General features: G+C 34.9%; 1 pseudogene; it reads right to left on the bottom strand.

Annotated features, from left to right (window-relative positions):
- Nucleotides 1–2,714: 2,714 nt before the first annotated feature.
- On the bottom strand, nt 2,715–31,018 carry LOC113739195 (ribose-phosphate pyrophosphokinase 4-like; annotated as a pseudogene).
- Nucleotides 31,019–60,911: the final 29,893 nt, after the last annotated feature.

Here is a 60,911-nt window from a genome sequence, read left to right as displayed (position 1 = left end):
ACACCATAGGAGTAGGCAAACTTGATCTCAGGTCACCTTGTGATTTTTGACAAATAAATCAACTATTTGGTTGACTGTGAATCAAATACATGCAAATGAGCATCCCTCATCAAATTGTTGAAACATTCAACCATATTTGTAAATGTGTGGCACCAATGATATCAAACCAATCTTGTGGCTATTCCAGTCTAAATCCATAATATTGTATACTTTGTCTACCAATTCATCATAACATATTTTTTCTGTAATGAACATAACTTTTTTCGGTATAGGTGGGTCATATAAATTGACCCTCCAGATTATATAATTTTCCCTCCCCAATAGTTGAATCACCTCGACATGTTACACCTAATATAGGTGGGCATTGATGATATTTTAAAACTATGTTAATATGATTATTGAGTAATTAAGTTAATCAAATATATTTAATTTATAAGATGTGACAAGTATACATAATTAAATAACCACCAATTGGGTTAGTTAATTACACATGTTTTTATTATTTAGTACATTGCATACATGCATAAGTTAAATGTTGACCACATTAAGTACGTTAATTACATTATTCATATATTTGAAATATTAACCAATTAACGCCTACTTAATCGTTTAGCAACACTAATTACACTTATTATACATATTTGAATTATTAACTATATTAATTAATTCACTCATTTAAATTACCCCGCCTAGTTGCCTTTCTTAATGACTACATTAATTACACCTAAATTAATTTAACCATAAACCGTAAATTTAATCCATTAAATTAGTGAGTAACCAATCTAACTTATGTAATCTAATTGATCACGTAGCAAATAACAGAAATCATTATTATATAAATTACACCTTTTTAATTTATTATATTATTAAATATTTTAATAAATTACACTTTTTAATATCAAATTGCTACATGCATAAGTTAAGCCTAATAAACTATGCCAATTATAGGTTAAATTTACATTTATTTTTTCTTATACTAACTCTTTTTTCAACCTACATTTTACATTCTATCAATGAAACAACTACTCTAATACCATATCTTTCAAATATTAACTACCATTAATGACACCTATTTCAATGTTTAGCTACACTAATTACACAAATTATATTTATTGGATTTATTAATTGCACTAATTAATTCATTTATTTAAATTACCCCGGCTAATTAGCTATCTTAATCACAAGTCAAGACTACATTAATTACACCTAAATCCATTTAATCAATATCCTAAAATTAATCCATTAACTTAGTGACTAACTAAACACTAAAATAATCTAACTAATCATATAACAAATGACATAAATCAATATTAAATCAATTACATAATAATATAAATTAAATTATTTAATCTACAACTACTTTTACAATAAATATATTAGACAATAATCTAATACTATAATGTAACAATATAAAAAAATTTATCACTAAGTAACATAATATAACAAATGTTATTAATTATATAACAAATAACATAAATCACTAACCTCTTTAGAGCTGTCCACACTAGAAAAATTGATGGCCCACCTAGAGTGATCAACATAGCAGGGTTATGAAAAGTCGCAATGCCGTGGGGCCGTTCGTCAATGTCTGACTTGGAGCTTTGTTTGAGGTTTTCGTTTGAGTGAAAGAGTAAGATGTGGAGAGAGTGAGAGAGTGACAAGAGAGAGAAGCAAGAGAATGAAATAAGGAGAGTGACAGAAGAAACTTTGTGTTTAGCCTTATATAAGCAAGAATCGACCGTTGGCAAAGATCTAGCTATTGATCTCAATAGCTAGATTCCAACACCACTTTTTTAAGAAAATAAGCACTCCCATCGGGCTAACTTAGCTCGGCAGTAAACAAGTATTTGGAATACAAAAAATGTTGTAGGCGTACAGTTTTCAAAAAAAGAATTACCTGACTTCTTGAAAAAAATATATGTTTTAGGTACTTTTTTTAAAACATCATCCTTATCGAGCTAACTCAGCACGGCAGGCATAGTTCAAGAAAACTATGCTATCATATCAATATTTATGCGATTTTTTTATCAATAATCTAAGGAATTAACCCAACTATTGTCACATGATACGCTATAGTACAAGATTTGTGCCCACCCATCTATGTAAAAATTCTATGCCATTTTGCTATAGTTGATACATCGATGTTAATAATATAATTTTATAAATAGAAAGGACGAGAAAAAATATTAGTAGTAATTAATCTTGTTAGATAGATGGTATTTTCACATATCAAAAGTTAATGTGTAAAATTTGTTTAATAGTGCCGCTAGTTAACATGTTATTTATGCAGTATGTTGTAAATATGCATAAGCATATATGATAAAGACAAAGGTTCATTAGTATATATTAGTAAAACGTAAAATTCAAAATTTAGATACTGATGAGGGTGCAATCTATAATAAAATAAAACTACAATTTATAATCTATAGTGAAATAAAGGTACATAATTAATGATTGCAATGGTAAGGTAGTACGTAGTCCATTACAGTTTTTAGATATTATGAAAATGGAAATTTTCTTGAGTCTTGAAAATAAACTTATCCAATAGGGTATTGAGATGAAATGGGATTTAAGAACACATGATATGAATTCAGACTTTGCGTTTTATGCAATACCACTCTTAAAGTCCTTAAATTTCTATCCATTGGATTTTTAACCTCTATAAATATTCACATTAGTCTTGTACTACCATGCTTGAACCTCTTATCCAATGTTCAAATTTTGAGAGCATCAGCAATGGATCCTACTAGACTAAAAATTTTGAATAGAGTTTTGTCAGCAATAGCTTTCATGGTGAGGGGACATGAATCTGTGATCCAAAAGTAGGCAAATGCAGTCTCCAAAAATACAAAATAGAGGGTTAGAATGAAATCATTGAAAAAAAAATGTGTATGCGATTAATTACCTTTACTCTTGTGAACAAACTGCTCCCATGAACGGTTTGGGAAAACACCATGCATGACATAGATACTTAATTTTGTTGCACCATTAGTGGTCAAAACTTGCTGTAGAACCAAAAAGGGCTAGAGGAAAACAAACATGGAAGCACCAAGTTAGATGGATGTACTTGTTAGAGGTATAACATAGCATATATCCAATTATATTCTCTTAAAGCATCCTAGTGAAATAGACCAAAGATATACCATTGCACATCAATAAAATTTGTTATAATCAAGTATCAAGATTAGTGGATGTTATGTCTCTACTAAGGATGACATCTCTAATTCATTTCAAGCACTTCAAGCCACTAAAAGTTTACTCCAGCTATATCTGTATACTACTGACTTGAATATCAATCATTATAGTCCATGAGACCTTTTCCATCAAATAAAAAAGTATTACAATATTTAGAGAGGATGATATAATGTATCACATCCAATGACCACCCTACTCTCCCTCTCCTCTAGAAAGGGGGAAGTATAAGAAAAAGAAAAGAAGAGACAGAGGAAAGTAAAAGAATTATTAATTGGCACTCAATTAGAGTACCTCCAAATTGAACCAAATCATCAACAATCACAATATAACAACATTCTGAATTACCTTTTTTCAGCCTCACAATTCTTTTATCACCTTCATATATCTTATTACAAACAACTTTCCATTTGATAATCACAAGCATCCAATATGTGATTAGGTAGTGAAATAGAATGATAATTAGAATACAGGTAAATATGTCAACCATTGGGAAGTGGTCCAATTGCTTGTAGAATCTTTTTCATGCTCTTTCATTTAGAAAACCAATTACAATCTCCAAAATAAATATATTGCATTAGAGATGAATTAATTAGACATTTACTGATTAGAGAGGAAAAGAATACCAAATCCATAAAAATAAGAATTGATAACTCTAAGATATAATAACAGAACCAACACCAACCCCAACCCCCTAAAAACCTTCTTAGACTACGGAAGTTGGTGAAACCATTGTTTCAACAAAAGGAATCTCTATTTCAAATAAAGGGAAAATTTGATCAGTGGCGAAAAATCTTTCCTACAAAAGAAATAGTCAAAGTATTGATGTAGAAGATGAAAAGATAAAATGGTTTTTTGTTCTACATCTATTGGCTAAGTTTTCATTCAAAAGGTTATGGTGCAATACAATTTTTGTTTGTTTTATGTTTCTTGACATAATAGCCTCACATTCATTTTAAAGTTATCTCTTACAAACCATTAAAGTTGGTCTAATGTAGCAAACAAGTTTTAATTGTATTATTATTTGGGTTAACTATAATTGCTCCCCTCGTAATTTAACTAAACTACCATTACACTGCCAAACTTCAAAAGACTGTTTGGACGCCCTGTCAAAAACGATTGTTTGATAAAACTAATGTTGGCAAGCATAAGACCAAATAATAAATTTGAAAAATACCAATTGATATTAGTGCCTTTTAGTTTTAGGAGTTTGATACCTCTTTTTGGCACCACTTGATCCTCATTTGCATACGATTCTACTCTTATCTCTATTTTCAATTTTCTTGAAATATCAACCAAATCTTACAACATGATGGGAGTTTTCTCTCAATTTTTTTCCTCAATAGAATTTCAAGAGAAAAAGCAATAGAGGTTAAGCTTGTTAAAAACCCAATACTCATTGGATGCTTTTGGAGGTCTAGAGGATCCTTTCTCGAAAGTGAGCATGCGCATGATCTCTATATGTTTTTGAATTTTCTATTTTCAAACACTGAATTTATTTATTTTTATTGTGATCCTATTTTTCTGGTTATCAATTAGAATCTAAGTATTGTTACAATATTGTCCAACTTAAGTTAGGCTTTTTGTCTATGCTATCTATTCTTTTTGATCTGATCATGTGGGTAGTATTGTTTCTAGAAATTAGTATATTATAGGGGTTTAAAATAATTTCTTACACACTATGTTTGTGTAAATTTTGTTTTTAATATGCAAATACATAAGTTAAGCATAATTCGATTCTTTTGCTTACTAAAATTGAGTTAGTATTGATTTTTTAATTAATAATTAGTTATATTCTCCTAATGGTTGTTGTAATTTTGGCATTTGTCTTAAATGGCTATCTGCAATATTTATGACATATGATACAATCCAAGGTTGAAGTCCAAGGTCAAAGGTTATTTCTCTTGTTCGCGTCAAGCTCAAGTTCGATTGCTCATGTGACAGCACTTTCATACTCAAACTATTCAAATGGAAGGAAGTAAAGGAAAAACCATCGGATGAAGTTTGGAGACAAAGTTGGTCATTGGAGTCATTTATTTCTTTTTTATTGGTCAGCATTATTAAAGTGTTTAAATAATTATTTTCATTGTTTCTTAGTAGCTAAAATTAACGGCCAACTTTGTTGCTCAATAAGGCTGATTGGTTTCCTAGTCAACGTAGGATTGTTTTTACTTAAGTCATTCTATGTTAATTTAGGATTTAGGGTTTTAAGGTTATAAATAGCCTTATCTTGTAAACATTTAGGAGGAGTTGATTTTCTTTTTGATAAAAAATTGAGAATTTTTCTCTTAAGGCTTGTTGCAAGCTTCTTTTGAATACTTAGAATTAGGCTCTAGTGTTCGTTGGCTTTATCAATCAAGAAACGCACTTGATTGTGGTGCTTTCTACCAAAACCGAGTTCGCTAATTTGTTAGTTGTAAAATCACAACTCTGGGATCAGTGGGGTCTAAGGGTTCTCTCCGCTACTCAAGCTTTGGGAAATCATCTAAGTTTAGGGTTTGTGAAATACGGGTTTCATTTTTGACAGGGTTCGTATCATCTAGTATCAGAGTTGGTTGACGTACCAGGTTATTTATGTTTTTTTTTTCTGTTTTTGGTTGTTTGTGTCAACTTCTTGTTGTTTTCTTCAAGTTTTGTTTGTCATTTGAATTAATTGTCTTTCTGTTTGTCGGCCTCCCTTATAATTCGCTTGTCATTTGATAATTCTTGTTGTCCAGCCATGTTTCTTTTTGTCTTGTGTCTTGTATCATTGTTTGTTGGTTGTCTCCTTGTCGTCTTGTCTTGTTAGAATTTGCTTCATCATTTATAACAAAAAAAAATCCAGTCGTGTGTTACTTTTCTGCCCTAGCTATCTATTTCGTTTCTTGGTTGTTTGAAATTGCCTTTTTTGTTTGCGGACTAATCTTGGGTAATTCTTGAAGTTTCTTGAAACTGTTGATCAAATCTTAAAGATATTGGAAGTTCTTAAAAATCCTTATTCGTTTCTTGAAGTTCTTGAAAATCTGAAAAAACAAAAAAATCCTTTGTTTCTACATATTGCAGGGCTGTTTACACGAAATCACTGAACAAAAATTGTGAAACCAGCACAATTTGATCTTCAAAACCTTCAAACCAAGTTGTTTGTTGAGTTTTGGAAACAAAGAGTAAGAAAAATATTGCTGGAAAATAACCAAAATAGCCGTTGCATACCATTTCCAGATTAGAATTGGATTCCTTGGAAACAGCCTCCTACTTTGCATTTTTGTTCAAATATACATTGAATTGGGGCAAAGTGGTCTCATAATCATTGTTTCTTGTGAGAAAAAGAGTTGGTGACATATTTTACTTCACAAATTGGTACAGACCAGTCTTGGAATTTAAAACAGTCTCAATTTTCAATTACCTTTCCTAGTCAGATTACGAATTGCTCTTTCTCAAACCTAACTATCTTCTGCCCTTAATTTCTTTATTTTTTGTGGGTTTCTAGTAAGTTTTGGGTTTTAAGTGAGTCAAATTGAGTGCTTAAATCAGTCCTTGAGTTGTGAATCTTTCCCTCAAATCAAATCTGTCCAGGTTTGTGGTTTTCCATTCTTCAATTCTTGTGAAGTGAATGTTTTAGCATTGTGACGCCCTCACCTCTCCTTAGGGCGAACCCAGGGTATTAGCTGGACGCCTGCTCAACTCTCGTCAGGACTCACGCACTGGTTCAAACTTAATAAAGGATCATAATTAACCATCGACTTAATCAAGAAGTGCTTCAAATATACAAGATCAAAACTCCCAAGAAAATCATTTATAATTACAAACCACAAATTCCAAGTATAACAAAATTTACACTTTAATGGTCTCCAATAACATACAAAAGTATACTAGTTTCCACCAAAAGTCTCTAGTCTAGAACTTCCAACTTCCACCTCCAAAGCCTGTTAATGAAAACAAACTTAAAGGGATGAGCTAACGCTCAGTGAGGCCAAAAAAACTTAAGCAAGCAAGCAAGTAGCATCAATCAATCAAATAACATGCTTGAAAGCAACTTTAAACATGAACTTTCATTTAAGTGCACAAATGGGAAATAACACACATAGAAGGATACGAGAGCTCTCAGGAGTTATTTCTACATTTCGACCGATTTAAATCATTTGAGGTTGACTCTCCGTCAAATCAAGTCGTAACATGACTGTAGCGCTCCACTTACTACCTCCATCCAACATAACACCCACTCAGATCCGAAACCAAACATTCATGTAGTGGTGATGCTATTCGAGTATGTCAAGCGAGATCTCAAAAAATCAAACTATATCATTTCCTAAGATTCACCAAGCTTCTCGACCAAATCCTTACTGGTTTGAGTTACAAGGTTAGCCAATGGGTTGGGACGTCCCCACAAGTATAATTGGTCGATGAGACAACGCTCCAATCGAGTTAGACTTATTCATGGCTCTGAGTCAGTATGAGAGGCACTTCCCACCCGAATAAGGTATGGTATAATACTGCCGCTCAAAGAATCGATCATAGCACTGAGTCGGTATGAGAGGTGTGACGGCCCCACCTCCCCCTTAAGCAAACCAGAGGGTTCGGCGGGTCGTCTGCCCAACTCTCGCCGGGACTCACTCACTACAAACCTCAAACAAATTATAATATAAATCTCAAATTTTGCATCAAATTCTCCAAGAATTACATGTTATAAGCGAAGCGTCCACGCTTCCGCTGCGCCACTCTAATCCTTGATACCAGTTATTATACCGAAGGAATTCCAAATCTAAACTGTACAAAATATAGGCCATCCAGTCACGTGAATAAGTACTACAAGTCCTTCCTTCGCCTTGAGCCCTGTGGAGGGGAATAAAATAGTTTTGGGGTGAGCTAAAAGCTCAGCGAGTAACCAGTAAAATCAGTAATCAAATCGGTTTCACAATAGTTCATTTCAATGATGTCATAAATCAAACGATAAGTCAAGAAACAATTACAACATTTACAAGAAATCATACATGAAAAGGATACGTTCGTTCGTTCATTCGTTCGTTCTCCTGTCATTCCCCTTTCCTTCATTCATTTGAAAATGCATTTTTCATTTGTCAATAAAACCCTCGTTCGTTCGTTCGTTCATTCAACCTTTCCTGGACATTGACCAGGCTCCACCAACCTCCACCAACCTACAAGGAAATACTCGAGTATACCAAACGGTCACCCAAGTCACCATATCACCCGACCGAGTCTGCTTCTGGCTCGAGTCGATCGGTAACAAGGGGCAGTGGCCAGTTCAGCTAAAAGGCTTACATTCATGCACAAGTAACATTTCAATCGTTCCATCTTTGAAAATTTCACATTTATCGAGGTCGAGTGCGATAAAGTACATACTCGCCTAGAAAACTCGTTTTGGAAATCATTGAAAGCACTTAACACATTATCAAACGATAATACAAGTCATGAAGTCAAGAAAATATAGCAAACAAGAAACACTCACATGCAAGCACGCATGATATGCAATCGAGTAAATAATGCAAGAAAACAGTTCAAAAGTAACTTTGGAAATAGTTTGAGGTCACTCACCTCCACGGCTCAGGAACCAACCATCATATATCATTGCCTTGCTCAAATCCAAGTCTTAGATCACAAACTCAATGCAATCAAGTCCTTTCAAAGTTCGGACATCACTTCCACTAAATTTGCTTACTTTTCGAGCCGTCAAGGCTTCATTATTTCCTCAACCAGTCCCAAAGTCACACAAATAAATTCATTCAATAGCCGTTCAATAAGCTCCAAGTAGTACAAGTACAATTCAAGCTAGGGAAGAGTCCGAAAATGAAAGTTAAGTTCTAAACCATAAAAACAGTTTTGACATCAGTTTGCGGTTTCGACACCACTGGCACTACGATTATCGGATGGAGATGTAAGATACACCGTTTCGAAGCTAAGAGATAGGACTACAATGTTGAAGAAGGCTACTCAGTCCAGTTTCGAGTGTAACTAGGTCAAGAATGCAAGATACTACACCAAAACCGCAAAAAAACAGGTTCACAAACCGCATTCTGGTTCAAACATCATAAGTCAGGCTCCCTAAGTCCAAATCAAGTGATTCCAAAGCCATCCGAAAGCTAAGATACACGGCTACAATTCATCAGAAGACCTCAACAACCAATTCCGAAGTATTCCCAACCAAAATAACCAATTATAGACGCAATTATCAAATTCGGGTAGAAACAGGGCAACATGGGTAATTCAGTCTTTTCACAAGGTACGTTGCTTCGATTGACCTGAAATATTGCAGGCATCTCTAAAATATCATTATCTACAACTTTCATATTTTAACCCAAGGCTAAATCATGCATTTGCATGGTCAAAAATGGAAAACTACACGAAAACAGAAATCTGGGCGCGAAACAGGTTTCATGGACAGTCAATGGTATTTCGGTAATTTCACATGCTACAGTGGTCGGATCAACCTGAAATTTTGTAGGAAACTAGTTTATGCCCTTGGCTAAAACTTTCAAGTTTTGGCTAAAATCTAATTCTGTAAGGATCATGGTGAAAAGTCACGATCCGATTGGGTGAAAAGACAACCCTGTTCACTAAACTCCTACCTAGACCAGTCTGGGTATTTCCATCTTATCTCAGGCTACCCAGCTTGGATTGGGCTGAAAATTTACAGGCAACTAGAAAACATCATTCTATACAACTTTCCTGTTTTGTGCTAAGGCCAATTCGGCCTCTAACTAGGTGCTACAGTGCCGAGCAGAATTGGGGAAATGAAACCCTAACTGGAAATTTTTGCATTCAAGCCAGAAATTTTCCACTAAAACATCTCTTTAGCTATCACAAGTCATTAATTTAACATAATCAAGAACAAAGGAATGATGGCTAGACATGATACCTTCAAATATCAAGAAAGGTGATGACTTAGGGATTTTTCTTCCAAAACAACTCCACCAAGAGCTTCAATCTTCCTTAGTTAGCAAGTTTTATGGAGTGATTTGCAATTTAATCGGTTGGAACTCAAGATTTGGACAAGAAATTGAAGTGCAAGATGATGGATTTTCTCTCTCTTTTTCTCTCAAAATTTCATCCAAGACAAGCTAAAATGGAGAGAAATTGGGTCCAAGTTGGTTTTAGTAAAGTTAGAAAAGTCTTGGTCAAAAGTCAAGGTCCAATGGTTTTGTGACAAATGGTCCTTTAGGGTTTTAATCTTATCTTTTTGTCTCTCCAATAATAATCCATCTAAGTAACATCTAATTATCTTTTAGCACCTTGTAAAATAATCACAGTATCCCAAACTTAACCTAATTGGTCGAATTTTTCCGAACTTTCCGCACTAGCGGGTCCCACGTCCGGTATATGCTCTTAATTTCTCAAAAACTAACCGATACTAGAAAAATCATCTAAAAACTATATTTACTCAATAAAATATCTGAAAAAATTTTCTAATAAAGAAATTGTCAAAAAGGCGGGCGATCAATAAAATAAACCCTAGAAACTTAGAAAATTTTCGGGTTCTCGCACTCATTCTTTCGGGGCGTCACAAGAGGCACCTCCCACCCGAATAGAGTGTGGTACATGCTGCCGCTCAGTGCTCACGAGTAAAAACATGTTCGAGTACAAGTGTAAGTCATATACATTCATTTAACAAGTATCATTCAATCAAGAGAGAGAGGACAAGAGCGGTAAAGTACACTCTCGCCTCAACAAATTCACGTATCATATAGCACTTGTACAAATATTATTTCAATCATAGGAACATTGAACATGCACTTGACACTCACTAAGAGCCAAGAGCAAAACAAGATCAAAGTGAGAGATCAGATAAGCTCCTCGGCGTCCTCGTAACAACCTGAAACATGCACAATCACAATTATCTAGGTACTCGACCAAGGCTAATAAGAAAAATATTTTCTTGCTACCCACTTTCAAGGTCACAAGTCCGAGTCAAGTTAAAAGAGCTTTTCTCGCTAAATCATTGAAATAATACTCAAAGGAAACTCAAAAGTCATTTTCGAGTCAAGTCTTGCAAAGAACTCTTAGTTCCAAAAGAAAGTACCATATTTACTTTGGGCACGAAAATCGAGAAAAGGGTTGATAGTTGTCATCTCTCAAAACTTCTAGTCTTACGCTCAAGCTTTAGAATATAAGAAGGGTTCACATTTTCTAAACTAATGGAGTTAAAATGCATCAAAACTCCACTCATTTCTATAGTATATGTCAAAGCTAAAGGTTCCAAGTTTTGAGTTTAAAACTAGTGAAATTCTCCAAGAATTACTTTAGTTAAAATGCTCCATTTTTAGAGTTCAATCTCATGAAAATCAAGGGCATAAGACTAAGGGTTGAAATCCATTTCTCAAGTATGAAATGAGATGCAATTAACAAGGAAAGTTAGACAACCAAGAAACGCATCAAGAGAGCTTTAATCCTTTGGAAACCAAGATTCAAATGAAGGTCTAATGTTCAAAGAGACCTTGTATCCAACCATGAAATAAAACTTAAAATGAACTAACAATCTCAAAGGAAAGTTAAAAGTTCTTAAATGAGCATTTTGTTTGAAAATTCCAGTTTTGTGCGACACCACTTGGAAAAATCATAACTCGACTTTTTTAAGTCTAAAAATTGGAAACTAGATTCAATAAAAAAAATTTTCTAGAAGACACTTTTCTTAGATTCAAATTCGAAATCATTCAAATTTTAGTTCCAACTCACTATTCCAGCAAGAACAGAGCAAAACAGTCTTGCATTTTCAGTAAATTTTGAAAATTTGACAAAATTCATAGAAATAGAATCAGCCCTTGAAATTTATATCATTGAAAGAACTCCTAGTATAGTTTCAAACCAACAAATGGAACTCAATTTGGACCTTCCTACTCCAAGATATAATAGATTTAGGAAAGCTGATTTTTAGAACCTGTTTCACGGAAATTCTAGTTTTGGAGCACTTGCCAAAGTGTATAAATCAGGTCATAACTAAAGCTTCACAAATCAAAATTTAACATGGTCTATGGCATTGGAAAATAGATTCAAAATGCTAAAATTCACTAGAAGGAACCATCTTAAAATTCATTTTGCAAGATAAGTGAAAACGAGATTCAAACTGCAGCTACACTTGTTTCTCGGATGAACACAGTGTGAAAAATCAGTCAACTTTGCCGGTTCACTACGGCTCATAGAAAATGAACTAGAAAGTGCATTTATACCGTTGGAAAACTCTCGGAGTCTAGTTTCATATGTCACAAACGGCACTTGATTTTGGCTCCTGAACGACAAGTTATGGGCTGAAACGTAAACACTAGTTTGGTAACCTGGTTAGCAATTTTCCAGATTTCTTCCTTACTTTAACCCAACTTTCACTCAACTAAATGAAATGCTTTTAAAGAGTTAATTTACATACATAAACACCAATATATAACAAGTATTTTGGCATCAAATAACCACAAAATTCGAAGTTAACATGAGGGAAATAACCAGTAGAAATTTCGGACAAAACGCTCCTTTCTCTCTTCAACTTTTCTTTTCAACTCTCACTACAAAAACCAAGATTTCATTCACAAAAACAGCAACCAAACAAGCAATTCCTCAAGACCACTACCTAAGAAGCTACCTCAAGACATCTACCTAGTGTCAAGGTTCAATGAACCCATCAATAACCCAATGTTTAACTAGTTAGAACTAACTAAACTAACCATAAGTTGGAGGAAAGAAATGAGAGCTTTGGAGTGTTACCTTACTTCCAAGAGATGAAGACCAAGCCACTAGAGTTTAAGTTCTAAACACCCAAGGTTCTTTCCTCCTTCAAATCTCCCTTCAAACTTGAGTGATGAACCAAGAAAAGGTGCAAGATTGGAGTGTGTTTTTAGGAGCAAAATGGAAGAAAAGGAAGCTGAAAATTTTGGTAAGAAATAGGTGAAGGGTGGCCGGCCAAGAGGGAAGGGGAAGAAAGGGTTTGTGTGGGTTGTTGGTGAAATGATGGAATGACAAGAAAGAAATGACATAAAGTTGATTTGATGCAAAAAGTCAACTAATGAAAAGTGGGCTATTAGTGCTCCTAATTGAGTTTAATTCAACCCACTCACCTCTAATCCCTCAATTAACTTTTCTTAGTCTACTATTGATCATCCTTAATTTTCCAAGACCACTGCACTCTCGGACCGAATTTTGCCTCGAAAAACATGTATTCACTAATTCTCACTAGTTGAGCCGCAGAAAATTTAACTTTTAAAACAAATGTGCTAAAATATAATTCAGAATAATGTACAATGTAATTGTAATTAAAATGGATAAAATAACTTAATTTGAGCAAACGAATAAATAATAAATTAAATAAGCCAGAAAGATAAATAAAAGAAAGTAAAATAAAAAATTCGGATGCTCACAAGCATTCTGTCCAATCTGGTTTTACTTATTTTTTTGCTTTATTTAAGTGTCAAGTTGAGCCCATTTGAATCAATTTTGTGCCCATTCAACCACCTAATCATTTACCACACTTGTGTGACTTCTTTTTGGTAAGGGGAAAATCCACTTTTCGTCCCAAAACTTTGAGTTAGGGACACATTTTGCCCCTAAACTTTTAGACGCTTCATATTTAGTACATGAATTAATTAATTTTTGCCACATTTAGTTCAAAAACAGTAAATTGATTAATTTGAAGGGAGAAAGTCACGTGTTTGGCACGTGGCCATTAAGTAAAAATAATTTCTCAATCAAAATCAACAGTCATGTCAGCCTTTCCTATCCAAATTGAATATTTTACCATTTTTGGACTAAATGTGGCCCAAAATAATTAATTTTTGTACTAAATGTGGTGCGTCTAAAAGTTTGAAAACAAAATGTGTCCCTATCTCAAAATTTAAGGACGAAAAGTGGATTTTTCCCTTTTTGGTAAGTTGATTGCAACACTTGGATTAAACTCTTCCTCTTCAAGGGGAGTGATCACTAATGTTTTTAAACTCGGACCAGCCAGCAAACCGGAGAAGAGGCCGGTTCGTGGTCTGACCAATCGATTTACCGGTTCATTGATTTTTTTTTTTTTTTACACCCATGGTGCAACTTCAATACTGAGCACTCACAGGTCATCACTTGACACTTGAACTTGACGACTGATGCACAATCCAACATAGTTATTGATAACTTAAGTCCCTAAAATGCATTCACCAATAAAATTTGAAACTAAATTTAAGTTGAGATAATAATAAAATTCTTAAAATTTATACATGAAATGGAATAATAAACGTAACCAAAATATCATAATTCACCGCAAGTTTTCATAAATTCATTACAAACATGAATAGATATAGTCCTAATGTTCACCAATTATCACAAACAAAAATACAAAAATAAATAAAAACAAATGTTAACATTCATTCACAATCCTAAAAAAAGTCCATAAAAGCGTCCAACTCATATTCAAGGCAAACAATTTGAATAACAAACTTCCATCATCGGTGTCACAAGGTAATAGTACCACCTTCACAACTTCATCAATTCATCATGAAAAAATTAAAAGTTTGTTACAAAAATATAAACCTAAATGCTCAAACTCAAAAAAGAAAGGTAAGAATATTTAAAAAACAAAGATACAACCAAATACAAAAAGAATTAATTGCTACTAAACATCACTAATTAACATGTTATATTACCAATTATTATCTTCATCACCATCCAAAAGGTGCCTACGCTAAAATACTTCCAAGTCAATATCATTATCTTCCCCAACTTCACTTTCATCATCTAAATAAATAAATAAAACAACAATTAAGGATTTATCCATATTTATAAGAAAATTCAAACTAAAAAGTGCACTTTTAGCATCTCGTATTACAAGTTAATTTAAAAACCAACCTTCAACTAGTTGAGAATCATCCTTAAGAAGTTCTTCAAGTTCTTCCTCCAATTCATTATAATTAATATCACCATCTTGTTCTTCTTCTATGACCCGAAATTCTATTTTATCAATAGATTCATAATCAATGAGATCATAAGATCTCTTTCGGCGATGAAACTTACAATAAAATACATTAGTTATAAATCTAATATTACCTTGAAAAATAAAGTAAAAAAATCAATTATACCTATGTTGCAAACGCAAATTGTAGTGCACATAAACAAGATCATTAAGTTTTTGGTGCTCCAACCTATTTCTTTTTTTAGTGTGAATGCGTTCAAAAATGATTCAATTACGTTCACACCCAGAAGAAGAAGCCGTTTGATTTAAAATTCTAATTGCAAGATTTTGCAAATTCGGAGCATCACAACCATATAACTTCCACCAATTTTTTGTCATAATCATATTAAAATATTAGACCAAAATAAAGAATAAATCCACAATTTTTAGATATCAAAAAAATATAAATAACCTGGCCAATTAGATTTGATAGTAAGAATAGCAAGTGTGCGCTCAAAACTCCCTTGCCTTTCTCGATACATTCCAACCTCTTGTGATAATTTTTTAGGGTTACACTAATCCATTTTTGTTTCAATGTAATCAAGTAAATCATTTATAATCTCTGGATGTGTACAAAATGTGGCACTCTCATATTGAAAAGTAGAATTCAAATAATAAGCAGTAGCATGTAGACTTTTTCTCAACATTCTATCCCACCTATCATTGATGATGTCAATTTAAGGCTTATACAATCTCTCTTTATTTCTAAACAATTTTTTGATGCCATTTATTGCTCTAAACATGCCTTCATAAACATAACCCAATGAAGGCGTTTCATTAGTGTCACAAATACGCAATAAACAAATGATAGGGCCCATTATTCTTACCATAATCAAATAGTTATTCTAAAATCTTTCACCCAAAAAAATTTGCTTCACCTCTTTTCCTTTCTCTATTCTTAGAAATTTTTTGTAATCCCCACTAGTAATCAAAGATTGCAAACTATCCTTATGATCATGCAAACTTTTTATACAATAAAGGTAGTTGTAAATCAAGTTTCACCTGGATAAATAATTTCTTTCCACCCTACAGTCTTTCTTAACCAATTCAAAGTGAACTTATGATTGTAGATAAAAATGATCATTGTTGAAGTAACAGACACTAGCTTTTACATCATTCATTTCATCAATGTCTTTCAAAATCAAATTGATGCAGTGTTCAACACATGATGACCAACAAATGTTAAGATATCTTTCACTTAACAAAGACAGTAACTAAATGCACCACATTGTTTAAACCAACCATCTTAACAATTTCAGCAAATAAATTGCATAAATTTTCTGCACTTGTTACAATATCAAATGCATCCATAGATTTAATGAAAGAAATACCTTTAGGACAACAAACCAAAAAATTAATCAATGGTCTTTGCCTAGTGTCTTTTCATCCATCACCCATTATAGTGCAACCAGTTTCCGCCCAAGTACTTCTAAAAGAATCAACAACTAATTTTACATCTCTCTTGACATTTCGCAACAAGTTAACTCTCAAAGAATGATAGGATGGACATTTGTAACCATGACTCATTGATGTTATTTGATCAATAGCTTTTTGAAAAAATGGAGAGTTAATAGCATTTATAGGAATGCAAGCATCACAAAACCAAAGAGCAATAGTCATGCCCATATTTTCTCATTTTTCCTCACTTTGCAAACAAACTTGGATGGTTGGTTTAGAAGTATCACGCCCACCTTTTAAAACAGCACGTATACCTGTTGAAGCACTGACCTTTCTCTTTTCTTTACTAGACGCACCTATCTCATTTGCTGAAGGAGAAGGAATTTCCTGAACTTTATCGCCATGCTGAATGGATTTTCCACCCCAAAATCACCCTTCTTTTCTTTAGATTATTGCTCTTTCTTCTTCATAGATGCTAAAATAGCATGTCTAATTGCCGGGTCAATCCTTAAACATGGAACAATGCTGCCCTGTTCTCCTGCCAAATGCTGTTTCATTCGATGAATGCCACCGCCAGCAATTACTTTAAAACAATACTCACATGTCAAAGTTCTTCTTTCTTACTTATTGACACCTTCCGAACAATAATTTGTTGCTATATCGGACTTTTGTCTATGATTTTGACTTGCTGATTCTCCACTATTAACAGCTCCAGCGGTTGAAGATTGTGAATTACTACCAGTAGCGGTATCCATTATCCTTCACATAGTTAATTTAGACATAATTAGTTCATTTGTAAAATATAGTGTCCCAATAAGAAAATAAAATTAACAAATTTTCAGTAATATAAGAAGATCAATTAGTCACATCAATAGCTCAACTGTTAGCATTTGCTTTTTTCATTTGTAAAAAAATTAAGATATCTAATTCAACTAAGTATCTATCAAACTCATGCATCCTTTGGTAAGGTCAATTAAGCAATTAACAAAATAAAGTGACAGCCATGTATTATAGGCAACACAAGATAAGAAAGTAAAATAGAATATATTTTATTATGGCAATCTCTACCTAAAGAAGGAATTGCATGAATTGTCAAGGCTATTTCGAAAATAAACATAGTCAAGATAGTCCTCAAAATTTTCCTTGTTTTCTTTCTACTTTTCCTATAAATAATGTACTAAAGAAACTCAATGAAAATTGGACATGAAATAGAGCACAATCGGTCTATGAAATATTTGCTCCTTTATTTTTTTCCCTAAAAGAATGAAATTTGCTCCTACAAACTAGTACTCTGACGTGCTAGTACATTTACTTACATTTAATTCATGATGTCTACCATTAGTCATTAGATAGTCTGCCTCTGCCAGCTATCCATCTGTACAATATATAATAAACTCCTCCTATGTCCAATACCATATTCAATTTATATTTTTTCTATTTTTATTTTGTCTTTCTTTCTATTTGCGACAACATTTCTGGGAGCATTTCTTACTATTTCTCTGTATCTTATTCATTTATTTATTTAAATTTCTCTTGAACATCAGCAAAAAAAAAATAAGTTGGATTGTTTGCATTAGTTAAAAAAAATCCCACCTACCTTTTACTTGTATTCCCCCAACAAAGCAAAAAGGATACAAACTAAAATTTTTTTTTTAAAAAAACTAATGGAAGAAAACAATAACAGTTATAAAATGAAACTGCCCATAATAGATGTGTCTTTATTACATTTTATTTTGCTAAATTCAAATCAAGTTGCTAAATTCAAAATGAAACTGCCCTGTTAAGTATTTTAGTCTTTCACCTAACCAATAAACCTCCCAAAGCTATCTGTCCTAGACTAGAAACTCATACCTTGAAGACGTTCACTGGATTGGTCAATGGCAAAGGCAACAAAAAAACCTCAGTCAATGATGATTGTCTGGCTTTCTGTTATCTTTATCTATAAACAAAAATAGACAAAAAAAAGGACGAACCATGTTAAAAAATAAAATTTTAAAAAAGAGAAACTAGATTACTAGATTAGTGCTTCTTTAGATTTCCTTCAAATTTTACCTGCGCATTACACGAACTGCAACTCTGCAACTGAGCCGAAGAAATCATGCAAAAATAGTTCAAACTAGATCAATTTATAGCTGAAATGCTAAAAGAATAAGAGGGAAAAGAAAATAGAACAGAGGAGGATGAGTCGATGACGAAGTGAAGCAAAACAAAGAAATAAGAGTCTGATGTGTCTTAGTGTTAGGGTTTCTTTTTTTGAATCTGATTTTTAGTTTTTCACTTAATAAGTTAAGTAGATTTCTACACAAAACAAGCTTGTTCTCTGGCTCTAGTTTAATGGTAAGAAATCCTTGTTGTAGTCCTAAGGATTGGGGTTCGAATCTTTGCAGCTACATTCTTGAAATTATTTTTGACAATATTTGAAAATTTTCAAAACAGCCAGTTTATGGTCCGAACGATTTTTCATGGTTTGTCTGGTTCATCTAGTTTCTAATGGTTTTTCATTAATCTCCGATTTTAGCACTAGACTGAACCGATGACATGTCCGGTTCGCGGTCCGATTGGTTGAACTGATCGGTCCGATCCGATTCTGAAAACATTGGCGATCACAGGCCTTGAGAGCGACTTGGTGAGTTTATTAGAGAGTTCAACTTGAGTGAAACACAAGAGTTGAGAGTATATACGTAAGGGAGTGAGTGAGGAACTTTTTCTTCAATTATTACTAACCATTTTGCATGTCTAGTAACAATGACTAATGGAGGTGGAAGGAAATCCAATAGTAGTGTTGAAGGGGCTTCCAATTCTTTTGACATCAAACTTCTCACCGAGATGTTGGAGGACAAGTTTAGCAAGATGTTGAGTCAAGCATTGGAACCAATTCATGAAGAGCTCTACAAATCATGATCCACTCCGAAATAGCCCAAATCTAGCTAGAGGAAGATACTTGTGGAGGAATCCGCGGGTTAGAATGATGAGAAGTACGTGAGGCATCCACGGACGGAGCGGCACAATAAGTGGCAAGGCGATGATCTTATCAAGGGAATTAAATTCAAAATTCCACCTTTTTAAGGAAAAACTGATCCTGAAACTTATTATAGTGGGAAGTCAAGATTGAGATGATCTTTGATTGTCACAAATACACCGAGGACCAAAAGTAAAGTTTGCCACTATGAAATTTATGGATTATGCTATGACATGGTGGGACCAATTGCGTGCCAGTCAGAGAAGGAATCGTGAGCATCCCATTGAAACTTGGAATGAATTAAGAAGTTTAATGAAAAAGAAGTTTGTATCCAATTACTATCATTGGGATCTATATCAAAGGTTGCAAGCTCTCACTCAAGGGAATAAGAGTGTCAAAGACTACAATAGGGAGATGGAGATGCTTATGATAAGGGCTGATATACATGAAGATGTTGAAACTATTATGACTTGTTTTCTCAATGGCTTGAAGCCAGAAATCTCGAAGATTGTTGAGTTACAACATTACCTCGAGATGAGTGAAATAGTGGATAAATCAATCAAGGTAGAGCAGAGGCTCAAGAGGAGAGGTAATACACGTTTTTCTTCTACTACACCCTTCTCAAATTGAAGGACAAAACCACTCTTTGAAGAGGGAGAGAAATCTTTGAATTCCACTCCTCAAGCAAAGTCATGGATTGATCAACCTAAAGCTAGTTCGAAAATTGAAGCAAATAAGGGAGGATGTACACCATCAATTGAAGTCTCTAAAACGCAGAATCGGAACACTAAATGTTTCAAATGCCAAGGGTATGGTCACATCCAATCCTAATGCCCTAACCAATGAGCTATGTTGATCCTAGGCAATGGTGAGGTGGTAACTGATGATGAAGATGAATACAAAAACATGCCACCTTTGATGGAAGAGGAAGAAGAGGTTGAAGAGATGCCTACTAATACGCCTTTAGGATTAGGGTTGGTGGTGAGACGTGCCTTAACTGTCCAAATTCACAAGGATGATGCACAACCTGAAAACATCTTTTACCCACCTTGTCAAGTGAAGAACAGAGTGTATAGTTTGGTGATTGATCCAGAAAGTTATGCAAACATAGCTAGTGCACCCATGGTGGAGAAGATAGAATTTCCTATTACTAACCATCCACATCCTTACAAGTTTCAATGACTCAATAATTATGGTGAATTGCAGATCTCTATACAGGTTCCATTTAAAATTGAAAAATATGAAGATGAAATTCTCTGTAACATTGTTCCACTGCACGTGAGTCACATCATTCTTGAAACACCATGGCAATATGATAGGCGTATCACCTTTGAGAAAGCTACCAACAAATACTCTTTTGTACACAATAATAGGAAATTTACACTTGCACCACTATCACCGAAACAAGTTCATGAGGATCAAAAAAGTTTATAACATGAATTTCGGTTAGATAGAAAGAAAAAGCAAGTGAGTAAGGTCGGTAAAAATGAGAGGAAACAGGCATTATTGTGCACGACCTTAGAGGTAAAAGTCGAGGAAAATAAGAGTGTATTACAAAAGCCAAAAGTGAAAGGAGAGACTTGTTTTCTACTAACATTCTTAACTTTTTGTCGCCTAGTATGTGTGCTGGATTTTTACAAGGTCAAAGGGCCACTAAAGCGCGAGAACTTGGGGCTGAATATGCAGCATTTGGAATTGATTTTTACATAACTAGGTTAGCACCTGGAATTATTAAAGCTGACCGAGGTGCAATTGATTCTAATTGTGGAATAAAAGGAACGGATCGCACATTACTTTGCTCACCTACATGTCTAGTCTACCCTAACATTTTTGTCTTGTGCTTAAATTGTGTAGATTTGAGAACAAATCTTCATCAAGAGGAGAGGAATAATGCAATCCAAGGTTCAAGTCCAAATTCAAAGGTTATTTCTCTTGTTCGCGTCAAGTTCAAGTTGGATTGTGTGACGGCCCCACCTTCCCTAAGGTGAACCAAAGGGTTCGGCGGACCGCCTGCCTATCTCTCGCCAGAACTCACTCACTCATAGTTCAAGAAAAATAACGTACGTCCATAGAAAAATGCATAACATATCCACTTCAACTTCATATATATATTGTTGCTCAAATCCAGATACAAAGCTTCTACACACCAAAATACTTCAAGGTGTTGACAAATCGAGTACAATCAATCCTAGTCTTAAAATTGAGTACAATCGAGTACAATCAACCTTAGTCGGGTACTAGCGTGAGTACAAATTCAAAATTCAAAACAACTAGACTGCGCTAGTCTGTACACGTCTCACGCCTCGGTCGTACCCCCTGTAAGGAAAACAAATGGCGTGGAATGAGGTAAAAGCCCAATGAGGTTCCAAATAACAAATTGACCATTTTTAAAACTACGAATATCACCGTAGCAAATTAATGAGTATCAAAAATTCATAAAAGTGAACCAAATACTTCAAGTAGCAAATCCCAAAGTGAGCGAGTGTAAAAGTTTTTCAGAAGAAACAATAATTATTCTAAAGTATAAGGATACGGAGGGCTCTCAGGAGCCAAATTCCCATTGCATCACCAGAGCTTGATCAAGTAATAGTTGACACTCCGTCAACCTTCAAGTAAGTAACCAATCCAGTAAAGCACCACTTACACTACTCTCCGTCCACCATTCACACCCCCTACTGGGCCCAAAATCCTCAATAAATATTGATGGTAATACTCGAGTATACCGACTAGTTGAGGAGATAACACTCCACTCGACATCACTAACTACCCATGATTCGTTATCTAATCGACCAAGCACTTGCCGGCTCTACTCGATTAACTAGCTAGTGGGGCTTGGGTTCCCAAGATTGTCGATGAGATAACATCTCCAATCGGCTGAATCAAAATAAAAGTACGGAGACGGGAATGAGAGGCACCTCCCACTCGAATTGAGTGTGGTACATACTGCCGCTCTGCACTTATAACTCAAGTACAAGTATATCACGTCAATTGCAACAATAAACAAGTATATATCATATTAGGGTAAGTGCGATAAAGTACACTCTTGCCCGATCAAACAAATTACATATCATTAAATCACATTGGTCAAGTATGGAAAACAAGTATCCAGTTCAATCAGATATTTGGAAGCACTCACCAAAGGTCTAGTGCCTCTCAAAAGTCACGTTCAGGTCCAGCTCCTTGGTTGGAGTCCAAATCTGCGATAAAATATCATTTCTGAGTGTAAAATTCTCTAGAGTTCGAGACATAGGATTTTCGCTTCAAGAAAATCAAATAAATGCAACTCGTTTAAGTAGTATTCAAGATACTTATCAAATCCCGAAAAATTTAAGCTCGCTCGTTTAGTTTCGGTAAGGAAACGATGAAAACTTTAGAACTCTCACTGGAGTTGAAAGAACGAGAAAATGATACAAGTTCGGCCAAATTCTAACTTATATACCTCGATAAATGAAGACGTAAATATCCTAGATGGTTCAAGTGGTTTTCACTCTCAAGCCTTACTCGAGTCGCAAGTATATCTATCTAATTTTCGAGCATAAATTTGGGCAGCACGCCCTTTGTATTTACCTATTTTTCAGCCCTTTATGGTTTCATTCTTTTCCTCAATCAGTTCCAAAGTCACACACAAAATACTCTCATTTCAATAGCCATTCAATAGGTTCAAAGTCATACAAGTACAAAATCAAACTAGAAAAATGTCCGGAAATGAAGTTTCAGTGATAAATCAAAAGACAGATTTGATGTCGCTTAGCGGAACAGACACAACTGGAGATACACTTATCGGATTGGGGTGTAAGTTATACCGTTTCGAAGCTAAGATAAATACCTACAACTTTGATGAAGACCACTCAATCCAATTCGTAGTGTATCTAGGTCAAAATTTCAAATTATAGAACCAGAATCTCACATTCGGGCTAGTTAACCGCACTATGCATAAACGATAATAACTCAGGCTATCAAAGTTCGATTGAGGCGTTTTTAGGGGCATTGGAAAGCTAAGATATATCACTACAACTTCTGTGTTCTGGCCAAATGCTAGTTCAGTATGGATCAGGGTGAAAAGACACAATCAGATTGGTGAAACGTCAAAATTGTCCATAACGTTCTACCAATGGCCGTCAGGGGTATTTTTGTCTTTTCATATGATACAGTACTCTGATTGAGCTGAAATTTTGCAGAAAACTATAACACATCATTCTATACAACTTTCATGTTTTGTACTAAGCCTAATTCGGCCTCTAACCTAGTCAAACAAAACCAGTCAGAACAGGGGAGGTGAAAAACTGAAATCTGGAATTTGGGGTTTCAAAGGGAAATCTCTTCATTTCTTGCTTCAATCACTACCACAACCTCTTATACAACTTACATATACCATATACCATCCAAACAATAGAAATTTCAAGTGAACCATTCAAACCCTAACTTAAAATTCATCACTACAATCATCCAAAATCACATGAATTAAGCATCACAAGCAAGATTACAAGTTACTACTCAACTTAGACAAGACTAAGGAAAATAAATGTGATGATCAGCCCATATGCCTCTCAAAGATGCTTATAAGAGTTATCCACCACCTCTTCTTGTAATCCTTTTGTACACCAAGCTTTCCAAGTGCTTAAAGAAGGATTTAAGCGGTTTAGAATGTTGCTTTCTCACTCAAATGGATCAAACTCAAGATGACATGGAGTTCTTTCTCTTGCTCTCTCTCTCCCTCAAGCTCACGGTTTTCAGCTGGAAAAATAGAGAAGATTGGAGGCTAAGAAAGGTTATAAGACCTGGTCTTGGTTTGGGTCAAAGGTGCTTGGATAGCCTCCACTTGTCACCACCAAAATCCATCTCAATTTTTTTTTCTTTTCTCTTGTTTTCTTGGTCAAATATTGTGGCTGATGTATGAGATATTTTGAGGGTTAATTAGCTGAAATAAAATGAGAAGATTAAGGTAATAAAGTATGGGTTAAGTGGTGTGTTTACCCGATAACAAACGGTACCCGTCGGTTCGAGCCGATTTTCCTTCAATCGCGTATACTAGTGTTTTAACTTATAATTCACTAACTTATTATTATCACTTCTAATCACACACTTAATATTATCTAAAACTCACTCTTAATCACCAAATTTAGTGCACACATCTCACCGAGTGAGCACACGGTCAAAATACGCAAAAAGCCCTAATTTACCCGAATGAAGAATCTAAAGGGAAAACCCTTGATTCTATGGTGGATTGTAATTACTGAGAGTGTGAATGAGTAGTAAAGCTATTAGAAAGGAATAAATGCTAAATAAAAGGAATTTTAAGAAAAATATGAGGGATTTTACAATTCCATTGATTACAATTATGGTTTCGATTAAAATATAAGGGATTTAGGAAAACCGGGTAGTCACAAGTAAACTAGGGTTTTTTTTCCTTTTGATTAGAATTTAGGGTTTCTGATCTTTAAAACAAAACAATGTTTTAAAATAAAAAATAAAATATAGAAACCGTAATATCCTAAAAGTCGGGGTATCACAGATTGCTCATGCGACAACATCATCATACTCAAACTATTGAAATGGAAGGAAGTAAAGGAAAAATCGCCGGATAAAATTTGAAGACAAAGTTGGTCATTGGAGTCATTTATTTCCTTGTTATTGATCAGTGCTATTAAAGAATTTAAATATTTATTTTCATTTGTTTCTTAGTAGTTAAAATTAACGGTCAGCTTTGTTGCTCAATAAGATCGATTGGTTTTCTAGTCAAGTTAGGATTGTTTTTACTTAAATCATTCTATGTTAGTTTAGAATTTAGAGTTTTAATCTATAAATAGCCTTGTCTTGTAAACGTTTAGGAGGAGTTGATTTTCTTTTTGATAAAAAAATTGAGAGTTTTTCTCTTAAAACTTGTTACAAGTTTCTTTTGAATATGTAGAGTTAGGCTGTAGTGTTCATTGGCTTTACCAATCAAGAAACGTACATGATGGTGGTGCATTCTATCAAAATCAAATTCGCTAATTCATTGATTGTGAGATCATAACTCGGAAATTAAAGGGGTCCAGGGTTCTCTCCGCTACTCAAATTTTGAAAAATCATCTAGGTCCAGAACTTGTGAAATATGGGTTTCATCTTTGACGGGGTTCGTATCAACATACAAGTGCACCATTTGGAAAAAATAAATAAGATTCTCAACATTGACTGAAATAGGTATTGTTATTTCGATTTGTCATCTAATACTGGTGAAGTGGCATTAAACTCTATGTCTGAAAATTTTAATATCATTATAACACTCAATTATGAGGTTTTAGGTATAAATGTTAGAATGGAAGTTGTTGATGATATGCAAGTGTTGGAAATGTTTAAGTATCATAATACAATTGGAATAATTAATTGCATGTTGATGTCATGAATAGTGATGGTAATATAAATGCTGATCTTCATAATCTGAATGTGAATGGTGATGGAAACATAAATGTTGGTCATGATCTGAATGAAAATAGAAATGGATTAAATGATAATAGTATTACGAATAGAAAACAAAATGAGTGAAATAAGGTTGCAACTTCTTACTTGATTATGAATGAAGTTTTTAATGAATATCTGAATAAAAGTGCTAACTTAAAGCACAATATTGGTGTTAATAGTACATGGATGAAGTTTAATGGACCTGATGATGTCGAAACAAATGATGAGGTGTATTTTTTACTGATAATGATGAATTCTTTTATTGGATGATTGTAATTGGATAAAGTAGTTACAAATGAGGAAAACAGTGATAGTTTTGACTATGGGTATCAATCGAATAATGATTCCTACATTTTAGATTCATCTGATTCAAATTTTAAGATTGATCCCTTATCTAAATGCTTAAATGGTGATGAGTTTAAGCCTACTGATGATGAAAATTTTAACTTGATGAAAGGTATGTTATTTACGAATGTGGATGACTTTAGCAAAGTATCATATGACTATGTAATCTAAGAGGGATTCAAACTAGCAAGAAAAAAAATGAGAGAACTAGAGTGGCTGTTCACTGTGAAGTTGAGGGATGTCCTTGGAGAGTTCATATTTTCCCTTTACCTGATGGTGTAACATTTTAAATTAAGACTTGTACTCCAGATCATACATGTGTCATGAATGACAAAATCAAAGTTTCAGATCAATGGATGGCTAAAAAACTCATTCTCATCCTAAGAGTTAATCGAGAGATGAAATCTGCTCACTTTAAAGATGTGCTATTAAAAGTTGGAATAATCCTATTGATATGAAACTCTTTAGGGCAAAACAAAACGCTCGTCAGATGATTGACGGGGACAATGGTGACTCATATAAGAAACTCCCTACTTATGCACATAATTTTATGAAGACAAATCTAGAAAACTTTGTTAAGATCCATTATATGAAACTATCTTTTTGTGTTACTTCTTCAATAAAGAGAATATCTGTTGGTGCAATGCATTAAAAAATGGTTTTCTAAACGATTGTGCCCCCTTCATCAGGTTTGATAGTTGTCATCTTAAAGGGCCATATGGAGGAGTTTTGTTATCTGCTATTTCATTGGATGGTAATAGTGGTCTTTTCCAATTGTGTACACTATAGTTAAAAGTGAATGTAGAGAGAGTTGAGAATTTTTCTTGTATTTGCTTGATGAATTTTTTTTGAAGAATTTGGTGCCGATAAGCCATGGAATTTCATGATAGACAAACAAAATGTATGAACGATGCCTTATAGATCTGGATATTTGATTGTTATGATTATTATATCTAACAGCAACTATTTGTTATGTACCTAAGGCCTTATTGAAGTTGTCAATAATTTGGTGCCACATGTTGTGTACAAAAAATGTTGTTAGGCATATCTACGATAACTTTAGACTTAAATTTTTGGTCTTCAACTGAGAAACCTTTTTCCACAAGTTGGTAAAAGCTATATCAAGTTAAGTTTTATAGCTGCAATGATTAGGACAAATGAGTTCAATCCAACTACATATTAATGGTTAGACAACATTCCTTAGGCCCATTGGGCCAGACATGTATTTCAAGGTCCAGTAACAAGTGACCACATCATCAATAACATTGCTTAATCCTTTAATCAATAGTTAGAGGGACCTAAGAATGAAGCCTATCTTAACAATTCTAAATGGTCTTAGAGTTAGAGTAAAGAGTAGGTTGCATAAGAGATACGAAAAAGGTTGTCTGATGCCAGGAAATATTGTGCCTACTGTTGTAGCAAAATTGAAAAAGGCTGAAGAAGCATCTAAAAAGTGTACTATGCTATTGGCACATGATTGTGAATTTCAAGTGATAGATAACTCGGTAGACTATATAGTGCATATTCAAGAAAGAACATATGAGTGTAGGATGTGGGATATTACTGGCATTCTATGCAAGCATGCAGCAGTTGTACTTATAAATAAGAGGAAGAAATTAGAATATTACTGTCACCCTACTTACTTAAAGGATGCTTACCTAAAAGCATTAATAAAATTATTCATCATATTCCCGATTCTAACTTATGGCATGAGTTAGAGGTGCAAACTCAAAACATGCTACCACCACCTCTTAGAAGGAAGATTGGTAGGCCAAAAAAGGCTGAAGAAGAGGAAGCAAGATGAAAAACCTCCAAACGCACAATCAAAAAGATCTAACACTATCAAATGTGATAATTGTAAATATTTTGGACACAATAAAAGAACTTTTAGAAAAGGTCTGATACAAGGGGCAAAAGAAAGAGCAGTTCAGCTAACTAGGTAATGTAAGCTTTTGAAAGAGATTCTATAATTATCTTTAAAAAATTACTAATATGTACTCTTTTGCATGTAAGAATAAGTGCATAACAATATTGCTACTAATTGAGGAATGCAATGTGCAAATCTAGCAAATTCTTCAACTTTGGCAAATGTTGCACATCTAGGTGTTAATATCTCTAACAGCAATTCATTGGGGACCAGAGTTAAAAAGGTGTTATTGTGATTGCTTTATAGTTTTTACAAGAATTTAATTCTAATTTGTTGCATATTCTTCTATTTGTTTTAAATAAAGATTTTTTATATTCAGGGGAGAGGAAAGTTATTAATCAAGGTGTATCAACATCGAAAGAGAAAAGTTATTGATCAAGGTGTATTAACATTGAAACAAATGTTTGGCTCTTCAAGAGTTGAAAAGTTGTTAGGTTTAACTATAGCTCATAAAATACTTGCATGTACTCCTTTATGCATTGGTGGCATAGAGATGCATCAACAAGTGGTGCATCTCCAAATGTTATAATTGGCAGCCTGATTACATCTGTAAGAGCTTTAGCCTCAACTAGAGCTATAACAATTTCGCAACTTTCTCAAAATCAGAGTGATTCAAGTGGTAAAGGACAAGAAAACATAGATGGGGTTCCATGTGGCAAACATGGAATCCTTGAAAATTTAGTAAAATTTCTTTATGTATTTTTTTTGGTCAAGTTGTTGCTCTTAAGAGTGATATCGAGCCAAGTTGAACTCGAGTATCCCTATACTCGAGCTTGAGCTCAATGCCTAGATGCACTAGTTGAGTTTGAGTGAGTTAGTTATACTACGCTCGAGCTCGATTCGAAACAATATATTGTGGGCTCGAACTCGACTTGTTGGAGATCAAGTCAATACTCAAGTTCAATATCAAGTTCGAGTACTTGAGCTCGTTAAAGAATTTCCAATTGAAGGAATAATTTAGTTATTTTTAAAATATTAATTAAATATTATAGCGAGTACTCAATAGAGCTCAACGAGCTCTTAAGTACGTAATATCCCTACTCGAGCTTGACTCGCACACTCAATCAAGTAGCTCGAGCTCAAGTCAAGCTTGAGTCGAGCAGCTGACCGAGCTACTCGCGAGGTTGAGTCAAGTTACTCGATTGAGTTGCAGCCCTAGTTGCTCTTGATTTTGAATAATGTGATGAACAATCTTTTTAAGTCTTTCAGTCCGTGAACTTCTAATCTGTCATAATAAGTTCATCTATGTAAGGTGTTTAATTTTGGATTTGATACTTGAAATTTAGTTCCTACATTGATTTACATACGAAGCAGATTTTATCAATGTGGTTGTGGCTTTACTTTTGAATGCTATTGGGTTGTTATTCTGCATCTCAACAAGTTAACATTAGGAATTCTTTTTGCATTCAATAACATGGATAGAACATTACAAAACTCAATTTTTAAATATACTAATAGAACTTGAAAAGTTGGAAATAAATTTATATACTTGGACTCAGGCTCTTTGAGTATATGATTTAGTTTCGTGTGTATGTTGTGAAACTCATATATAATTGGCAGCATGATTCTAGTAGACTTTATGGTGTCCTATATTTATAAGACATCTATTAACATAATGTCTTTTTTTTGAACATTATGTTTCTTAAAGTTGATGACTAAGGATGAGAGTAAGCTGACCAATGACCAAACTAAGTGTACTAGACTTTTGTAATCTTGTGTGCACTTTGGTTTAATGAATGGAAGTATCTATTTGACATCAAAGAAAGAAAAAAGAAGGCTAAATTCATAAACATTCAAAGTTTTATTTTTAATACATATTAAAAGACAAAGTCAAATTCTTGTATTGATAAAATTACATATAAAGCTACTTCAATAATTGACTAGATTTATCTCGTTAATTTATTTTTGAAGTTGCATTTATCGTGGATAATCATTCAGGCTGTTTTATCTTATCTTTTTAATAATTCAAATTTGAATGTTATGTTATTTCCACTAAAGCAAAAGGGTAAATGTGGATGATGAAATACGAGTTGGCACCACATAAGGCAATTTGTATCCTATCAATTGCAAAATGTGCTAACAAACATAATTTTTTTAACATCAAGGTGTTTTTGGTTATTGACTGCTTAGTCAAAGGGTTTCATAAGCAGTTTTTCAAAATTCAAGGGATGTAATGGTAGTATAGCCAAACCACAAGGGGTGCAAATGTAGTTAACCCTTCTTATTTCTAACTAAGAAAGTAGCTTAGATATTATTGAAAATGGTTTCCAGAAAACTGGTAGAACATATTTTTCTCATTATGACATATAGGCGTTTACATGAAAAAAGCATTTTTCAAAACCTCCAACCCAATTCATAAAGTTGAAGTCTATATAGATAGCAAACAAGTGCATAAAAATAAGTACGTGTAATTGCTAAAGGGCCACAAATAGTGGGCACAAAATGTTTTCGGCAAACTTGTTCATATTAGATAAAACAATTGTAGTTGTCATGCTAAAACCCAACCATAAGAACAATTTAAAAAATCAATCATGGAGAATGCATCTAGTGCATCCAATGTAGCAGATAAAATATAACTAAAGTTTACCTGTAGAGTATGTATGCCATAGATGACTAAACTTGTTGGATCACCCCTTGGAATAAGAATGTTGGACACAATTCTTGCCATAGTGAATGTAGTAGCCACATCCCCATCTTCTTCCATTCTTTCAAAGGAACCAGTTGGAAAGAAAGGCAAACCAGCAAAAAAAGGCTTTCAATTTCTAAAGTTATAAGTAAATTATGTCCTGGAAACAAAAATTGCTTAGTCAAGGGGGTAAGGAAGTTTTGATCAAAGCGGTCATCATGGCCATGCCAACATATATTATGTCCTGCTTTAAATTACCCAAGGGTCTGTGTAAGACTGTTAGTGCAAAGATTACGAGGTTCTGGTGGGGTGGTGGGGAATAGGAGAATAAAGTGCACTGGGTTAGATGGAGTAAGCTTTCTGAGGTGAAAGGGAAAGGGGGTATGGGTTTTAGAGACCTGGAAGCCTCCAATTTGGCTATGCTTGCAAAACAAATTTGGAGAATTGTGATCAATCCAAATTTGTTAGTAAGCAAAGTCTTGAAGGCCAGGTATATGAAGGAGGAGGATTGGTTAGGACAGCAAACCCCTAACAATGCTTCATGGTGCTGGAAAAGTATGCACAAGGGGGGGAATTGCTTCAAAAGGGGTTATGGAAAAGGGTGGGGGATGGGAGGTCAGTGAGGATTTGGCATGATAGATGGATACCTGGGTTGGTGGATGGAAGAGTTCACACAGCTAGACCAGTAGAATGTCAACTAGAGTTTGTTAATGAGCTTATAGAGGGAGGGAAGTGGAACATTGGTCTTTTGCAACATTGGTTTCATGTAGATGTAGTGAACCAGATTACTAATATTCCACTTAGTTTGTATGACAGGAAAGATAGATTATTCTGGAACCTCAGCAAGTCTGGAATCTACACTGTGAAGACTGGATATGTGATTGCTAAGGAGGAAAAGGAAAAAACAAATCAAAGGCTAGCACCTGATTCGGAAACCAGTTGGGAGATAAGAAAGCATACAGTTTGGAAAACTTTGCGGAGCCTAAACATTAAGCTGAAATTGAAACATTTCTTATGGAGATGTCTACAAAACGGATTGGCTACTAAGGAAGCTCTCTACAAAAGGTTTGGCATAGGGAACAAGATTTGTCACTGCTGTGGGGAGGACATGGAAACCATTGAACATATCTTTTTCAACTGCCCAACAGCGCAAGTAATATGGAAGATTGCACCTGTTCGGTGGGAAGGGCTAGCTAAACTTCAAGGCAACCTGTGGAGATGGTGGGAAGCGGTGTTGCAGGCAGCAAAAGAGACCCAAGGTGTGGGCAGAATCCAACTTACAGCAAACATCTTATGGCAAATCTGGAAAGCAAGGAACAAGTTTACTTTCCAGCAGGAGATAGCTAATGCAAAGATAATTGTTGACAAGGCACAACAGGAATGGATCGAGTATGAGGCAGCAAAGGAGTCAGACACAGGATCAAACTCTGAACCAGAAAAGGCAACACCAACTCAGCAGCGTTGGGAACCTCCTAAGGAAGGAACAATAAGGATCAATACGGACGCTGCCATCTCGGCTAAAATGGTTAGATCAGGTCTTGGGATTATTGCAAGGAACTGGCGTGGAGAATTAGTGAGAGCGAAAGGAATTACTACGAGGAGGAAAGGAATTGCAGCCACTGAAGAAGCTCTAGCAATCAGAGGGGTGCTCGAAATGGCTCAGTTTGCAGGATGGACAACTATAGAAGTCCAATCTGACTGCAAGCATGTAGTGAGCCTCATCAACACGGACAATGTCCAGGACTGTAGTCTTCAAACAATCCTGGAAGACATTGACGTTCAGAAGAGAAATTTTGAAAGCTGCACTTTCACTTTTGTACTTGGAACGGTGAATCAATGTAGCCATGAATTAGCACAATTTGCAGGAAAGGCAACTAGAAGCTTTGAATGGGAAGGTTCTTTCCCAATTTGGCTTTCAAGTCTAGTTAGAAAAGATATGGGGGTAGTTACCCCTTTTTGTAATTAACTCTTGTATTTTCAAGTGTTGATATATATATATATATATGAGTTTATCGTTTGTCAAAAAAAAAATAAGTAAATAATTTTTTTTAAAAAAGAGAAAATGTAAAAGTTAGTTATTTGAAAGTGAGCCTAATAAACTAAAATTGCAGGAGTTCTAAGAGGATAAAATAAAAAAGGAGGGGAGCAAAAAGTTGAAGAAATCGAAAACCTTACCTCATGGGCAACTTTCAAGGTTTGAAAACCCTCAAGTGCTTGAAAAAACATAGGGGATATTAGGGATAAGACAGGAAATCCTAGAAGACATGAGGAATAAAAAAGCATAATGACAAATTAGACACTAAATTACTAGAAATGATCAACAATAGAAAATCAGAGGAATTTTTTGTGATGAGTGCAAATTATAACTAAAGCATTGAGAAAGTATAGCAAATTAAATCTAAAGTAGGCATACAATACACATGAATTAAGGGGAAAGGAATTTATAAACAAATTAGGGGAATCAAAGCAAAAGTAGTAAAACAAAAGAAGGAACAACAAAAGAAAAATGAAGGACACAAAATAGGCATAACAAGCGTAGCAAGCAAAATTTTGTAGGCTCTATGCTACATATAAAATGTAAAAAAGATAGCACAAACATACTTGATCCAAAATTTGCAGCCCTGCTAGAGAAAGGGCTAAAGGGAAAAAAAAAACATAAATGAGACACCAATAGATTAGAGGATTCGTAACCTCAAAAGTATTATTGCCTAATACCTTATTGTTGAATACAGCTTGGTCAAGCATTGTCTTTAGATAGGAAACTAAAAAAATTACCAATCACAAGTATAATAAAAATTAAAAGACAAAACATAAAAACACTTTGTATATATATAAGAAGATGATGGATAATAGCTACATGTTTGTTAAAGCGAAGACCAGAGAGTATGGACTAACTTGCTAACTAGTGCTTATGAGGGCAAAAATGTAGATGTGCTGAATAACACCTACAAAAAAAATTTGAACATGATAGTGGAAAAATACCAAACAAACGAATGAATGTAAAATGTAAATTAGGACAAAAGAAAATGATCGGATCACGTATACAATAGTAAACAATTAAACAAGAGCAACAAGAAAATAACTAATAAAGGGAAAAACGGAGAAAATTCGAGTAGGCAAAATTACCAGGGGATTTGTAAGACAAGCAATCAAGGGTAATTGCTCCTATATTATAAGCAAAAAGTTTTTTTTTTGAGTGTGAAAACTAATAAAAGGCAAGAATAATGTTGGAAGCAGAGGGGGTTTTCGTTCAAAGAGAAAAAAGGATGGGCAAATGGAAGGGAAAAGGGAAGAATGAAGAGAGAAGTCTCAAAATAGAAATAATTAAAAAAAAAGTAAATAGGAAGAATTACCCTTGCCACATAAACCACTTCTTCAGAAACAATTGCTTTCATCAATCAAATAATACAATATTGCTGCAGAAAGGAGAGGAACTAGTCCTGAAAATCCGATGTCAACTTTAACATCACATCGACACTAAATAACCCTTACAACCTGCACATGAGTAAGTGCAAATGAGGCAAAATAAACAAAGTAAAAAGAATACTTATATCGGGACAATTGGATGAATTCCAATTAACAGATAGCATCCAAGGCTTATGAGTGTCCGAGAGAAGGTATTGACAATGACAATTTGATGGTGAGAAGGTATGGGGAGTGAAGGTGTTATTAGTAACACTTGGATGTTGTGAAAAATGGTTAATAATTAATCGATTGCTAATGAACAGACATTGTTAACCAAGCACATTAAAGAGAGGAGTAATAACCATTAGATTTTTGTCATTGATGGCGAATGTGAAAGTAGAATTTATAGTTGTCCAGAGGATACCTCTATGAACATGAAAGATCAGTTTACAAAGAGCAAACATGCATCTAAGTGGACCACCATAGTAGCACCTTTACGAAAAAAAACATGTCTGAACAGCCATAGCAAAGTAAGAAGCATGTGCAAGGCACCATCCAAGGGATGGCGAAAGTTTTAGAGGTTGAATCCTCTTTTGACTATATGTTAAAAAGCATAACAATTCCCTACTCAATTATTGATAAACATATTTATGAATTTTGAATTTGAAGTGAAACTCAAATATGATGACAAAATTATATCAGCTACTAGGTTCTTAGTTTAAAAATCGATGGAAATGAATTTGTGTGGAAATATTTTGTATATAGGTAGCATGAAAGATGAAATATGGGAGTGTAATTTGGGATACATCAAATCTATAAAAGCAATAGTAGTCAAAACAAGTCTAAAAAAATGAACACTTCCTTTAATTTCCACTTATCCACCAAAGAAAGAAATTAAGAGCCACAACTAATTAACTAGAAATCAAATTGGAAAACCAAATAAGTTATAGAGATAGAGTATTCCAATCAAAGTGCATATTTAAAACTTGTGTAAAACTTTCCCAAATAATAAGATAGTTTCCAAAAAAGGTCGCTTAGAGGTGCAATAGTTCATTTTGTCCTTTTGGGGGAAGTTTTGATGCTAAATCTCTCAAGTAATCATAGTTAAATATGGTCTTTTTGATGGCTCTACTGATTAACACCTCTCTATGAGTGACTTTGACATAGGGTATAATAGATAATGCATGTTACTCATAAATGCACCAGACATCAAGTAAAAGATGAGATAATAAACTCCCCAACATTTCCTACATAGGAGATAATACTATAGAAAATATTAAACATAATATGGAGATCACCAATGACAGCCTCATATATGATTTCTCTCTAGTAAGTAGTTCCCATATCATGATTCCACTACATGAACATAGTTAAAAAAATGTGAATGTACGGATTCAAGTCAAGGAAGGGTTGAAAGTAAATATTTCCATTCCACAATTTACAAATTTGATAAATTCCTTTATCCCAAATACCCACTCACTGAAACACATACACATGCTCAAAGGATGACAAACTCCTTTAGCCTAACTCTTCACTCATTGAAACACACAAACTTACTCACAAGGTGATAAATATCTTTTATCTTAACTTTCAACACACTGAAACATACAAACTTAATCAAATGATGAAAAAGAATATTCTTTCTCTTTTTCTGTTGCAAAGTTGCGGGAATGAATCAATATGGCAATGGAGATTACAAGAATCAAAACCCATTTCAATCATATGGTTAATACTACCATTAAGAAGTTCTACAACCACAAAAGGATGGGTGCCATGCACACCACTTGAGATTAGTGTATGACATTTCAATTTCGGCAAATACCAAATTAGTGAAATTACCAACCCAAACAAAAAGGAAAATGTTTCAATTGCAGCCTACTCACATCCCTATATCGAATAATTTAAAGAGAGTCAATATGTTCGTGTGAGGGAGAAGAGAAGTCAACTATAGTATGAACGGGAGTTCGACAACTAGAAATATTAACACTTTCTAATCAAGGCTAATAACAAATCTAACCAATGAATATACCAATCCATTATTGAATTAGATCATCATATTGGACAAGCTAACCTTCAGTTTCACATAACTAAACAGACACATTGTACATCTATTGTATAAACAATAGCTATTAGAATCAATGACCAGACTATATAATATGAAAAAACACAACAATGCAACGAAATATTTAGCCATCAAAAATGACAAAATCAAGAAACTAAATGACCTTGTACCCTTATTAATAGGAGATTCCCAAAACTTAATATACTTGTGTCTCTTTAACCAAGATTAAGTTAAACATAAGTTCTACGTACTAAGTATCCAAAGATAATAAATGCAACAATCAATTAGTGATTTAGACAACTTATAATAGCTAGTAAATTGCCCAAACTAAAATATCAATTCCAAACACCTATGCAATTGCATGTAGGGTAGAGAACTAAGCTATTAATCACTCAATTAAAAACTCCATAAATAATAAAATGGACAACAGAAAACAAGGAAAATAAGACGAAAAGTAGATTAATTTGGAAAGTGAAAGGCATTGGCTTGAGATAACTTTGATTCCACCTCTATTAAGGGTGCTCAACATAAAACTTAATCTAAAACAATAGTAGAAAATTTATCGAGGGAACCAGAAGAGAAGTCCACAAATCCTATATTTTGCTACTCGTCTAACAATTCCTCCAAGTTGTCTAGCTCGTTTTTCATGGAATTTAAGTTTTTTCTAAGGTGGTGATGAATTGAAACATACCATAGGTGAAATATAACGAAAAGTCTGTCCCATCATTATCATGCTCCTACCTTGATACAAGTATCAAAATATCACAAAATAGGATGATCATATTCTTAAAAATTGAGAAGCGCAAAATGCATAAATATATATTAATTAAATCCTCACCCAAAAAAATTAAATGAATTCTCACACAAATAATTCCAAAATTTGAACTTCATGGCCAATTTGCAATTCAAGCAAAAGGAGGATGGAGCAAAAAATTGCATCCCTGGGTGGTGTTGTATTTAGCAATGATGATAAGGAAGAGAAAGAGGTGTTTGTCATGAGTTTTGGAAAGGAATTTTACCAGCATTTAAAAAAATTGAGCCGTAGTTGTTGTGAATCCCATGGAGAAATAGGACTGTAGACACCAAAATTACACCATTTTTATTTTATTGATTTTATTCATATTTTTATTTAACTTTATTTATTTTGTTTCATTTTTATATTTCTTAAGGAAAATCATTTTAGAAAATCAAAAAAGGAAAGGAAATTAGAAAGAAAGAAAAGAAAAAAAAACAGAAAAGAAAAGAAGTGAAAATAAGTGAAAATAAGCTTTTTATGAAAAAAAAGGGAACTCACGCGCGCATGCACGCGCGCACACTGGATTCCTCCTCTTCTTCGTACGAAGAAAAGGAGCAAAGGTACAGAAATACAACTGCAAATTCGCCCCATTTTTCACTCATTTTCTTCCATTTCTTCTCCTCCATTTGATCACTCCAACACCAAGCCAGTTGGCTTTAATCCAAACACCAAGAAAATCTCAGGACAAGGGCCATCTAATGGCTCAAAAATCATCAAGAAAAATGCAGCTCCAATCTTCTCCCTTAGTGCTAGGTTTTGTGGGGATTTTGTAGCTATAAAAGGCTAAGAAACGCAACCTTAAAGGGGGGGTAGAGTAGAAAGGCGGCGGAGAGATCAAAAAATGCAGAAAACAGAGAGAAAAAAGGAAAGAAAAAGAGAAAGAAAAAGAAAATATTTTTGCATAAAATTTGTGGGAAAAGGCTGATTCTACAGCCATATTTTGGGGCATTTTTCTCTTTTATTATAGCCTATCTTATGGAACTTTGAATTTCTGCACCATCTACGTAGCTAGGGGAAGAACTTTCGTTCAGAACTTTTGTCGTAAAAACGATTGGAAAGCATTCGAATCTGGTCTCAAACTTGCCGTCTCATCATTTATGGTTTTGCCACCCTCTTGCTGGAACTTTTATAATCGGCTTCCATTCGCGTTCTCTCGGTTCTAGTTTGGTTTAAAGTTTCATCAGGTATTCCTCCAACCTTTCTTAGTTTTATTCGACAGTCATGCAAGCTATTTGGGTGAATTTATAGGTTTTCATATTTAAGGAACTTAGATCCCATACATCTTCATGATTATGCATTTTTTGAGTCGCTTTGATGCTTGTTTAAGTTCAATGTGATGTAATATTCATGTTTATGTAAAAATCCGAGGTTAAAAGGTTGAGAAACGCGATTCTGGCCAAACTTTGGCCAAGTTGGCAGGAAATTTTTCAGTTTCCAGCGAGTCTTCATATTCGTCGGAAGTTCTTGATATCTTCTCTTTTATGTTTGCTCCAATTATTTTCGTTTTGTCCTATTATGTTTGATCCATCTGGGCTGGTTAATATTAAAAGAAACTTGTTTTTGGGTTAAATAATGGGTTAATATCAGAAACCTCCCTTGAGGTTTCTTCTAATCACATCTAGCACCCCCCATGTTTTTAAAATCACACTTAGCACCCCTGGAATGACAACTTTGGTATTTTGTCAGCCCCTCTATTTGAAAATGGTAGTAAAAAATGAATTGTAGGAGAGAGACTTTATTTTTGTTCCACTTTTACCCAAAGCCCAAAATGATTAGTGAATTTTAGAAGATAAAAATAGAAATAAATAGGCATATGATATTAATTTAGAAGCTGAGGGTGTAAAAGTGTAATAAAAAGAATGTTATAACTAATTATCAGAGATTTTGGTGATATAGAGATGCATAACTAATTATGGACCTGGGGCCGGAACGGTTGCACTCCGGAAGCTTGTGTGCATTTTGCACACGATGTAACATCATTTGTACACGTTGTAACACTAGAACAACAGCGAATAATTATACTACTTTTAACAGCAGTAACCGTTTCATACGGTGTAACATCATTTATACACGTTGTAACACTAGAACAACAGCGAATAATTATACTACCTTTAACAGCAGTAACCGTCCCACACGGTGTAACATCATTTGTACACGTTGTAACGTTAGAACAACAGCGAGTAATTATGCTACCTTTAACAGCAGTAACCGTCCCTGCCCCTTCTCCACTAATTACATAGTCCATGATACTACATTGGATCAGTCTAGTAACATGATACGTAAGCCTTATATTGCAATCCAATTCTGAACAAAACACACCATGTACAACTAGTTGTTTAGATGGTGAGGATTGCAATGCACAAAACTATACACAAGTAGTTCTAAGATTAGTCAAACAGCACCATAAGTGGCAGGAAATATAAATCAAATGCATATTGCACCACTTATCAAAAAATTGTCCACAAAAGCTAGCATTGCTTCAGTATTGCTGGGGGCTAAGAAGACTAGTACCTAAACTACTTCAGATACCAAAAGCAAGGATTGCGGGGAACCTTTAGCACTCTCAAAACATCATAGAGAAACTGCTGGTAATAGTGTTAGAGGCCACTATTGCAGCAGTATTAATGCTAACAGAAGTTTCGGCTTGAGATCCACCATTTAGAGTAACTTGAGCATTTGGTACAAAGGGAATTATACCTTGTTTGTTTACAGCAGCATTGGTTTTCCAGTATTTCTCCGCTTAAAAATTTGCCTGGTGTTGGTGGTTTTTGGGTAATTTCTCACCTTTTGATTAGGACAACCTGTCACATCCTACTGCCAGGGGTGCTAAGTGTGATTTCAAAAACATAGGGGTACTAGATGTGATTAGAAGAAACCTCAGGGGAGGTTTCTGATATTAACCCTTAAATAATTGGGCTAAGAAGCTTATTGTATGCTGGGTTTGTATGTGGGCTTGGGATGATAGAGCCCATCAACTGGTTGGATTTATTTTGGGGTCAGAAATAAGGGCTGGCCTGCATATTTGCTTGGATTTTCGACTGGGCCAGAGGGGATTAGCCCAAGAAATTAATAAAATGGCCCAACGGCCTGTTTGGCTAAGAATCTGGTCATATAATTTGCAAATCAGTCCCTAGACTTTTTATTAATTATACTACGGTCTTAAAAACTTTAGTTTTCTTTCAATTAGGTTCCTAATTTAATTATAAATAGGTTCCTAAATTTTATTTTTCTTCAATTCTGACCCCTAATCTTTATGATAATTACAAATTGACCCCTAAAACTTTCTTATTTTTTCCAATTAGGTCCCTACTTGTTTTAATTTTCTTGAATATATGTTATTTACATTCATTTAAATGTTTTAATTAATCAATTTTATTTCTTTACGTGTTATTGCTTTTATTTGTTAATTAAATTGATGTCTTGATGATTTTTGTTAATTTTGGAGTTAAATAGGATAATCCAATTCCCCATTAGCTACTACTTCAAAGGAAGGTATCCTCTTGTGTTATCTTTAAATCATCTTATATGCTCCTATGTGATTTTATGTGTGTAATTGCATGTTTATTTTTTTTTATGTTTTTAATTATTTTATTTATTTATTCATTTTATTTGTTTTTAGTTTTGTATATTTAATTTAATTTAATTATTGATTATTTTAGAGCATTTAAATGTCAAATTGTAATAGTTAGGTTATTATTTTTCATTCTTTACCCCTTTAGATTGTAGTTAGGGCCCCCAAATGTAATAGTTATATTTTTATTCGCTTTTATTTGTTTATGTGTTTGCATACTTGTGTGCTTATGTGTTTACTTGCTTTCCTAGGGCCTTTGCACATAGATATTATGCTTATGAGCTATGTGCTATATGTGATTTATGTGTTTATTTGCTTTATTATATTTGTTATGATTTACTTGATTATAATAAATGCATGATGTTACTACACTAGTTCAATATTAGTTGTGGCCCTTTTCCTGACTCCACACTAGTCCAACGCTAGTTGTGGCTCTTTTTTTCGATTTCTCACTAGTCCAACGCTAGTGAGAACTTATAGACATGGGTTAGTCCAACGCTAGATCTTTAGGAATCATCCACGCGTTATATCATATTTATGTGACAAAACACTACATTTCATGCATATTTTTCTACTTTTTAGGATCCTTATCATTTTTGTATGATATTTCCCCTATGTAAATCCCTTATCTCTATGTGTGAGACATGACATTAGACTTGTATTTCATTTAAGAAAATTATAACTAGATTAGATCATTTGCTTGCCTAGATAGGAAATACCCCTCGAATAAGGGATATAGACGAGTATGGCTCTCTAACCTTAGCATGCTCATATTCCCTCTATTAAAGGGAAAATTAAAGTCATGAACCTAGTCCCCCACATCCGTTATGTCACATTGATCTTTTTAGGGCATATATGTATGATTTTCTCTTTTTTTCTAAAATACATCTTTTGAACCCTAATTTCCTTTTCCCTTTAAAAATTCATTTTCCAAAACACTAATCTCTTTTGCCTTTAAATTTCAATCAATTGCATCTTTTAAAATCCTAATTTTACTCTTTTACCTCCGAGTTTCATCACTTGCATTTGTTGCGATCTCTTCGAGGAATCAATTTTGGCCGTCACAATCAATGTGCTCGATGCCGATCAAATTTCAAAGAGATATTTTTCCCCACTCGATCCACCACTAGGTTTAGGTTTTGCATCCGTATAGTGACATCGAAATGTGATAAATTCTTATATTAAAATAAGAAAATTTTTTTGACTAAATCACGCAACTAGCTCTAGATTAGGTTGAAAGGGTGCTTTGGATTTTATCATTGCCTTTCCTTTCTTCAAACGTGACTTCTGAACACTTTTATCTGATTTTCCAAAACTTGGAGTCATTTAAAAAGGTTTTTTTCTACTTTTTCTTTAAAAATTCATTTTAGATGAATTGGTACACCTTAATTCAATACCAAATGGCGACTCCTATTTTTATTAAAAACTTTTTTTAAACTATTATTTTGGATCAAAACCATCAAACTTTTAAAGTCCCATTTAGACCCATTTTCTTTATTTATTTTTCTAAAAAAATTATTTTCAATTAAAATTAAACAAAATTCAATTTTATAACTCGTCACTTTATTATTTTTCAAAAAAATGGGGCACGACAGCTGGCGACTCCACTGGGGATTTAGAGAATCAGAACATTTGATTTGGTCAATTCTTTTCTTATTCTAACCTTCTTATATATCACATTTGGAGGTTTTAAGTTGCATATTTCTTTTTTTTTTCCTTTTCCTTTTTCCTCTTTGTTTAGGATTTTTGCATTTTTGCACTTGCAATCGTCTCTCAATATCCGCGTATGCAAACGTTTGTTTGTTTGTTTACTTTCATTTATTTGTATTTGTGTATCGCGCTTGCATCTTGGGAGGGGTAGTCACCCTAGAACCTTCGCCGGCCCTTGATGGTATTATAATATCTCCCCTCAAAAGGAAGCACCTCATACTTGCATGCATTACTTTTTTCCTTATTTTTTTTTCATGGGCATTTCCCACATTTCCTTGTAGGATTAGGATCGATTTCCTTAGGTAGACGGATGGTGTGTTCTGCACCCATAATGATGCCTAAGGGATCACTCGAGCCACCGACCGAAATCCCTGGGATTGATGATCCTTCGCCTTTTGGTCTGAAGGTTAGGGAGTCTGAAGTCTTATCTAGACTAGATGCATTAGCAAGTCAAATCTCATGATCCATATTAGAAATGCCCTAAGATAGAGTCAACTTTACCCAACTAGGAGCACTAAGCACGAGGGGAGGGATTCCACCCCTCTTTCCTTATTTTTCTTTTTACTTTTTATATCATTTAATTGCCATAACGTGTTATGTGTTGAACTAATATTTTCCTGTTTTCTCGTCTTTTGCATTCACAAATACTAGAAAATAAGAGATCTGGCATGATTTTCTTTTAGAACCTACCCTCTTAGATAGGTTATTGCACGTTTAAATTTCGAAGTATTGCATTTGTAGACTAATAATTGCATATCATTTTAGACCCACCCTGACATACAAAGGGTCCCTTTAGGTCATGTTTTTATTTTAAATTGCATATTTTATTGTTTTAATAAACTGGTATCATGCATCAACCTTAGAAGGGAATGCTGTATAGGGAATCCCACGTTAGGAATAAGCTACCACGTGTCTCAGATATGTAATTCAATGAGACTTGCATGTTTATAGTTTTGTATTGCCTAAGGAGTAAAATCCTGAGGTAAGGTACTAAAAAAGAAATTTCTCCTCAAATGGCTCCATGCAGAATGTTGAACCAGATACCTCGCGAACTGATAGATTGGAAACATAATATGACACATGAGGTGAACAGACTATTCCAGTAAATAGGGCATTTACTGAGTCTTCTAAACATAACCCCAAATGTTGCGATCATTCAACCTTTGCTCGAGTACTGGGATTCGGAGGGTTCTGTTTTTTGATTTGGTGAATGTGAACTAACACTGACCTTGGAGGAAATAGAAGGACTATTGGAAGTACCTAGGAAGGGTTACCCTATAATATACCTGTGACGCCCCCCACTTCTCCCAAGAGCGAACCCAAGGGTATCCGCGGGACGCCTGCCCAACTCTCGCCAGGACTCAAGACAAATCAAATCGAACTTAATGATACATACCAAATACTACGAGTCAAAATAAAGAAAAGTCGCTTCCTTAACTAAATATTTAAATCTTACATCATGTTCACAAAAGATATATCAAGTTCCAAAATGCAACCATTAAAAGTCGACTACACATTTACAGCCCCGATTCTAATCAAAAGTATAATTTAGTCGGCTTTACCAAAATCTTCCAATCCAACCTGTTAAGGAAAACAAACTAATAGGATGAGCCAATACTCAGTGAGGCCAAAAAAACACACATGCAAACACATAATCCAAGTAGCAACAACAATTACATTGTAGGTAAGGCTATCAAATTCGAATAATTCACATTTCGAATAGGAAAAATAAACAGAAACAATTCAAGGATACTGTAGCTCTCAAGAGCTAAATTCCACGCAGTTGAGTCGAAGTTTTGATCACATCTCACGTTGACACTCCGTCAACCACATAAGTATCAAATCCGTAGATACACCACTTTTCTTCGAATCCCGTCACCGTTACACCCTCTTATCGGGCCCGCTCATCAAAGTTTTTGATAATACTCGAGTATATCATGGCAATACTGCACGAGTAATGCCGAGCAAGATCTCTCCAATAGATCATACTCTACGAATATCTCATGGTTTGCTAAGCTTATCGACCAAGCCCATGCTGGCTCGATTCGCAAAGTTAGCCAACGAGTTTTGGGCGTTCCCCGAATATGAATACGAATACGAATATAAGTCGATGAGCAACGCTCAAATCGACGATTCTAAATAGGAATCACAAATACGGATCACATATACGAATCACAAGTACAAATCACATCCACATTACCATGTACAAGTTGGATACGAATTCACATAGCAAAATTCGAATATAATTTCATTTGAAAGAGAACGAGTGCGATAAAGTACACCCTCGTCTCAAAATTTCAAATTTACATAACGGATAAGAAACAGATAACCACTTAACAACAAATTCATGCACTTGACACTCACAGTGATTCAAGTAGCGAGTTCAAATGATGGTTTAGGCGTCTCCCGTGAGATCCTCTGGAAGGTCCTCTTGAGCGCCTGAACATTTAATAGTGAATTATCATTCACACATCCCAATTATCAAGGAAGATTGTGCACTAGTACAATCTGGGGAAATTTCATGAAAATGAACCTCAATTACTAGTAAATCGAGGTTCAAGTGGAGTTTCTTAATGTACAAGAGTAATCGAGTTTTGTTATCTTGGAAATCAAGCATAAACGTTCAAGTATTATCGAAGGAATAAGGAATACTTGAAAAACTCCATTTCCTTGAAATTCAGAAAATTTCAGTTTTGATACGATATTTTGAAAAAAATCGTATCTCAGATTTCACATGTCAAAAATTGGAAAACTTGGTACCGTTGGAAACCTCTTCCAAAGTACTAAAAGTTCTTAGAAGACACTTTTCCATGAATCTAAGTGGAAGGTGTTCAAAAATGAGCTTAAAGTTGCTGTTCCAAATCACCCAGGATTGAGCCGGGGTTGGTTTTTTGCTAACTTTAAAAATTCAGAAGAATTCACTCGTTACAAACCAGCCCTTGAAATTTGTAGCTCAATTAGAGGTGTAAGTAAGGTTTAGGGCAGAACAAGCGGATCGAGAATCGGAGTTTCGAGCACCAAGATATAGTAGCTCAAAGTTGGGTAAATTTCAAGACTGTTAACAAATTTCTAGATTTGGTTCCGACTTTGGACCTTTAGTTAAGTGTCGAAACGGACTTGGATTGATACCAAATTTTGCAGTATAATACTCCTATATGAAGGGTATCTCTCTATCAAATTTCGTGGAAAAATACCTTCGGAAAGGTGGTTAACCAATCAACCAAAGTTTGGAAAAATTCTCAAGGCAATCTGCCCTTAATCCTTTTCTTCCCAAATCCAATCGTTTGGCTAAGAAAATCCTCCAATCATGGTTCATATGTGAAAAGAAAGTTTAAGAAACATTCATGGTACATTTGGTAGGTGTTTAGCATCAAGAAATTCATTTAGTAAGGCCACCACAAATGTCACGTCAAATCTGTCCAAATCCAAGGCTTTCAAGAACAAAACAGTCACCGTATTTTGATCATAACTCACTCAATTTAACTCGGATTTGAGCATGGTTGATAGTGTTAGAAAATACATTCATAGAGCTGTGATTTCACAGAATAAATCGTTATGAGTTTCAGCATGCAACTAGCTCGAAATTAAGCCTAAAGTTGCAGCATCATCAAATCATTTCGGCAGAACGGAGAAACAGGACAGCCGACTTCAGATGAATGGTGTGGCTCACACACATGAAACCAGAATGTGCATTATACACCGTTGGAAACATGGGAACGTCTAGTTTCAAATGCCACTGACAGCACTTGATTTCGACGTCGGAGTACGGAGTTATGGACGAAATACAAACACTGGTTTGGGTTACGACGAAACCGTTTTCCAGATTACTAGTTTTTGAAATAAATTCGTTTGACCCACCAAAACTCAGTATTTTCCAATGAAAATTTTTACACAACTACTACAACATATAAACAACACAGTCAAGCCATTAAATCCTCAAATTTCTGCATTAAAGTGACCGAACAGAGCAGGGGTAAAATGGGAACTTTTTGCTTCAAGAGTTCAATAACGTTTCTGGCAACAATGCACCTTTAATCTACTTCCTTAAGCTCTAATTCAGCAATAAAACCATCATCAAACATCATCACAGCCATCAACCCAAAGTGGGAGTTCATAGAGCCCACATTTAACAATTTTCCAACATCCACAACAATCCATAAGAGATCAAGAGCTAAAAGATATACTAGACTTCCAAAATTCAAAGTTAGAAGGCTAGATTAAGACTTACTCTTAGTTGATGTTTAAGACAGAGATTCGGTCCTTTTGAAGCCTGAAGAAACAGTGAAAACTCCTCCCCTTTTCAGCTTAATGTGTTGTCCAAGTGTAGAGCTAAGAGTATGTGAAGTTTTGGTTGAATCTATGGAGGTTTGGTTGTGATTTTTGTGAGATTTGTAGAAGGAAATGGTGAAGAGCTACGGCTGTGCTATCCGTCCATTGCAGTAGCAGAAATGAAATGTGATTCGGATGCCTTTCCGTACAAAAGACGCTTGACGTCTAATATTTTAAGTACGTAAAATTTTAATTGCAACTAGTGCCCTACGCGCGCGTTTTGTGTTCGATTTCTCTCACGTTTGTTGCACTAGTGCACTAAACCTCTAGGACACTTACATTTATATAAATATTATTCATTCTTAATTGTCCCAAAATAATTGTCCAAAGTCCCTCAATTAAGCGCGCACGTGAAACACGTATTTCTAATTTAAGCGCAATAAAAATTGAAACCTTTGAGAAATTCTTATAACGATCTTACCACTAACTATCACTTCAATATTTAAACCTAAAATTGCCTATTTTAGGACCATTGTATATGTCTTAAATTTTTGAGCTTATTGTACTCCTAATTGGCTAAAGTTTTCAGACACGTTTTCACTTTTTCACTAAACAAGCTTCTAAGAAAATAATTTTTTGAAATGAGACACTTTAAAAATATAACGAAACTATAAAATCATATATTTAGGTCTAATAAGGATAGAAAATAATATTCGGGCAAAAATCCAAATAGATAATTAATTGAGCCAAAATTAGGGGTTTAAAAAATAATAATTTTACGAGTCCTCACGTGAATTGAGTATTAATTCCTCAATTAACCTTTCTTAATCTATTATTGATCGTTCTTAATTCTCCAATATTAATACACTCTCGATTCAAATATAGTCTCGAAAAACGTGCACTCGTTGTTCCGAACTAAACGAGTTTTCGAAAAGTGAATTTTTCCAACAAAACGCTTTTAAAAATATAAAAGAGGCGTCGTTCCATATAAATGGATTTTAAATGATCGAAATAAATAATTTGGAGAAAAATGAGTAAATAAATATTTAAACAAACTACTAATATTCGATAAAATAAAATAAAAAATTTCAGGTCCTCACAGTACCCAACTAGTGGAATACAAGAACAGTTTTGTAGGTTTTTGGGGTTAAGACAAGCTAGCATGAACCAACACTCGGATGCGAAATCATGCCCATTGGAGTTCTTGTACAAGCAATTTGGGGAAAGAGAATCTTATGACCAATACCGCGACAACTTCTTTATTAGCAGAGAACAATGGGAAGAGAAGCGAGTGCAAGCATTTAGACTAACTTTGATTAATCTACTATTGTTCCTGCAAAAATTTGGAAAAGTTGAGAAATTTCTAATATTATGATGATTTTTAAAAAAATTCTACAAATGGGGCATTTTGTGTATGGGATTCTGTAAAAGGGATGTTCGCATTTAGCAAATGCGAGTTCCTTGAGCTCGCATTTACCAAATGCGAACTTTCCCTGAATTTTCCAACCACCGAAATACAAAAAAAAAAAAAAAAAAGGGGTCGAAGACCTCGCATTCAACAAATGCGAGGTAAGTAACCTTACATTTCTTAAATGCGAGTTCCTTGCCCTAGAAGCCATGCGTGTTTCATCACGCGAGTGATGAAACTGGAGCCAATATTCATTATTTACCATCTTAAGATTATTTCCAAGAACATGAATCTAGATTTTGCCATGGTTTTTGTTTTTGCTTCAGTTGTAATGCCATTTTCGCTTGCTTTATGATTGCACTGCAAATTATAAAATGATTTACAATTTGCAATGAAAATTTCTACAAATTTTACTACTTAAGGCTCTAAATTCATTAGAACTGGAAAAAAAATCCCATAATATTGCCATCAATAATTGATAATAATTTGGGGCAATAAATCGTAACCGAACTAGTAGACTTTCGGCTTGACTGTATCTAGCATCCGATAAATATTATGCCCAGAAAATTATATTCAAAATGTGCCTTTTTTTAATTAGGAGCAGACAATCATTTTTGTTTTTCCATTGACATTTATCATAAAGGAATAAATCCTTTTATATTTGAAAACTCACACGAGTTAGAAGTTAGCAAATGTGAGCTCCCAGTACAACATTTTATGTACTAGTAATTCTTTGTATGTAAATAACAAAAAAGTTATAGATTCAAAGATTTGATAATTATATGGTTGGAAATACCTAATTTTATTATTAAAACATTTTGTAAAGAAATAACTATACATGTATAATTCTGTATACGGTTGGAAACAAACTCTGGCTTTGTGTTCAGATTGAGTACCTCGCATTTGCGAAATGATTATTTATCAAATGATTGTTATGTGATTATTTATCTTATAGATTACAAGATATACTTTGCCATAATAATCATTTCCAAATTAAATGAGAAAAGATGAGAGTAAACCACATATATTTAATGCACCGACTAAGATATTTGACAAAAAATGTAGTTGTTTATTGTAATATATTATGATTAAATTTTTTTTTAAAAAAAATTTGATAGAGTCTCCCCTTAAAAGTGGCCTAAACTCCCTGCCAGCAAACCCAAAATAGGCAACATTTAATCCAAGTAATATTTCCAGCAACGTGTCCGAATATTAAACATAAAACTACTAAAAGTACCACACATTTCCTCCCCCGCACTTATAATACACATTGTCCTCAATGTGTATTCTAAGAAAGGAAAGAAACACGAGAATAAGAAGAAAGTACTCCCTAGTGCAATGCCGAGATCCAGATCAGGCAAAAATCACAAAGCATTACCCTGAGTTAAACATCCAACATTGCACAGATTAAAAACAAAATAAGATAGTGATCCAACATCCAACATTGCACAGATTAAAAACAAAATGAAAGCAAATCCATGCACAAATAAGATAGTGATCGTAATGGTGTAGCTTCAATCGTCATCTTCATCTGCACCACCACCCTGAGGTGCAGGAATGCCTAAATGGTGCTCTATGTTTGCCAAGTGAGTGTCTGTCCTCTACAACTGGAATTGAATATCTTCCAAGGTAGTGAAAAGCTGTGGCTAGTTGGATTGAGGACGATGCACCGTGGGAGGTGGTGGAGGGGCAGAGGTGGATGGACCAGCATCATCTCCACCATGCCTTACTTTAGAACTCCGCTCGATAAGTGGAGGAAGGAAAGCAACCACGTCGATGCCCATATTCCGTAGTAAGGTAAAAGATAACTGGGTATTGGGGCGGACAACTTGTCGTTCAACTCCAGCTAGATTAACCCCCATCCCTTCAAACACCAATGTGAGTAGTCGAGGGAATGCCAGCTTGAAAGAAGTAGTCTGACATCTCACTGTTGACCATATATAGCTGATGATGATATTTGGCAACGAAATCTGAGCGTAAGAGGTCTCCCGGTTGTGGAACATATAGTCCAAGAAATAGATATCACTCTTCCTAACCTCGTTGTGGCACTTCTTCTTGGGAATCACATTATGCGCTATCATATAGATGATGAGTCGATGTCTGACATCAAAAACTGTAGCAACAATCGTCTCATTCTTCGATGAACGGAAAGGTTGGTACTGAAGACCAAACCTTGCCATAGCATGTGCCGGATCCCATCTTTTGTTTGGAACGACGAAGCCTTTTTTCAAATTCACTGCAGGACCTTCGTCACAACAACCCAAAAAGGCTGCTAAACGCTACCTTGACAAGACGATGCGTGTTCCTCGAACAAAGGACTCCACCTTTTCACCACTATGCTTCGCCTTGTTAATGATATTAGCATAAAACTTCCGCACAAGGTTTGGATAGTAGTAATCGGATAGTCGAAGAATTGGCTCCCAATCAAGTCCGTCAAATGCCTCCGAAATCTGAAAAGCAGTCACTACTTTGGGACATATGTTTTTCGAACAAAAACTCCAAGTTGGCATGTGCTTCATACCACTCTTGATGCTGTAGAGTGGAAAACTTAGCGCTATCAAATATTCGTGGCTCTCGCGCAGTTCTCCCTCGTAGACATCTAGGAGCAGGTACAGGCGAAAGAGATCGTGCTTCCTCTTCAGTTTCTTCACCTTTGTCACTGGGGTCCAAGTTTTGTTCAGCCTTCTCACTGCTAGAGGAAGAATAAATTGCTTGCCTTTTTTTCCTTACCATAGTACCTAAAAACAAATAAATCCAGCAGTCCATAAATCAATATGGCAGATATTGGACACACCGTGAATAATGTATATTGACAAATCAAAAACAGCTCAAATAACCTTACATTTATATCTCTAGTTCACAAAAAATCAATTAAATATTCAAAAAGATCCAACAATAAAGATATTATTGTAAAGTTGCAAAAAATAGCCTAAGTCACCAATTTGATCAAATTATGTAACAATTATATCACAAGCAATGAAATTAGGATTAATCATGATTATAGCAAGTAATAATTAACAACAATAACACGTAAATAGTTGTAAACCTGGTTAAGCAAAAATTATCGTAATAACTCACAAATTCAACCAAATGGGCCCGATATACACAATGCACATGCTAAAGCATAACTAAGCATTATTAACCATACCGATTGATCACCAGTAGGTTAAAAATATCATAGGCAAACTTCCTAATTTTAGCCAAATTTGAACTCATAATCTAAAGCCACCAATAAACCAACAAATAGAGTACATTTGAACTTATATACATGCTTAAATAACCTTAATCAACATAAATGATGCCAAAAACATCTATATACATCAACAAAAATTCGAATTAAAAGATGTTAGAAAGCTCAGAAAATTGAAAATTATGAATTTCGAAAATACAAATATTCGATGAAGAAACTTACGTCAATCACGTAGAAGGAAGTTTGGTGATGCTAAATACGTAAAAAGCCTTATGAAACAATTTGAAATTGACCTCCAATTGAAGAATTTAGCGGATGAAAACCCTAGCCTTCAATCCCTTGGTTACCGAATTTTGAGGTGTTTCTGATGGATTTCAATCGATTAGAAAGGCTGTATGATGCTCAAAAGGTATTGGGTTGATGGTTTTTAGACAGATTATGTTGCAAAAATAAAGATTTGGAAATTGGGTGAGTTTGGAAGAGAGAAAATGCAAGGAAGAAGAAGAATAAGAATGCTGAAGGAACTAGCCGCGTCTGCCGTTTCTATGGTCGAGGACTCAAAACGTGACTGCAATACATGATCTCATGCTCGCGTATTTGTGGTCGCGTTTTATTCTTTGAGGCCGCAAATTGTAATACGCGATGACACAATACGCGACCATATGGTCGGGTATTGTGTGGTTGCGCTTTCTTCTTTGCGGCCGCAAGGTGTAATATGCGAGAACATAATACGCGACGTGGTCACGTATTATGTGTCGCGTTTGCTTCTTGTTAGCCGCTACTTGTAATACGCGAGCCATAATACGCTACCATAATAGCGCGTATTGTGGTCGTGTTTTCACTTTTCTGCAGTTTCTGCAGACGCTCATGCACAAATAACCTTTTGACTATTAACTCCAAAATCAAGGAGTGCATTTTAAAGCACTCGTCTAATAATTTGTACCTTACACGCACATGCAAAATGATAAATACATGCGTTCAACTAGTGATTAATTTGAATTGCTAATATTCGGCAAGATGATGAATATAAATAAGAAGTAATGAATATATAAGTATATAACACAGAGTTATAATATTCATACAAGTACTACACATTCCGAATTTTGAATATCAATGATGTCCAAGTTTTCCATGAGTGCCACTTCCTCTGGGTTTGTGTACTCTTTGTGTTTAACGTGGCTGGTCTGACATTCTTATATCGACTTGAGTAATCTGTGACTCAAGTCTAGCATTAATGGCTTGGGTACTTTGGCCTTCATCTGTACCTCCTACATGTTATTCACCACTGCCAAGATGTAAGTCTATTTGGGGGGTTAACTCCGCCATAGGCACTGGGGACCTAGAATGGCCAATGGACCTAGACGTGCCCTGATGCTCAGTAGCCTGTGACATCAAATCCAGTTTGATCGGTGGGTTTTGGTGATCGGAGTCTACGATGCCGTCCACCGCCATGCTGACCTCCGTGAACATTCCTAGGAGCTCTTTCAACGCGACTTGGGTCTGCTGGTTGTGGCATTTGCTGTGATACTCGTGGAGGGCGAAAAGCAAGTCGGGATGCTTCCCCTACAGTTTCCAATGTCATGGATGCAAAGTCCTTCATTGCATTAAAATAATTTGTGTGCTGTTTGTCACTATGTACTAGAGAGGTCTCAGCCATGTAATATACCTCAGACATAGCATCCATCTAGAGTGCAAATATTAGGTATAAACGAGAATTAATAGAGTTAAATCTTAAAAAATCGGATGAACGAAAAATCTGTTTTAGTAATTGTAAGGAAAACTTACCAGATATTGTGCTCTAATACTATCACCCTAAAAGCCCTCTGAAAAAACGGAATGCCTAGTAGGATTTGAAATATATAGCACTGTCCGCTGGTGATACCACTGACGATACTCATCAGATGGATATGTAGGATCTTCAGCCACAACACCGTCTTCCATATGCATATGCCGATCAGTACACACATCAACATATGCTCTATGCATAGTTATCCAGTCTTGATTCCCCTTACCACGACGATTTAGAGAATGTAATGCTGCTTGATTTTCGGTCAATCTAGAATTAGGCATGAGTTGATGATATCCAAACTATCTCATAACTCGATTCGGAAGATGTGGCTCGACAACTTCCCAACATATGAGATACGTGACAGATCTCCAAATGTCGTATCCTGCAATACAATATGCAGGCAGAAAAGTTGGGCAGCATCTCCCCTACAATGACATACATACAATAAATGAACACAACAATTATCCTCCAGTACACAATTATTTCAAAAATTTGGGCAGCATCTCCTCTATAACTGGACAAAACTCCCTGCTAATCAATTCATTTTGACAAGAATAAGCATAATCTTGTTGCTGTACAACCAAGATATACACAATGATCAAGCATCTTACTCAGATATAACGGCAAAGAGCAATCATAATGACATCAAAAGATAGTTAGTGTACCTCTCGAGCACGTAGACCTGTCAGCTGATCTCGAAATATAGATATAACATGTCTTGCCACTCTATGTACATCAAATTGAACATTCCACCTGCAGAGAATTTTCGAATGTTGTGTCTTAGAGGATCAAGTTGATTCGTATTAGTATTATACGAATATATTTGATATACATACCAAGCTCCATATGGACCAAGATAGTGCTCTAACGACTGCACTCGATCAGGGCGCATCGTTGATATACGGTCCCACGCCCATAGTTGTAATTAAGTTATATTTAAATATGCTAACTGACCATATAATTATTTTATAGTTAAATTTAGACACGTTTAATGAGGATAATGTACCTGTAGCAAAACTAATGATCTCTGCAATGGTCGATCTAGAGGGAAATGTGGCGCTATACCATGATCGATACAGAGTTGCTAATATCGCACTACCCCAATTATATTGTCCAACAGTTTCCAAATCTCGTAGTAATGACATATACAGCAGTGGGACTTTATTACCGGACTTATCTGATAATAAATGATCGCCTAATATCAGGAGCAGGTATATGCATGCCCACTGTCTACATTGGACATTCGAAGCATCGGGTGCCAACTCTGCATCTAATACTCTAGATAAACACCCCAATTTGAGCCGTTGCCCATCAAAATCTGACATCGGTGGAGAAAAACCAATTAACTCCTCACATAAATTCCTCCACTCCTGAATGCTATGAGATGTATCTATCCCTATAACTGGAGGCCCATCTATGGATAGATCCCACAGGACTTCTACATCCTGTAAGGTAACCGTAGTCTCTCCAACAGGGAGATAAAATGTATGAGTCTCGGGCCGCCATTGCTCCACTAAACTAGTGATCAAAGCATGATCAAGCATCATATATCCACAATCAAGCACCCCTTCAAAGCCAGCCAATCGAATATAATGTCGAACAGTCTCAGGAATAGGTATATGTTTCCAAAAACCCCTATCACATCGTCTGACACCAAGCTGATCACTTAGAATGTGCCCGTGAAATATAGAATGTGCCCGGTGTGTAGTACCTGCTGAGATAATATTGTACACAAATGGGCCCGGATGCAATACTTCCTGTGTAGGAATGTCGGCCATACCCAAAATAATAAGTGCAAGTACATTATGTAATATATAAGGTTTCACACATTTGAATAGTAGAATAGGAGTTTCATAATTCATACTAATGCAACACTTTAGACACAAAGCTGCTAAAAATGACACAAAAATATAATGAGTTAAACATTGATCGACAAAATGTATCTCATATAATATACTAATTTCATAATCCAAAAAACCCCAGAAATACGAGTACATTGGTTTCTATCTCTAAAACACCTGACGTCAAGCTTTAAAATTTGAACAATTTCTTCTATTATGCCCCGACTGATGACAATTTGTACATCTTCTCGGTTCCTCTGGGTCTCTCTTATCCATTTCATTTCAAATTTTTCTAACTCGTACCCTTCCTACCCGACGTGCAATATATTTACTTCTATCTGCTTATAGCTCCCAATCTAGTTGGAGCCAAGTATCCGAATGTGGCAAAAGATTAAACTTATCTGAATACTGCACTGTCCAACGTCTTTTTGTAAATTAGGGATCTACAAGCGCTCTCGAATTATCACCTCGATGCCTACACATGGTCATCACGTGCGAACAAGGAAGTTTGTAGCACTGCCACTTACTACAGGAGCATGTTTTATCAAAATATTTGACCGTTTGTGTATTATCTCCTTTACCATCTACACGTCGGCTAATCACAACTTTGTACACACTCGATGAGCCATCGAACTCAACAATCCTGTAAGGATCGAAAACAACCAAGAGACAAACAATGCAAAGATCATAAACGTAACAGTAAGTAAATAAAAAGGAAGGAATTGTAAACCAATTAACCACACAGCTCCTCTTGAGCTTGTAGATTAATTCAACCAAACTTCTTCAAGTTAATGAATTACAATCACTCTTGTGTACAAAGGAAGGTTCACCTCCTCCTTGCCCCGAATTTCACTCGGTCAAGTCAGGACGTTTTACTATCCCTCAAGACAACCCTCACAGAGTTACACTCATGAAGTATTCACTCACAAATGAAAAGCTTACAATGAATCTCACATCACTAAGACTACAAATTTTCTTTGAAGAGTATTTTCTCACTAAAATCTCTCTAGATCTTTTATATTTTCAGTGTGCCAAAGTTGTTTGAAGTGTCTGACCAACCACTATTTATATAGGACCAAGAAAGTGCCTCATTAATGCTTCCAACGGATAGAAAGTATCTGAACAGTCAACTAGCCGTTGGTAGTGTCGGACGTCTCGTACGTTGGTTTTCTGCGTCCGAAGGTATGATGTAAAATTGAGAAATTTTCTTCAATTCTTTCGGACGTCAGGTAGGTTGCTTTTCTGCTTCCGAAGTGACGCAACGATTATCGGACGTCCGACACTGACTTCTTGAGCGTCCGACAGCTTCAGCATATTTTGTCCCCTTTCAATTGCACTTGTTCATGAAATCAAATAATTTCAAAACTGAAAGTATATCTTGAAAAAATATTAGTATCATCCATTTGTTTGTAAACATCAAAAGATAGCGATCAAGATCAACATTCTCCCCCTTTTTGATGATGACAAAATAATGGATGGAAAGAAACAAAAATAACTATAAGCTCTCCCTCAATCATTGCATCCAAAACTTATAATTTCAGAAAAACTCCTCCTTACACATAGCATCTATCTCTCCCCCTTTTTGTCATCATAAGATGAGAGTAAAAAATCAACTATCATAATCCGCAACAATAACAGAGTATAAAAATAGAAAAATGACAGCAATCACCAACATATCACAGAGAATTTGATATCAAAAGAAGTATCAACATATGACATAGAGTTTTGACAAAGCAAACCATCTTTAGATCAGAATTGTTATTTTCTTTCCCTTTTGATATCATACAGATTCAATAAAATTCAAAAACTCAGATCAAAGTATCAAAAAAAAATATTATGAACAAGAATCACTGCAATGATTAACAAAATCTCCTACTTGTTAGAGTTAACATCATGTCTAATTATCCACATACATTTCATGCCTTTTTATATATTTTTTTCACATAGCAATCACTTTTCATGTGACCTTTTTGACAACAGAAATTATACATAACCAAAGAGTTATTCACATGAACGGGTTTAATAAATCTGACTTGCCTTTTTCTATGGATAGCAAATTCGTTGGAATTAGAATTCAACATATTCTTTTGAAAACAGACTTGTTTCTTGTGTTTAAGCAACTCATTTAGACCATTCATTCTTCTTTTCAAATCACCTTGTTCCTTTTTGAACAATTCATAAAGTTTTGTTTTTCTATCAAGTTCAAAATATAAAGCAGTCTCACTCTTTTTGAAGTAATCATTTTCAGCTTTCAACATTTTATTTTGTTGAAAAAGATTTGCATTATTTCGAAACAAAAAACTAATTTTCTATTTTAACTCCTTGTTTCTAGCATAGGATTCTTTCAAACTATCATGCAATTTTATAATGAAAGATTCAAAATCATCATCAGTTTCACTATCACTTTCAACTTGAGAGTTACAAGATGTTATCTCATCATCTCCAATGGCCATAAAAGCCAATTGAGCAGATTTTTCATCCTCTTCAATTTCACTATCGGAGTTGCACTCATTTCATGTAAATTGAAATTTGTTGAATCTTGATTTTCTTCCTTCTTTCTTCTTCATCACTGGATATTCACTTGCATAGTATCCAGGTTGGCGGCATTCAAAACACTTATCAGCTTATTTTTTATTGAACTCTATCTTCCCTTTGTTTCTCAAATTGTTGGACTGATTCGGGAAGGAGTTGTTAGGTCCATTTTTTCTGAATTTTCTCTTGTTGAGTATTCTTTTGAAGCCTCGTGTGATGAATGCAATATCACTATCATCACCTTCCATGTCATCTTCACTCACGGAGGTTGGATCATCTTCATCTTGTGAAGTTTTCAGAGCAATATTCTTTCTTACTTTCGCATCCTCCTCCTCTTGCACTTTGGATTTAAGTTTCAGCTCATAAGAGGTTAGAGAATTAATAAGAGATTCAATAGGCACAGTATTCAAATCTTTAGCCTCCTCAATAGCAGTCACTTTATTTTTCCAATCATTGGACAAGGCATTTAAGATTTTTCTATTTTTCTCACCTACAGAATATTCTTTTTCCACCACGTCTAAGTTCTTAATGAGGTCATTGAATATACAGTACATCTCATCAATGTTTTCATGAGGTTCCATCTTGAACGATTCATACTTGGTAACCAGAATGGAATTCTTTTGTTCTCTAACATTCTCACTACTTTCATGAATTTCTCTCAATTTATCCCAAATTTTCTTGGCTGACTTGCAGCCTTTGACTCTAATAGATTCATTTGAGTCTAAAGCACAATATAACACATTCATGGCTTTAGCATTTAAGGTGAGATGAGTTCTATATATAGCAGTCAGTTCACTTCTTGTTTTTGGTCTAGATCTATGAGTATTTTCATCTATAAGAGAGGCATCATATGAACCTTCACTAATAATAAACCACAATTCAATATCAATAGATTGCAAAAAAATAATTATTCTTTCTTTCCAACTCACATAATTTGACTCATTAAACATAGGTGATATAATGACAGAATGTCCTTCAAAAAACATAGCATTGTTGGTTGTTATCTTTACTCCAAAGCCGATTGAGCTTAATCTCTAGGAGACCAAGCTCTGATACCAATTGTAAGGATCGAAAACAACCAAGAGACAAACAATACAAAGATCATAAACGTAACAGTAAGTAAATAAAAAGGAAGGAATTGCAAACCAATTAACCACACAGCTCCTCTTGAGCTTGTAGATTAATTCAATCAAGTTTTTTCAAGTTGATGAATTACAATCACTCTTGTGTACAAAGGAAGGTTTACTTCCTCATTGCCTCGAACTCCACTCGGTAAAGCCAGGACGTTTTACTGTCCCCCAGGACAACCCTCACAGAGCTACACTCATGAAATATTCACTCACAAATGAAAAGCTTACAATGAATCTCACACTACTAAGACTACAAATCTTCTTTGAAGAGTATTTTCTCACTAAAATCTCTCTAAATCTTTTGTATTTTCAGTGTGCCAAAGTTGTTTGAAGTGTCTGACCAACCACTATTTATATAGAACCATGAAAGTGTCTCATTAATGCTTCCAACGGATAGAAAGTAGTTGAACAGTCAACTAGCCGTTGGTAGTGTCGGACGTCCGGTAGGTTGGTTTTCTGCGTCCGAAGGTATGATGTAAAATTGAGAAATTTTCTTCAATTCTTTCGGACGTCAGGTAGGTTGCTTTTCTGCTTCCGAAGTAACGCAACGATTATCGGACGTCCGACACTGACTTCTTGAGCGTCCGACAACTTTAGCATACTTTGTCCCCTTTCAATTGCACTTGTTCATGAAATCAAATAATTTCAAAATTGAAAGTATATCTTAAAGAAATATTAGTATCATCCATTTGTTTTGTAAATATCAAAATATAGGGATCAAGATCAACAAATTCTATAGAGTCCCGCTTTCTGGTTCAAATTCTTAAACCGCCGCCATATCTTTGGAGGAAATGGATTACGACAATGTCTAGCATCCTCTCTTCTGGTTTTAAACAACTCAACTGTCCGATGAAATGTCATATCAATACAAGTCCGGATAGGCAAATGACGTGCTCCTCTAAGTACATTATTATAACTTTCGGATATGTTGGTTGTAAAAATACCCCAATGGTTCTCACCGTCATGTGTTAGATACCACTTTTCATTTTCAATATTAGACAAATAAATCCATGCATCTGGAAACATGTTCCTCAATTCTCGTTTAAATGCCTGCCACTTGTGTAATTGTCTGGCTCTTCCCATTGCCTAACACAACCTTTGAAGGTGCAAGCCTTTGAAGTGAGTCATTAGGTTACTCCTAACGTGTCGTATGCAAAACCTATGAAAGACCAAATGTTCTTGCCAATAGTCAAAATGTATCATGGCATGGATGATACCATTATGCCGATTTGAAATGACACAAATAGGATACCGATCACGGGCCACATGGTATCTTAGTTGCTCCATGAACCAAGATCAACTAGAAATAGTTTCTTTGTCGACAATGGCATAGGCTATCGAAATAATCTTGTTGTTGGCATCTTGCGTAACTGCAACAAGTAGTTTGCCTTTATATTCATCACGCAAATGAGTGCCATCAACACATATAATCGGTCAATACATGTGAAATGCATCAATAGTCGGTCTAAAAGCCCAGAAGACATATTTAAATGTCTTCACACTATTGTACTATCAGAATAGTGCAACCACCTGATCACAGATCCTTGATTTGACTGCATAAGTGCATCAACATATTTTGGTAGTTCAACAAAATTAGCATCCCAAGATCCAAATACAAGTTCAATAGATTTGCGTCTATCGTACCAAACCTTTTTATAAGAAACATCTACCTTCAGAACTTCCTTAACATGGCTTACTATATTCTTTACTTTAAACCCAAGATCATCTTCAATATTATGAACTATATGTCTAGCAATAACCGAAAATGTAAGGCTAGCATTGCTATAACTTATCAAATCACCTAAACAATTGTGGTCATTGACCCATTTGGTTATTTGCTACAATCCATAAGTCTTTTTTTTCACTATTCTGACACACCAGTCGCATGGAGGATACGATACATCGGCTGCAGTGGTAGTACTCCTTTCAAATGCAGATTTACATTTGGCAACCCAGATGTTACTCTTGCTCTCAACAATCCTGAACTCCCTATTATGATTGATAGACCACATTCTAATAGCCCTACTCAGCTGTTGTTTGCTCTCAAATCTCATATGTAGGCGTATATTATTATTCTCCTCGCTAAATGTCACAATACACTCCAACTCACTTTCATCAGTGAGTTGGTTGTCATCATCTATATTTCCAAGGTTAGAGAAGAATTCGAATTCTCGTGGAGCATACGAAAGGTTGCCAGATGCAGCAAAGGGCTGTTGGTTGTCGAGATCCTGATGGACTCCAAGTTTTTCATTTTTACCATCTGAGTCATTGCCTGACACATCTACCAACTTAACTTCTTCTATATCTTCTACATCATGCTCCGAATCATCATCTAGCAATGTGTTACAATGACTTGGACCAGCAGTGGAATCGAAACCATAAGAAGACACATGATTCGGCGATTCTGGATCTCTAAAACTTTGA

The sequence above is a fragment of the Coffea arabica genome, chromosome 4c (genome assembly GCF_036785885.1).
Source record: "Coffea arabica cultivar ET-39 chromosome 4c, Coffea Arabica ET-39 HiFi, whole genome shotgun sequence".
Taxonomy (NCBI): domain Eukaryota; kingdom Viridiplantae; phylum Streptophyta; class Magnoliopsida; order Gentianales; family Rubiaceae; genus Coffea; species Coffea arabica.
The sequence above is the reverse complement of the archived record's forward strand: the minus strand, read 5'-3'. Positions and strand labels throughout refer to the sequence as shown.